This window comes from Asterias amurensis, chromosome 16 (assembly GCF_032118995.1).
Source record: "Asterias amurensis chromosome 16, ASM3211899v1".
In the NCBI taxonomy this organism is placed as follows: Eukaryota; Metazoa; Echinodermata; class Asteroidea; order Forcipulatida; family Asteriidae; genus Asterias; species Asterias amurensis.
Genome location: NC_092663.1, coordinates 1,298,846 through 1,359,793, shown reverse-complemented (window position 1 = coordinate 1,359,793; position 60,948 = coordinate 1,298,846). Strand labels below are relative to the sequence as shown.

The 60,948-nt window shown below is 38.8% G+C and overlaps 5 protein-coding genes and 1 non-coding gene across 6 annotated transcripts; 4 read left to right on the top strand and 2 right to left on the bottom strand.

Moving 5' to 3' along the window:
- Positions 1–7,330: 7,330 nt before the first annotated feature.
- On the top strand, positions 7,331–21,567 carry LOC139949144 (uncharacterized). Its single transcript, XM_071947546.1, has 14 exons — positions 7,331–7,619; positions 8,041–8,227; positions 8,808–8,929; positions 9,416–9,502; positions 10,154–10,319; positions 10,692–10,804; positions 11,221–11,380; positions 15,355–15,491; positions 16,083–16,281; positions 16,729–16,853; positions 17,505–17,591; positions 18,300–18,495; positions 18,901–19,013; positions 19,759–21,567. The coding sequence occupies exons 1-14, from the start codon at positions 7,538–7,540 to the stop codon at positions 20,004–20,006; spliced, it is 2,022 nt and encodes a 673-aa protein (XP_071803647.1). The 5' UTR covers positions 7,331–7,537; the 3' UTR covers positions 20,007–21,567.
- A 96-nt stretch (positions 21,568–21,663) lies between these two features.
- LOC139948842 (microfibril-associated glycoprotein 4-like) lies at positions 21,664–24,466 on the bottom strand. The gene is made up of 4 exons (XM_071947185.1): positions 23,897–24,466; positions 23,206–23,354; positions 22,303–22,567; positions 21,664–21,928 (listed from the first exon to the last, which is right to left on the bottom strand). Exons 1-4 carry the CDS (start codon positions 24,345–24,347, stop codon positions 21,672–21,674), a joined length of 1,122 nt encoding a protein of 373 aa, XP_071803286.1. The 5' UTR covers positions 24,348–24,466; the 3' UTR covers positions 21,664–21,671.
- A 5,901-nt stretch (positions 24,467–30,367) lies between these two features.
- On the bottom strand, positions 30,368–34,000 carry LOC139948915 (fibrinogen C domain-containing protein 1-like). Its single transcript, XM_071947280.1, has 4 exons — positions 33,717–34,000; positions 32,779–32,927; positions 32,092–32,359; positions 30,368–31,539 (listed from the first exon to the last, which is right to left on the bottom strand). Exons 1-4 carry the CDS (start codon positions 33,853–33,855, stop codon positions 31,286–31,288), a joined length of 810 nt encoding a protein of 269 aa, XP_071803381.1. The 5' UTR covers positions 33,856–34,000; the 3' UTR covers positions 30,368–31,285.
- A 3,313-nt stretch (positions 34,001–37,313) lies between these two features.
- On the top strand, positions 37,314–42,442 carry LOC139948820 (microfibril-associated glycoprotein 4-like). Its single transcript, XM_071947157.1, has 4 exons — positions 37,314–37,553; positions 39,507–39,649; positions 40,102–40,366; positions 40,803–42,442. Exons 1-4 carry the CDS (start codon positions 37,415–37,417, stop codon positions 41,237–41,239), a joined length of 984 nt encoding a protein of 327 aa, XP_071803258.1. The 5' UTR covers positions 37,314–37,414; the 3' UTR covers positions 41,240–42,442.
- On the top strand, positions 38,937–39,018 carry Trnal-aag (transfer RNA leucine (anticodon AAG)). The gene has a single exon. It is a non-coding gene; the product is annotated as a tRNA-Leu (tRNA).
- A 10,787-nt stretch (positions 42,443–53,229) lies between the features above and the next one.
- Positions 53,230–54,648, top strand: LOC139949033 (galanin receptor 2a-like). Its single transcript, XM_071947434.1, has one exon. The coding sequence runs from the start codon at positions 53,292–53,294 to the stop codon at positions 54,330–54,332; it is 1,041 nt and encodes a 346-aa protein (XP_071803535.1). The 5' UTR covers positions 53,230–53,291; the 3' UTR covers positions 54,333–54,648.
- Positions 54,649–60,948: the final 6,300 nt, after the last annotated feature.

The following is a 60,948-nucleotide window of genomic DNA, read 5'->3' as shown; positions in this document are numbered from 1 at the left end:
ATTTTCGTCGTCCACGCTCGTCGCCTGAAACGAAGCCGGTCAACTCGGTCCCAAACCAACTCGGTCCCAGTCATACGCTGACATTTTTTTCACTAATTTCTCAAAAACTACAACACCACAGCAAGTAATATGTTAAGGGAAGCTTTCAACTATCATTATCTTCAAACTGTTTAAGTTTAGTGTAAACATGGAGGTAGAATGTGTGGACACGATGGTGTGTCGTCGTCGTCAAAAACCCCTATTCAATTGCGCACGTTCGTTAAACGAAAACCCTATGCCTTCGTGTACGTCCAGAACTCGGTTAGGAAACGAATAAAAAGAGAATTCGCTGTGGTCCAGAACGTAAGTAGAAAAACAACAAAAGGAGACTTGAGTAGACTTCTCTCAAGAAGTCACAACTCATGATAGGTACATACTGAATTGCATTTACCATAGAGAATGTTTAACAATAACATGGAAGCGACTGCATCCAGTTATATTCAAATGCGTATACTCATCTCAAGAAGTCACAACTCATGATAGGTACATACTGTATGGCATTTACCAAAGAGAATATTTAACAATAACATTGAAGCGACTGCATCCAGTTATATTCAAATGAAGATTACGTGGTTAATTAATTAAGATTTTCAATTTTTTTTACATTTAAAGTAAAGCTTATGTTCTAAGCTACAATATGGTATAATAAACTCACTCTTTCGTATTATGGTTTGGGAGATTAGGCTTAAAGAAAAAACGTGTACAAATGCAATGGGGTTTTGGCGAGAAACAAAGAATAATAATAATAATAATAATAAAAACTAGACATTAAGTGTTTGTGAACAAACACGAAGCTGTTCCGTGTTGTTTTGCTTGGATTATGTGCTTCATTGCCCAAGGAATATATAACTGAAAAAGGTTTCAAAAAAGTTGTGTAGCTCTTGTTATAAAGTCTTACTTCCCGGTTGACCCGTAAGTAAAGGTCAACATGGGCCCACAGCTACCAAAGATTAATCTGCAATGCCAAGGAGTCTATAAAATCGGTTGTGTATATCTTGATATATAGTCCCACTTCAGGTTGACCCAGAAGTAGAGGTCAACTTGGGGTCACAGTTTTCCAAAGCTAATATTTATTGCCTTAGAGTCTATAACTGAAGTTTGAACATTAGCTTTGTACTTTTTTTAGATATGGGCTCACTTCCGGTTGACCCGGAAGTAAAGGTCAACATTAGGTCAAAGTTGTTTCAAACTAATCTTGAATGCCCAAGGAGTCTATAACTGAACAAAAATTGATAATCTGTTGTATAGTTCTTGAGATATGGTCCCACTTCCGGTTGACCAGGAAGTATGGGTCAACTTGAGGTCACGGTTTTTTAAAGTTAGTATTTTATGCCTAAGGAGTTTATAACTGAAAATATTTTGAAAATCTGCTGTATAGTTCTTGAGATATGGTGACACTTCCGGTTGACGCGGAAGTAGAGGTCAACTTGAGGTCACAGTTTTTTCAAATTAATCTCCAACCCCCAAGGAGTCTTTAAGAACAAACAGTTGAAAAGTCGGCCGTGAAGTTCTTGAGATATGATGCTGCAAAGATTTCCTAATTAATATGCAAATGAGGGTCACTGGTGGTTAATTAATTAATAATCTTAATATGTTTTATGATAGGAATTAAGCTAAACATCCTAACGCTTCCATTTGATATTATTTTACGTGTTTAAAAACACATTAATTTGTAAGATACTCCTTTATTTTCCTACTCCTGCCGATAGGGGGCGCTCTTATGAGACATTTTAATTGCACGATTTCTGCACCGTAATGTCTGTATCTGACTCTGTACTTGTATGTGTACGTCGCTGAGACCAAAACTGGCATAAAAATAATGTCAAGCTATAATTTCCCCTATAGAACACGGCCCAGTTTTATGGCTCTGTCTGCTTCAACCAAACTCTGCCCATTTATTATACAACCACCATTCTCCGCTTACTTTGCAGGCGCTGAAATATCTGTGCAACTAGTTCAAAGCAAAGATTACATAATTATGATAAGTTTCACCGCGTACAAGCAAAAATATCCCTGCTAAGCTGTGAAATATGCTTTATGTAAGCGATAATATCCGCGCTTCTGATGTGTCAATTCTTTGCTTACGCAGTGAAGCAGAGTCAAATTGGACCAGTTTCACAAGATTTCCCCTCATGTACTAACAATCTTTTTTGACTTTACATGTTTGAAGTGTAGGCCTTACCAAACCTACTCATAGGGCAAAATTACATGGTTCTTATGACCACCAAAGTCTGCGCTTACGATCACCGTTTTCCGCTTACTGTGATGTGCAAGCTTGGAAAATAATGTGCGAGCTTGGAAGCACACAAACAAAAGAAATCCCTGCTATAAGCAGTCTATTTCGCTTGACGTAAGCGCAGAAACCAATGCTTCAGCAGATTACTGAATCTTTTTTCATTAAGCAAGTTCCCATCATGACTCAACTTGTCGAAATAAAATACAGATTCTCAAGATTTGTGCCGCTATGTGCCGCAAAGGCAATATTAATTATGTTGCGAATGGGTGACCAGTGAATTTTACTACTCGACTAGTCGCACCTCAAACCTGACTACGACACTTGTCGAGATAAAATACGGATTCTCAAGATTTGTACCGCTATGTGCCGCAAGGGCAATATTAATTATGTTGCGAATGGGTGTGACTAGTGAAATTTACTACTCGACTAGTCGCACCTCAAACCTAACTACGACACTTGTCGAGATAAAGTACGGATTCTCAAGATTTGTGCCGCTATGCCGCAAGGGCAATATAAATTATGTTGCGAATAGTAGTAAGCAACACAACTGGTTCACCAATATAGTCGGGACAAATTTTTAATTATGTTGCAAATGGATGTGACTAGTGAAATTTACTACTCGACTAGTCGCACTTCAAAACTAACTATGACACTTGTCGAGATAAAGTACGGATTCTCAAGATTTGTGCCGCTATGCCGCAAGGGCAATATTAATTATGTTGCGAATAGTAGTAACCAACACAACTGGTTCACCAAACAGGTAGTCGGGACAAATTTTGTAGTCGATTTGTGGACACGATTATAACGGAGTAGAGGAAAACAGTAGTCGCGACTCAAATAATAATTTGTAGTCGCGAGTTTAACACTAAAGCACACTAGTCGCCCCTGCGTACTTTTGTCTCAAGTAAAGCACGGTTTTTCCTGCGAACGCAAATCAAATTTTTAAGTCACTGTTTTCGCAGTGAAAGTTTCGCAGGAGTTGAGCACAATTAGTCAACTGTAGCAAATTTTTTGATGCGAATTGTGACGTGAAGAACACATTCCATGCTAAGCTGTAAAATACGCTTAGCGTAAGCACAGTTCACTGATTACGTAAGCGCTGCGATTCTTTCCTTTAAAAGCCATTGGCCCAGGACCAAACTACATAATAGCTTTTTACACAAAAAGCAGCTTAACCCATGCCTCATGTTCAAGTTGTGAATCCAGGTGTTCTGCTCAATTTCTGCAATTTTGTAAAGCAAAATGTTTTGCCTGTTTATTATAAGCAGCTCTATAAAACTGAGCCACTCAACCACCAGAGAACAGCATAATAAAATCTCTGCTTTTGTATTCCTGTCAAAGAGTTTTTGTTTGTCGATCATGGTCTAATTTCCGAAAGTAACGCGAAACACTGGAATTAGTTTAGGCAATTGGTCCTCGGCGCAAACAAGGTGACTTTACCCGTAAATCATTCCAAATCCCGGGCGGTCTATTTTCGTCGTCTACGCTCGTCGCCTGAAACGAGCCCGGTGTCATGACAAAAACTGTCCGCTGGCAATAAGTGTCCGCTCATTAGCTTATTGTGTTCTGATTGGTCAAGCGTCCACGACGTCACATTGCTTACGGAAGCTTGCTAAATAGTGTCCGCGGTTAGCGTGCATCATCATAGCGTGCCTTTTTAACCTTTTAGTTTTAGTTTTATTTATTATTTTTTTGTAACGCTCTCCTGCTTGTGTTTGAATATAATAGTCGTATTATTTATGATCATTTGGCACTTTCACAATTCGTACTTTTAACCTGCATTTTTTAATTATTTATTAAGTAAAATAGTAAATACTAACCATGACATACTTTTGACGGTCTTGTCTTTACTTGAACGCTTTCTTCGTTGTATTTATTGTAAATAATTCGTAAGAACATTTTAGCACTTTCACAATTCGTACTTTTTAAACCTGCACTGTTTTCATGATAAGATACTAATCTTGACATACTTTTGAGTGTTCTGTTCGTCTATTTTTTTGGCTTGTATGTACTTTTAATATAAATCAGCACTGTGCAGCACGGCGCCCGGACACTTTTTGTTGGGCGGACACTATTTGTCACGTAATACATGCCAAATAGTGTCCAGGGTCTACTGCGCATGCTCAGCGGACACTTATTGCAAAGATTATTTTTCTTGAGACGGCTGAGAAGCTTCCATGTCAGTCAGCCACTTCTGTTGAAGTTCTACCGAGCGGTGATTGAGAGTGATCGTTTGGTGGGGCAATGCAATAGCCGATGACCGGAAGCGTATCAGCCGGATCGTTCGCACCGCTAGTAAAATCATCGGTTGCCAACTTCCATCACTTGATGAACTGTATCTCTCTCGAGATAAAAAACGAGCCCTCTCTATAGTAGATGACCAGTTTCACCCAGCACATTCCCTCTTTCAGCCCATGCCGTCTAAGAATCGTTTCCGTTCAATTAAATCTGGATCCAACCGTACTTTGCAGAGTTTTTATCCAACAGCTGTTCGTGTTCTAAATGACAGGTTTATCATGAATGTCTATTTCTGATTTTAATTATATCGTACTATTTTTATCTTTCGTATTTCGCCTGTATATTGTAATACTTTTCAGAGTTGTTTATATTGTATTTCCATGTATTTTTGTAAATGGTTAATTTTTAGTATAATTTGTATATAACATAATATTTTTAGACACGCAAAACCTTGTCTTTACTTGAACGCTTTCTTCGTTGTATTTTATTATACATGTCTTGTATTTACTTGAACGCTTTCTTCGTTGTATTTTATTGTAAACAATTCGTAAGAACATTTTAGCACTTTCACAATTCGTACTTTTTAAACCTGCACTGTTTTCATGATAAGATACTAATCTTGACATACTTTTGAGTGTTCTGTTCGTCTATTGTTTGGGGGCTTGTATTTACTTTTAATATAAATCAGCACTGTGCAGCACGGCGCCCGGACACTTTTTGTTGGGCGGACACTATTTGTCACGTAATACATGCCAAATAGTGTCCAGGGTCTACTGCGCATGCTCAGCGGACACTTATTGCAAAGATTATTTTTCTTGAGACGGCTGAGAAGCTTCCATGTCAGTCAGCCACTTCTGTTGAAGTTCTACCGAGCGGTGATTGAGAGTGATCGTTTGGTGGGGCAATGCAACAGCCGATGACCGGAAGCGTATCAGCCGGATCGTTCGCACAGCTGGTAAAATCATAGGTTGCCAACTTCCATCTCTTGATGAACTGTATCTCTCTCGAGTTAAAAAACGAGCCCTCTCTATAGTAGATGACCAGTTTCACCCAGCACATTCCCTCTTTCAGCCCATGCCGTCTAAGAATCGTTTCCGTTCAATTAAATCTGGATCCAACCGTACTTTGCAGAGTTTTTACCCCACAGCTGTTCGTGTTCTAAATGACAGGTTTTAATCATGAATGTCTATTTCTGATTTTAATTATATCGTACTATTTTTATCTTTCGTATTTCGCCTGTATATTGTAATACTTTTCAGAGTTGTTTATATTATATTTCCATGTATTTTTGTAAATGGTTAATTTTTAGTGTAATTTGTATATAACATAATATTTTTAGACACGCAAAACCTAGCTTGTCTTTACTTGAACGCTTTCTTCGTTGTATTTTATTGTAAATAATTCGTAAGAACATTTTAGCACTTTCACAATTCGTACTTTTTAAACCTGCACTGTTTTCATGATAAGATACTAATCTTGACATACTTTTGAGTGTTCTGTTCGTCTATTGTTTGGGGGCTTGTATTTACTTTTAATATAAATCAGCACTGTGCAGCACGGCGCCCGGACACTTTTTGTTGGGCGGACACTATTTGTCACGTAATACATGCCAAATAGTGTCCAGGGTCTACTGCGCATGCTCAGCGGACACTTATTGCCAGCGGACAGTTTTTGTCATGACACCGGTCAACTCGGTCCCAAACCAACTCGGTCCCAGTCATACGTTGACAGTTTTTTTACTAATTTCTCAAAAACTACAGCACCACAGCAAGTAATATTTTAAGGGAAGCTTTCAACTATCATTATCTGCAAACTGTTTAAGTTTAGTGTAAATCTGTGGACACGATGGTGTGTCGTCGTCGTCAAAAACCCCTATTCAATTACGCACGTTCGTTTGAACGAAATCCCTAAACCTTCGTACTTTGTCGCGTGCAAAGTATATGGGCCCAGAACTCGGTTAGATTGTTATGGGTCCTGAACGATGGTAGGAAAACAGAATGAGTAGACTTCCTCTCAAGAAGTCACAACTCATGATAGTTACATACTGTATGGCATTTACCATAGAGAATGTTTAACAATAACATGGAAGTGACTGCATCCAGTTATATTCAAACGCGTAGACTCATCTCAAGAAGTCACAACTCATGATAGGTACATACTGCATGGCATTTACCAAAGATAATATTTAACAATAACATGGAAGCGACTGCATCCAGTTATATTCAAAGGAAGATTACGTGGTTAATTAATTAAGATTCTTAAAATTTTTTACATTTAGAGTAAAGCTTATGTTCTAAGCTACAATTTTGTATAATAAACTCACTCTTTCGTATTATGGTTTGGGAGATTAGGCTTAAAGAAAAAAACGTGTACAAATGCTATGGGTTTTAGGCAGAAACAAAGAATAAGAAAAAAAATAAAAATCACGACAGAAACAAAACCTGTTCCGACGGTAGGTCGGAACAGCTAATAATAAAAATCTCGACGAAAACAATACCTGTTCCGACGGTAGGTCGGAACAGCTAATAAAAATAATAAAAATCTCGACGAAAACAATACCTGTTCCGACGGTAGGTCGGAACAGCTAAAAATAATAAAAATCTCGACGAAAACAATACCTGTTCCGACGGTAGGTCGGAACAGCTAATAATAATAATAATAATAATAATAATAAAAATAATAAAAATCTCGACGAAAACAATACCTGTTCCGACGGTAGGTCGCAACAGCTAATTATGCATACAATGTTTTATTTTTGTGACGACCAAAGTCCATGTGTCGTCTGGTCGGGATTTTGCATGTTGTGCAATGCATTACCAGAAATAGTCAATTGCGTATTACATGGGAATTTACATTTCAATCGTCGTACAAACCATCCATGTTTATTTCACTCCACGACGTGCATTGCGATCGGTTGATTAGTTGCCTTTACTACGTACTACTGGTGAATATAGCTACTACTTGATCACTGATCAATTTAATCAGTTTATTCTGTCAAATCATCATCAGTACGACTCAATTTATATGATGGGGCTTCTTCAACGTTATACCAAGATCATGAAGATGGTTGTGGTGTTTGCTCTTCATCTTTTTGCAGATACCTTAGGTAAGTGTAGGGCACCAGTAATAATTATCTCTCTACAATAACAATAACCTATGCCTATAAATCCACCATGATTTGTTCGAACACATCCAGCATCTACTTTGTCAGAGAATGTTACACACTGTGTAATTCAAAACTTAACACTAAACTTCGATTTGTTATAATGTAGACCCAGTTACCGGGTGTTTTTTTTTTCCGAAGAAAAAAAAGGAGAACGTACAGTAGGCTATACTTGGTCTAAACTAAAAGCCTACATTAAGAATTAAGAATGTTCATTAAGTCTATGTTAAGAAATCATTTATTTGAAGCTGCTTATTTGTAATCTGCTTATTTGTAGTTTTTATCTTTCTCTCAATGTACATTTTATTGTTCTCTTTAAAAAAAATGACTTATGAATATATTATTGTAATAATGATTGTTGTAGCTGACAACGTTGATGACCTTTGCCCCTCGGCGGATATGACGTCGGGAAAGCTGGTAACCTCTCACTTATCCGTCCATGGTGTCGAAAACGTGCTTCCGCTGTGTGGCATGCAGTACATTGTACCAGTTATGGCAACTTTGTACCAAGGAATGCTTGCTGCTAGTCAACAACAAGGAAGCAATTTCATGTAAGCGAAAAGTAAAATAATAATAATAAAAAGTAGATAGATCGCATTCCGAACCGTTGACGCAATTGCCCTCTTTTGTTCAGGTTCCCGGTTTGAATGTGTATACCTCTACTCAATGCTACATCATTAATACACAATTGCATCTACAACATAAACATGCGAACTTAATTAATACAATCATACACTTCGTTTTTTTTCTGTCGTTGTATGGTTTTATAATGTAATCGCTATTCTCCAGTATGGTCCAGTAATCCATCATTTCATACCGAACATCCTTTGTCCTCGTCACTTCACTCCTATTGGTCCATAGCCACCAATTGTTTCTGAAACAGAAACTTTGATTGCTATAATTTTCCCGCTTTTTCCTGGATCCTTCACTTAATCCCTTTCCCCTCTTTTTTTCTAGAAATAGATATGTACTTCAGTTTATGCCTCTGAAGAAGGTCCAGTTTTGATCGAAAGTTAATAGGCCATCTACCCTACTCATTGTATATATTTTTTTAAATATTTTATAGATAATAATGATAAATCACCAATAATGACATATATTTGTTTTGAAATCTTAATCGATTTATTGCAGGTTTACAACTTCAGTGCATCCAACTGATGGACACAAGATAGAATCAATCAATAATGTTTATTCAGTCGATCCATTTGAGTGGGTTCTATTTGACTACACGACCAAGATGCCTTCAAAAGAGGGTAAGTTGGACTTATTTTTATGCATAGCGATTGGTTCACATGGTATTGATATCTTTATCCATTGGTTGACAATGTCACATGGTGTTTATACTCTTTCTTCATTGGTTGATCTAATATCACATGGTAGTGATACTTTTTTTCCACTGGTTGATTAAAATGTCACATGGTATTCATACCCTCTGTCCACTTGGTTGATTTGATGTCACATGCTATTGATACTCTTTTTCCATTGGTTGATTTAATGTCACATGGTATTCATACTCTCTGTCCACTTGGTTGATTTGATGTCACATGCTATTGATACTCTTTTTCCATTGGTTGATTTAATGTCACATGGTATTCATCCTTTTTGTATATTGGTTGATCGAATATCACATGGTATTGATAATTTTTGTAAATTGATTGATCTAATGTCACGTGTATTAATACTTTTGTCCATTGGTTGATCTAATGTCACACGATACGAATCTGTTTTTTTTTTTTCAGGAGTTGATTTTATCGAAGTCACCAGTGAAAGCGCTTACCTCTGGCAGTACGTAAATACATCTGCTGGTTATGATTTAAACTACACTGGTAAGGACTATGTCAAGTTTAGTTGTGTAGACAATATTGCAACTAATGAAGTCGTTGTTGCAACGAAAACTTATGAATTTTCCGCAATGTAATTAGTTTTAGTCTTTACCACTACCTTTCTTAGTTTGACAATTTCAACGTAGCGCTGTGACCACTCCTGCTTGCTCTTTTGTTCCTCAATGATGTACACTTTATACTTTGCCTAATAGACAGGACCAAGTAATGTTTGAAGCTTTGCACGGTGTCGATACAAAGGAAGAAACTAAAGTATAGATGACAATAGTATGTTTGCGAGTAAAACCATAAGGGGGGTTTCAGCAACCAGGGCCCAATTTCATAGCGCTGCTTAGCGGCCGATTTTGTGCTTACTGTCCGATATCCATTTCATAGCTGCTAACCGTTAGCACACGATGCTTACCGTACGAAAATAAATGATGTCACAATGTAAATCCACGGTAAACACGCAATATGGCCGCCAAATTTTCCTTCTAACCTGTGAAATACGCTTGCACCTTAGCAATTTTTATGCTATATAGTAAGCACGCAAATGTGCTTACCTTTAAGCAGCGCTATGCATGAAATTGGGCCCAGAATATTATTATTGAAACTAACAAAACGATGTTTACCCTTCTATTGTTACTTCATGTAAAGGTCCGTGCGGTGGCCCATCTACGATTGCTTTCCTGACCGTCTCCAGCGAAAACACAAACGATGCCTTCGAACAAGTTTGTAGCCGGCCTATTTTGATCCAAGCCACTGGTCCTACGGCGTTTACTCTCCTCCAAGACGCACATGACCAGTTACCAATTTATGTAAAGTAAGTGTACCAACTCAAATTAATGATCTTAATCCCTGGTGCAAATTTAACACTGTTGAAATCGTTGCGGTATCCGCTGCTAAATGGTAGGATTCGAACTGCCTCTAAAACTACCGGATAATCTCGGTGGTCTATAGTTGGTAAGGCTTGCTATAAATTGGCAAAGGTCGTGGGTTCGAAACCCACCGAGTAATATGCCTGTGACTTTCCACATTTACAAACATTGGTGTAAGGGTGTAAGGGTTAAACCACAACATTATTCTTTATCCCCGGTGCAATTGGTTTTTTTTTAAATCACAGTAATGCTTTGACGATAATGTACTACACATTGTTTTATTTCGGATACTAATGTGTGGATTTATTTTCTTCAAGGGCGGTTCTTGATATGCAAATGAACACAGTGACGGAGATTAACGGAGTGCCCAATGTCAAAGGAAAAGCTTGGACCGGGTACTACGCGGGCTCCAATATGATGATACCTAACGGTAAGTTTGTTTTCATTAATTATGAGGTTTAAAAAAAATCAACACATTACAGATCGAGCAACTGCACTAATACACGCCCTCTCGTGTCAGCTATTTGCGGATCCAGTGAACTGCTGATCGGAACCCGAGCCTAAATATCTGGCGTCATACATAATCACCTTTGACCCCCGACCCTGACAAGTTGCGTCATGCTCTATTTTTAACCGTGGATGATACCTGACCTAAGATTTTTAACAAGAGACGTCAAGGAATCTTTGGTCAGGGAACTAGACTAGACCAGCATGCACCTCATTCAATAGTAAGTGCGTGCGCAATGGATGTTTTAATGCGAATAGGTCTTTGAAACGCATTTTGTAAACATTGTCATAACATGTCACATGAAATAATATACAGTTTGTTTTGTTTTTGCTTCATAGATCTGGCGATGACGAATGTCAGCAATGGGGATCATGTCGTCTTCCGTTATGAAGAAGTGGATGGTGAAAATGATCCTGTAAATGTTGGGGCGCCCTCTGCTGGTCAACGCAGCATCCTGCTTTATGCAGTGATGTTGTTGACAACGGTGATGCCTTTGATGTAAAAAGTAAATCCCAGGTAGGAAGATTTGGGTATATACATGAAATATCTCATTTCGAATGTTCAATTGAATGGAATTGTATAAATTAATTGACAAAATTGTAACAAAAAGGAATTTTATGTAGCTACACAATTTTGGTTGTTATTTCTATAATAATTGAGTAGTGGTATTTTGAAAATGTATTCTTTTAAAAGACATCCTCTACGAAGCTTAGACTGATCATAAATCAAGTCATTAAAGGTTATTTTTATTCCTTAGATATTTAATATCAAATGTTTTTACAAAATTACAATTCTTATCATTGCATTTAGGGTTAGATTCGTCCTACAGCTTCCTTTAATTTTGTGCTTTGCAAAAACCTCTTGCATATGACGTCACAAGACTGAAACGGCACCCTCACTGAGTAGATCAATAAAGGATAGTCATTGTCTGATAGTTGTATATAACTTTTTTTAAACTGTTAGAGGAACCGTTTTAAACCTTTCTTGCCAATTTTTCATTCTTATGTTTCTTTATTGCTGGTTAAGTTTATTACTTGCTTGATGGGAGGGGGTGTGGCTATTTTGCATTTTTACTCATTTTGCGTCCCTGCTTTTAATTATCTTTCTGTTTTTGTCTTAATATTCTTAATGTCTTTATAGATTAATTGTAAATAATTATAGACTTTTAATATAATGGCCAAAGATACAGGAATATGTCCCTGGCTTTTGTTTTGAACTGTATATGTTTGTACTATGTGTTTTATGCCGAATAAATAATAATAATAATAATAATAATAATAATAATAATAATAATAATAATAATAATAATAATAATAATAATAATAATAATAATAATAATAATAATAATAATAATAATAATAATAATAATAATAATAATAATAATAATAATAATAATAATAATAATAATAATAATAATAATAATAATAACAAGCAAAGGAGAGCTTTTGGTAGTATAAAACATTTTGAGAGACAGCCCCCTCTGAAGTATCGTAGTTTTTGAGAAAGGAATAATTTCACACATCAAAATATTTGAATTGATTTTGAGACCTCAGCTGGGGTCCCGAATTCAAGCATCTGAAAGCACATAACTTCGTGCGACAAGCAGGGTGTTTTTCTTCCATTATTCTCTTGCAACTTCAACGACCATTGAACTAAAAATTTCACATGTTTGTTAATAAGCATGTTTAGATACACGACTGGTCTTTGACAATTACCAAAGGTGACCACTGCTTGAACACATCACACGATATAGGCAAACCCAAATTCTGAACATTTTCATATAAATGTACTAAAAGGAAAGTGAAATCGCTAAGCTTCAAATAAGCTTTTAAACTAAAAAATTTTTTCACGGTTTTCTTTTAAGATTCCAAAGTTTAAGGTTTCAAGTTATCAAAGTTTTTAAAATTGAGGTCAACATTTATACATCAACATTTTATTATATATGACTTACAGTTAATTAACATTTGAAAAACATCGTTTTGCATTGGTAATTAAGTTACAAAATACCAATACCGGTATTTAAATTCATGTAAATATCTTAAATTAACAGTTTGTAGACAGAGCAGATTAAAACACTAAGCTTGCTGTGATGATCCTAAGAAATGAATACTTTTCTCTTTTCCTTATCGGAATATTACACACTGTAACCCCTACCCGTTCCAAGTCAAAGGTCAAATAAGGTTTTTAGTAGCCTCTTTAAATATCCAAGTGCCCCCTGGATTTTGAATGGCCTCTTTAAATATCCATGTGGCCCCCTGGATTTTGAATTGCCTCTTTAAATATCCATGTGTCCGCCCTGAATGTTGAATGGCCTCTTTAGGTGTTCACGTGTCCCCTGGATTTTGAATGGCCTCTTATAGTATACATGTGTCCCCTGGATTTTGAATAGCTTCTTTAAATATCCTTGTGCCCCCCCTGTATTTTGAATGGCCTCTTTAAAAAACCATTTGTCCCCCTGGATTTTGAATTGCATCTTTGAATATCCATGTGTCCCTAGCTAGCTGGATAGCCTTCCTTATCCTTGTGCCCCATCCGGACCCTCTGTATTTTGAATGGCCTCTATAACTATTAATGTATCCCCTGGATTTTGAATGCCCTCCTTAAATATCCTTGTGCCCCATCCGGATCCCTCCTCTTTTTGGCTAAGTTTGTGCTCCCGATATTGACTTTGTTCTCCCAACGGTATTTTATGGAGAAAAACAGTATAGTTTTAACATTTTGAAAACATCTTCAAGAAAAGTTGCTATTTATAACCAAAAACAGTACAAAACTAAAAATTGTTTATTTAATTGTGAACCTGTTTATTTTTGGTTATTTGTCAAGTATCTTACAATTTTCATTATGGTCTGAGAATTGCTCTCGAAACAGAATTTTAAAGCAATAAGTTTTTGTTTTACCATTTTTTTTCCATCAAATCGTGAAAAACATGCTGTAGATTTTACGAATCAATCTAATTTTGCTATGCTTACGTTTTAAAAATAGATAAATTCCACTTATTTGTTACAACATATCGCACATTTTGACGCGTTTGAGTTTCAAGGGATAAACAAATCTACCCCTCCTACTTTTTGGTTGGTTTTGAGCAGCAAAGGATAAACAAATTTATCCCTTCCACTTTTCAGCTTGATTTGAGCACCAAAGGATAAACAAATCTAACCCTCCTTTTTATTTGCTAAGTTTGTGCACCCGATACTGAGTTTGTTCTCCCAAAAATATTTTATGGAGAAAAACAGCATAATTTCAACACTTTGAAAACATCTTCAAGAAAATTTGCTATATATTACCGAAAAAGGCAAAAAATAAAAAAAACATAGTTAATTGTGAACCTGTTAAGGACTACATGTACACATCAAGTTGACATTTTATGTATTATGACTTATAGTTAATTGACACTCGAACAAAGTCGTTTTGCATGTAGTTAAGTTACCAAATGAAACTTTATTGAAATATTAACAATAATTATTACATGGCCGAGTGGTTAGAGAATCAGTTAAGTTCTGGTGATTACAAAGTCATCGGAGTATGGGTCCAAATTCCAATTATGACACTTCTGTCTTTGAGTTTGATGTTTCAATTACTTCTCTTTACCTAGTGGTATATATAATGCGAGGGCAGACTTCATTAGAACTTGAAAAAAAAATGGTTACTAACTAATGATAAGTGCATAGCGGTTTTTGTAAAAAGTATGCTAAAAAAAACAGTACTTATTTGAATTATGGTTAAATAAAAAAAGAGGGAAAACATATTGGATTTTGAATGGCCTCTTTAAATATCCATGTGACCCCCTGGATTTTGAATAGTCGCTTTAAATACCTATGTGTCCCCGGGGATTATGAATGACCTCTTTAAGTGTACATGTGCCACACTGGACCTTTAACGGCCTCTTTAACTATCCCGCTAGATCCAGCGTTTCCCATTGGATACACTGAACGTGCAGTGAAATATAAGATGCAGAAATAGTCACTGCTCTCAAGTCCGCAATAGAATTTGACTGCGTATCTGTGTGAAATGACAGAGGTCAGAGGTCAAATGACACGCCGGTTTTGCAAATCGAGCCTTGAAGAATGTTTTCAGACTTTCAGGCTACCCTTACCTCTAATCGAACGACCACTCTCGCCCTAGCCCCCGGGGCTGACCCGGGTGAGCCTCTGGAATGACGTCAAAGCTATTCGAACGCATGCACCAAAGGCAGACCGGGGTCGACCCAACGAAGCGAAACGAACGGACCGACCGACAACCGATGACGGGTAAGTAGCCATCTATACCTTTAAAGCCGTAACCCGCGCCATCTTTGTGTACTGAAAACAGTCGTTGTATATTACAATGATGTGGGATTTTCCCCTTGAATCACCTTTACAGCAGGTATATAAAAACGCCCTACAAAACTATTCCATGTTCATTTCCCCCCGGACGTGCATTGTGAGCGGTTGTATAGTTAACTTTACTTCTAAGAATATAACTACCACTTGATCACTGATCAATTTAATCAGTTTATTCTGTCAAATCATCATCAGTCTTCCTAAAGCTACGACTCAATTGATGATGGGGCTTCTTCAACTTTATACCAAGATGGTTGTGGTGTTTGCTCTTCTTTTTGCAGATACCTTAGGTAAGTGTGGGGCACCATGGCTAGATGTTATAATTATCTTTCGTCAGAAAACAATAAACCACTATACTTATCCACCACCACTCCTCTGTTTAAATACACACTGGGCACCTTTGGTAATTGTCAAAACCAGTCTTCTCACTTTGTGTGTCTAAACATATGCATAAAATATCAAACCAGTGAAAATTTGAGCGCAATTGGTCGTCGAAGTTGTGTGCTTTTAGATGTTTGATTTCGGGACTCGAACAGAGGTTTCGAAATCAAATCAATTTTCGTTTAGTAATAAATAACTTCTTCAGCTATACGTCACTTCAGAGGGAACCGTTCCTCATAATGTCTGATACTCTTAACATCTCTCAATTGCTTTTAATCAAGTATTTATTTTTATGTCAACAACTATTTTGAGTAATAGTGTCCAGGGCCTTTAAAGTTAAAAAATATACTAAAATGATACTTGAGTAAAATATGTGTTTTTGATCTGTGAGCTTTCGACTGATATGTGTGCCTACATGAGAAAATGAAACGCTTTCTTTCGAGAAGGGTTATGACAAAGAAACGACAATGTAACAAGTATACAATTGTTTCTGTTTGTAGCTGACAACGTTGATAACCTTTGTCCCTCGGCGGATATGACTTCAGGCATGGGGGACGTTCAGCTGGTAAATTCTTACCTATCCGTTGATGGTGTCGAAAACGTTCTTCAGCTGTGTGGCATGCAGTACATGGTGCCAGTTAAGGCAACTTTGTATCAAGGAATGCTTGCTGCTAGTCAACAACAAGGAAGCAATTTCATGTAAGCGAACAAACATAAAAAAATAAAAATAAGAACGGAATGAAAGAGAAATAACAAAGAATGAAACACCCATTCTATGTAGACAAACAGACCCACACACGCACTCAAGCTTGTTTACGCCTGCAACCGTGGACCTCCCATAATTGTCTTTTGTACACGTTTCCAACCGTGAACCTTTGCCGAACGTGGAGTTATTTCCCCCCTTTGTTATAGGTGACTGGTTTGAATGTGTATCTTCAATATTTTCAGCAGTCATCTAAAGTGTGATATATTATTCTACATCACCTTATTTACGTAAACGGTGAGCAGGTGTGTACCCCTAACACGCGGACATACATTTCCCCTTTAAATTTATGCTTTTTAGACGCAATTTTCCCGGCTTGTACCTCTTTGTATTAATTATACATTATATTATTTTTTTTTTAAATCGCAATTGATGTCCTTCAGGTTTACAATCAGTCCAGTGGATCCAACTTACGGACACTTTATTGAGTCAATCAATAATGTTCCTTCAAACGATCCGTTTTACTGGATGCTGTTTGAAAACGCAACCAAGATGTCTTCACTAGTGGGTAAGTTGGACTTATCTTTATACATAGCGATTGGTTCATGTAGTATTGATACTCGTTGTCTATTGGTTGACTATGTCACCTGATATTAAAACGCTTTCTCCGTTGGTTGATCGAATGTCACGCGGTATTGATACTCTTTGTCCATTGGTTGATCTTATGTCACATGGTGTTGGTACTCTTTCTCCCATGGTTGATCTAATGTCACGTGATATTGATACTATTGCGCCATTAATTGATCTATTGTCACATGGTATTGATACTCTTTGTCCATTGGTTGAACTAATGTCACATGTTCTTTGTCCGTTGGTTGACCTTATACCACGTGATATTAGTACTCTTTGTCCATTGTTTGATATAATGTCACGTGGTATAAATACTCTTCCTCCATTGGTTGATGTAATGTCACACGGCATTGATACTTTGTCCATTGTACTCTTATGTCACGTGATATTGATAGTCTTTGTCCATTGGTTGATCTTATATCAATAGTGTTAATACTTTTCGTCCATTGGTTGATTTAATGTCACACGGTACTCATACTCTTTGTCCATTGGTTGATCGAATATCACATGGTATTGATAATCTTTGTCAATTGGTTTATCTAATGTCACATGATACGAATCCGATTCTGTTTTTTGTTTTTTCTTTCAGGAGTTGACTTTATTGACATCACTAGCGAAAGCGCTTACCTCTGGCAGTACGTAAATACATCTGCTGGTCATGATTCAAACTACACTGGTAAGGACTATGTCAAGTTTAATTTCGTTGGCACAACACCGCAACTATCGAAATAGTTGTTGCAATGAAAGCCATGCATGGTTAATGTACATTAGTTAGTCTTAAAGTGCCACCACTACCTTTTTTTAAGTTTGGAAATTTTCTAAACGTAGCGCTGTGACGTCTCCTTGATTGATCTATTGTTCCTCATTGATGTACACTTCCAACTCTGCCTTATATGCTCAGCATGAAATATCTTCCTTGTTTAAAACATGCTTACAAACCAAATTTCCAGTTGGTGCATATTGCTTGTCACTGGTATTCAGCTGTTGTTTGCTTATCCTAAAAACGTGGAAATTTGGTTGGTAATCCTGTTTTTATCAAAGGGAGAAACTTCATGCTTACAGGCTTTATGAAATTGGGCCCAGGAATTAAGTATTGTTTGAAGCTTTGCATGGTGTGGATACAATATTATGAGGAAACTGTATACATTATAATAGTAAACTTTCGACTACAACCAATAAGAGGAGAAGGTACAGCCGTTTGATGAAGACGAGCAGAGTCTACTGTGAAACGTCGAGACCACACCGTCTCTTCTCAAAGCCAACACTCACACAAAAGAGATTTACATGGTTGTTCACGAAAGTTTACTATTAGTTTCTTCCTAGAGAGACCGATATTTGAAACTAACACATCGATGTTGACCTTGCTGTTGTTACTTCATGCAAGGTCCGTGCGGTGGTCCAACTGTGATTGCTCCAACCATGCCACTATTGTATAATGTCGCGTTCCTGACCTTCTCAAGCGAAAACACCAACAATAGCTTCGAACAAGTCTGTAACCGACCTGTTTTGATCCAAGCCACTGGTACTACGGCATTCGATCTTCTCCAAGACGCAAATGACCAGTTACCAATCTATGTCAAGTAAGTGTACCAACCAAAATTAACAAGCTTTATCCCAGGTGCAATTTTTTTAAATCGTTGTGGTTCCCGTTGCTAAAACATAGAATTCGAACTGCCTTTAACTACCGGGAAATCTCGGTGGTCTATAGTTGGTAAAGACAACTTCTCTAGATTGGCAAAGGTCGTGGGTTCGAATCCCACCAAGTAATATGCCTGCGATTTTTTTTCCAAAGGCATATTGTACACAGTGCGAACACACATTGGTGCTAGGGTAAAACACAAATTAATATTCTTTATTCCCATGGCAAATTAAACATCTTAAGTGTACACGTTTTTTTAAATTACAGTAATGCTTTGACGATAATGCACAACATACTATTGTTTTATTTCGAATGGTAATTTGTGCGTGCATTTATTTTCTTCAAGGGCGGTTCTTGATATGCAAATGAACACAGTGACGGAGATTAACGGAGTGTCCAATGTCAACGGAAAAGCTTGGACTGGGTACTACGCGGGCTCCAATATGATGATACCTAACGGTAAGTTTGTTTTCATTTATTATGAGGTTTTAAAGAAATCAAAACATTACAGATCGAGCAACTGCACTAATACACGCCCTCTTGTGTCAGTTAATTGCGAATCCAGTGAATTGCTGATCGGAACCTGAGCCTGAATATCTGGCGTCACACTTACGTTCCGACATAATCACCTTTGATCTCACATTACTTTACATGGCGTTCATGGTTCTGGAGATTTGCGGTTAAATCCGACGTACATGGGTATACATAGCCAAATGTTCTTATATCCTTGTGGATTTAGTAGGGCAGTGGACCAATCTACTAGACCTAAGGGGTGCATGCTGGTCTAGCTAGCGATAAGGGCCCAATTTCAGAGAGCTGCTAAGCACAAAACATTTCTTATCATGACATTTCTTCCTTGATAAAAACAAGATTACCAACCAAATTTTCTATGTGGTTTTCAGCGGGATAAGCAAACAACAGCTGCATACCAGTAACAAGCAATATGCAACACATTTGGTGGGTAATCCTGTTGTTGTCTAGGAAGAAATTTCATGCTAAGCAAATGTTGGTGCTTAGCAGCTCTATGAAATTTGATTTGATATGAGGTTTGATCGCTAGCTAGACCAGCATGCACCTCATTCAATAGTAAGCGCGTGCGCAATGGATGTTTTAATGCGAATAGGTCTTTGAAACGCATTTTGTAAATAATGTCATAACATGTCACATGAAATAATATACAGTTTGTTTTGTTTTTGCTTCATAGATCTGGCGATGACGAATGTCAGCAATGGGGATCATGTCGTCTTCCGTTATGAAGAAGTGGATGGTGAAAATGAAGAAGTGGATGGTGAAAATGAAGAAGTGGATGGTGAAAATGAAGAAGTGGATGGTGAAAATGAAGAAGTGGATGGTGAAAATGATCCTGTAAATGTTGGGGCGCCCTCTGCTGGTCAACACATCATTCTGCTCTATGCAGTGATGTTGTTGACAACGGTGATGCCTTTGATATAAAAAGTAAGTCCCAGGTAGGACGGTTTGGGTATATAAATGACATAATTATCTCCATTTGAATGTTCAATTAAATGGGATTTTATTCATTGAAAAAAGGAATTGATAAAGGAATTTTATGTACACAATTTTGGTTGTTATTTCTAACATAATTGAGTAGCGGTATTTTGAAAATTAATATCCTTTTAAAAGACATCCTCGATGAAACTGTAGACATGATCATAAATCAAGTCAATAAAGGTTATTTTTTATTCCTTAGATATTTAATATCAAATGTTTTTACAAAATTACAATTCTTATCTTTGCATTTAGGGTTAGATTCGTCCTACAGCTTCCTTTAATTTTGTGCTTTGCAAAAACCTCTTGGCAAGACTGAAACGGCACCCTCACTGAGTAGATCAATAAAGGATAGTCATTGGTTGACAGTTGTATGCGAGACGTGTTTCAACTTTGACCTCAGTGATGGCGGCAGTGCAAGGGGGTTTACATGTAAAACACTATGATCTTCTAAATTTACTTCTACCACATGTGTCTTAAAGGCACTGGACACTATTGGTCATTCTCCAATAGCATAAATATTTACTTGGTAACAAGCAATGGAGAGTTGTTGGTAGTATAAAACATTGTGAGAAACAGCCCCCTCTGAAGTAACGTAGTTTTTGAGAAAGGAATAATTTCACACATCAAATATTTGAATTGATTTTGAGACCTCAGCTGAGGTCCCGAATTCAAGCATCTGAAAGCACATAACTTCGTGCGACAAGCAGGGTGTTTTTCTTCCTTTATTCTCTTGCAACTTCATTGACCATTGAACGTAAAATTTCACGTTTGTTAATAAGCATGTTTAGATTCACGACTGGTCTTTGACAATTACCAAAGGTGACCACTGCTTTAACACAACACACGGTATATGCAAACCCAAATTCTGAACATTTTTATATAAATGTTGTACTAAAAGGAAAGTGAAATCGCTAAGCTTCAAATAAGCTTATAAAGCAAAAGATTGTTCACGGTTTTCGTTTACGATTCCAAAGTTTAAAATTTCAAACAATCAAAGTTTTTATACATCATATTTTATTATATATGACTTACAATTAATTATTATTTGAAAAACATCGTTTTGCATTGGTAATTAAGTTACCAAATAAAATACCAGTACCGGTATTTAAATTCATGGAAATATCTTAAATGAACAGTTTGTAGACAGAGCAGATTAAAACACTAAGCTGTTATGATCCTAAGAAATGAATACTTTTCTCTTTTCCTTATCGGAATATTACACACTGTAACCCTTTCCCGTCCCAAGTCAAAGGTCAAATAAGGTTTTGAGTAGCCTCTTTAAATATCCACGTGCCCCCTGGATTTTGAATGGCCTCTTTAAATATCCATGTGGCCCCCTGGATTTTGAATGGACTTTTTAGGTATACATGTGTCCCCCTGGATTTTGAATGGCCTCTTCAGGTGTTCACGTGTCCCCTGGATTTTGAATGGCCTCCTATAGTATACATGTGTTCCCTGGATTTTGAAGCTTCTTTAAAATCATTGTGCCCCCCCCCGTATTTTAAATGGCCTCTTTAAAGATTCATGTGACCCCTGGATTTTGAATGCCGTCTTGAAGTTTCCTTAAATGCGCCGCCAATTCACACCCGATACCCAAATCTAGGCCTATCAGACTCGCGGTCTGATCATCATCACCGATGACTTGAGTGAGTATCCATACCCATGGAACGGGAACCAGACCACTCCCTTAGCATTCTGCCCTGCCGGTACGATACCACCTAAATATCTGCCGTTGAGATTGGAGTTATGACATGAGGAATACCACCAAGCTCCGGTGTACTCCTGAGCACAGTTACCGTGCCAAAGGTCATTGTCGCGGTCAAAGGTCGAGAATTGCTGGCCATTGTGGGCAGAAAGGGCGTCACCTACACACACAAAAAAGAAGCAAAAGTTATTACAAAACTTAGTTTTAGAATCCAAGTTAGGATTTCTTGAGTTGTAAGTGTGCGTATTTCGGTCGCGATCAATGGGAGACTTTGGAACGGCAGGTGGCAGCAGACTAAGCAGGTATCCATTGTTTACATTGTTCTGAGCATGCGCACAATTCTAAGAACAATGGATTTACCTGATAAGTCTGCTGCCACCCAGAGTTCCTAAAAGTCTCAACTGTTTCGGTTGCATTGTCCATTGGTTTGTCACTAGGCGATGACTGAAACAGTTATTGGTTTACACAGCCACTAAACGGGCATTTTTTATGACGTCATGATTAAGCACCACCAAGTGACTGATAAAAAATTACCTGCTGGACCTCCTGTAAAACCAGCCACTCGCAACGTGTAGTTGGTGGCCTCACTCCCTACATAGAAATGCCTGTAGTGAGCCTCGACGAATGTGAACTGCCAATCCTCCAAAACAACGAGTAGTTCGTAACGAGCTTGTGCCGATAGGGCATGAATCACCTCGTTCCCAAGCCACATCTCTCCCGAGTTGTAACCAAACCCATTCCTGTAGGAGAGCCAGTCACGAAAGAATTCTTTGCGCCCATTGACACGACGGTGAATCACCTGAGGCGTAAATATAAAAATAAATAAAAAAACAAGAATATTACTCTGTGTCCATTGGTTGATCTACTGTCACATGGAGGTGTTACTCTTTGTTCATTGGTTGATCTTAAGTCACATGGTGTTGCGGAAATCTTTGTTCATTGGTTAATCTAATGGTGATATATTCTTTGTCCATTGGTCGATCACATGGAATTGATACTTTTTGTCCATTGGTTGATCTAAATGTCACATGATATTGATACTTTTTGTCCATTGGTTGACCGAATTTACAACAACATGTATTGATATTATTTTGAAAACCATTTCTAGCCAAATTTCATCGGGCCCGTAAGACTAGTGCCAGCAGAGAAAGACATGGGACCCGTCTATATAAACTTAAGTATTGTTTCAACTATTGGTAGATTTTGCGAACGCAAGGGGGTATAGAACAGGTATTGGTGTCATCATGGTTGTATACACATGTACATCGGCGTAAACTGCGAATCTGACGCCATGGGATTGGATCCGAGGTCAAAGGTGAATATGGCATGTCTCGAATTTTGTTGAATCACGGAGAAAAGAATGTTGACTCTGTGTATGGTTGAATGGAATGTTTGCAATGTTTAAGCTTATTGATTATTAGTTATCGATTATCTTACCGTCCATCCACCGCCTTGCTGTGATTGATCACAGAACACTCTGATTGGCTTACAACGTTCGGAGAATGCTGGGAAAACTGTGTATATACCGTCACGCCCACCGCCAAGTTCCCGGATGTCTTGACAATTTGTCGGCATATGCACAGGAGCTGTTTCATACAGAAGAACAGACAACTTCGTTATATAAAGAAACGCCGGTATAATGAAATGATGATAAAAAAACAACCGTATAAAGAAACAACCGTATAAAGAAACAACCGTTTGTTAAGTAAGAACGGTATAAAGACACAACCGTTTGGTATAGAGTAAGAACGTTATAAAGAAACCACGGTTGTAAAGAAACAACGTATAAGAAATAAAGGTATTTTATTTCTGCAAACTTAGGCTGTATTCCAGTTTAATAGTAATATAAGAAGAAGACATACATTGATTTCGAACCCTTATTAGAGTTTAGACTCAATCCCTGTCCGTTTTCACTGTGCCTAAGAAACGGTGATATTCACGCGAATAAAGCGTTTCAAAGATTTATACGAAGACGCAAACTCGCCGCATCGTAGCAATGAAGTCTTTTGAGGTGGCTAGGGCTAGAAATTGACATGGGGTGATGCAACTTCAAGCTTCACTACATCGCCTAGCAAATAATTGTTCCAGAATAAAATTAAAATAAAACAAATGGTGAGCATATACTTACATCCACCAGCAGCCGCGTTGTATACCCCTCCACAGCAAGTCTTATCAGCGTTGGTTGCGATGGTTGGTCCGCCGACCGTCGGGCCAGCTGGACTGAACGGGCCCACTGGAGTACCCTCAGCCGGTCCACCCGCAGCCGGTCCACCAACGCTAGGACCACCGCCCCCGGTAGTGGGGCCTGAACCCGGGCCCGAACCCGGGCCCGTACCCGGGCCCGTACCCGGGCCCGAACCCGGGCCCGAACCCGGACCAACACCCGGACCAACACCCGGACCAACACCCGGACCAACACCCGGACCAACACCCGGGTCAACACCGGGACCCGAACCCGGACCCGAACCGGGACCCGAACCCGGACCCGAACCCGGACCCGAACCCGGACCCGCACCGGGGCTCTGTGAAATCGTATGAAAGGCGCATAGAAGCACCACTAACAACCCAACAGTCCACATACTTCTTGTTCCTTTTTAGGATACTAAACTGCAGATGAAATAAAAAATCAAACCAACTTTCTGTAGAGTTTTAGGATCACACGAGGTGCCACGGCGAACAGGAGTAGCAGTGCAATCGAGCTGAGATGCCTCAGCGACTCCCGGCACCGATCCACCCTCAAAAAATTGGTGACTCACACGCCATAAAGACTCGCTCATTACGAGCAGAGGGGAGTCCGAAAACTCAAAACTTTCCTCTGAAAACTATACAGAAAATCATCTTTTGATATGCATTGGTCAATATAAAAGAGTTTCTTCTTTTGCTGGAAACAGCCAAACATGCTTCAACTCATAATTTGTTGATTTTTGGGGCTAAAATTGATATTTTAACAAATTTGGTTTTGGCTGAATTGTTCCCTTTAGTGTGACTTTCTTCCTTAAGACCTTACAAGGAGAATCAACCGGTAATTGGTTTTAAGTTGAACGGAAACAAAGTCGTGACGCATAACATCATGTGATAGCTATTTATAAGATTCCGGAATACGTTCATATAACTAGTATAGATCTTTATATTCCAGATACCGGTCTAACTATTGCTATATAGGGGACTTATTGGTTTTTACAAGAATCCACTGTAAGTAGTTGCAAAAGTTTTGAACTGTAACTAAAACAAAATAAGATAACTAATAGCCTTCGAGAAAGACTATTAGTCAAAACCTAAAATGACACCACCTGTAACTACACGCGTACCATGATTATCCTTTCCAATTGATCTAGTCTTGTAATTTCCTAAAATAATATGTTCTGTTTTTGTTATCAACTCTCAATATGTATTTATGGCTGCATAGCAAACAAACTGTTAAAAACAGTTTAGTTACAAACAATCATTGTTTTGAGCTATTTTTGCTGTATGCATTACACCTTTTACTTTACTTTCATTTTAACAATCAAAATATAAATTAAAACCAAATAATTTATATTATAAAGGGTCCAGGGCCTTTTTCCTGGTGCCCTCCTTGAATCACCCTTGTTCCTTTTTCTTGTATGTTTTATGATTATTTATTGTGATATTTGGAAATAAAAAACAAACAAACAAACAATCAATAAACCTATGACCATAATGAGTGGGTTTGCATTAAAACAAAATAAATCAAAGTCATTGAGGGCACGCACTTAGACAAGGGGATTGAAATACTAAAAAAAACAAGACGCTAGAATGATTATACACTATAATATGATTACAAAACCGGAAGTAAAAACTTGCATGTGCAATTTTGTAACCGGGGAGGTGGGGGCGGGGGCAGGTGGTTGGAGATGGGGGTACGCAAGGGTGCATCCACACGCTCGGTACCCATGCAACCTCTTTCCCAACAAGACAATTGAATGGTTCGTCACATAAAACAGCCAGCTAAATTATGTCTTTGCCCCCCCTCCCCAAAATGAAATTGTCTACGACAATGTGTTGGTGGTTGCGCATTATAATGTGCGTCACAAAAGAAGCGATCAATGGATCAAGGAATATGGAACTTTTGCCAACTTTCTGAATTAGACTTTATTAAATGCGTGTCTGACCTTTCGTACATGAGTCTCAAAGTCTTTCGTAATTTAATTTAAATAATCCCGGATGGCATTTATTAGAACCTTCCTATTACTGGTCTGGGTTGACCGCAGTGCACCCTGACGTCTCTTGTATTAAGCGGGTCATTGTTGACCTATGCCAGACTAGTCACAAAGGCATATGGGTCACGCAGTGATGAGCGAACAAGACAAGAGGTACGTTAGATTTTGGTCAATGTTGAACTACTAAGAGATCAATAAATTGCAGTTATAGATGTCACAGAGATATTGAAGAATTGGTAACATTATAATGTCATTATGTAGTCTGAGAAAACACCAGCTCTTTCCAGAGCCATCACTACTCACAAAAGAGATTTCTTACATGATGTCACCGCAAATCTGACCTAGTCATCACGTCTCTTATAAGATCTTGTAGTCAATCTTGACCTATTAGACTAATTGCAGTCATGGATAAGGTCACAGATATAGGCCCTTTTCGAAACCACGGCTTCTGCTTTGGAATCGGCTTCAGGCTCTGTCCTATTGTCTGAACCACTGAGCACGTACGTAGGGCAGGCACGCGCAGTATTGTCGGAACAACCGCAGGGCCATGGCTAGCCTGAATCGAATCTGGAGTCGAATAGAAGCAGTGGTTTCGAAAAGGGTCACAGACGAATGGTCATTTCTATGAGCAGAAACCGGCTCTTCTCAGAGCCATGACTACCCACAGAAGAGCTAGAACCCCTTACATATTGTCACTACAAACACTTCTTGCTTAGTCATCATGTCTCTTATAAGATCTTAGTCAATCTTGACCTAAAAGTGATTGCAGTCATGAATAAGGTCATATATTTAGACGAATGCCCATTCCTGAGATGAGCTGAAACCGGTTCTCCCCAGAGCCACCACTACCCACTAAAATCTCCGGACATATCTCGTTGGGACCCTGCCCCCTTTCAATGTTGGTTCTGATTGCACGGTCTTCTTCTGCGTTCCAGTCAACATTGAGCGCGGGGACGGGGGACTGGGGGCGGGGGATGTTTTTTGTCAGGGGGAAGTTATGGAGTGGTTTTATGTAACGTTGGGAATGGGTGACCCAAGCATATTACTGTCACTGCAAACATTACTTGCTTATAGTCATCATATCTCTTTAATAATATCTTAGTCAATCTTGACCTAAGACTAATTGCAGTATAAATAAGGTCACAGATTAGATAGCCTTGATCAAGGCGCTACAGCCAGCCGCGACCTGCAAAATCCCAGTCTCCGTCACTGAGTTCCGCCAGCGCACCCCATACATAACACAGTGCATATAATACGTGTACAGCGTATGTACACACACATACCTATTGTATGTATGTACATTACATGTACCATCTGTATGGTACACGTACGTACATCATGAGTACTTTCTAAGTAGCGCCTTGATGGTTTTGTAACTGCCAAAATTTAGGGCGGAGCTCATTATGGTAATGTTTACTAACAACCCGTTCTCATTGGTTGTTGGTTGACCTATAAACTCTTGCTGCGATGTCAATCACAACGTTCTGCAAGCACACGCACGTGCTCCGACGACGTAAACAACAAGCCGTGGCTGCTGTGCAAAAAAATGCAATGGCGGCGGGCGAGAGGAAGAAATCCCTACCCTAAAACAAAGTTGTGTAAATCAATGGTGTATAATTTGCAACAGTAGCCTACATCGTGGCACAACTGCAGAAGCTTTCAACAAGATAAAACAACCAAGTTTAATGCACCAATCATGGATTTAGAAATAAGAAGGAAGAAAATGGGACCATATAGTGTGTGAAGTGTGTTTGAGAAAAGTTCAAAAAGTATCAAGGTGTCATGGGTTTCCGGCAATGGCTACTTGGTTAGAATTATGTTGGACATACCCCATCCCCTTGAAGCACTAACATTTAATAAGATTCTGTTTTCCCCATTTCAGACCAGATGAGATAAGAAACCCAGCTGTTTATTTTGACTACACATATTATGCGTTACGTTTCTCGCAGTAAATCAAAGTTGGGGATCGAAAATAAATTATGTGTTGGTCAAAAACATACCAGACGGTAGAAGATGGCGTATGGCTGAACAACAACTACAAGTAAAGATCAATTTCATAAACTAACTCTAGCCATACTACTACACTACAACGTTACACTTATAGTAAAGCAGCTTCCCATTCAGGGACAAATCTACCAGCTACATTGTACTGATGCTAGTCCTCGTGTTATAATGAAACGCAAGACAACGGGGCCAAGGAACCCCTCCTCACTTTGATATGGTGGCCCTGAAGGGACATCGCATATCGCAAACGTGTGCGCATACGTATGCAATGTCGTGAAACAATTCGCAAATATGTGCGCACACGAATGCAATGTCGTGAAACAATTCGCGAATATGTGCGCACACGTATGCAATGTCGTGAAACAATTCGCGAATATGTGCGCACACGTATGCAATGTCGTGAAACAATTCGCGAATATGTGCGCACACGTATGCAATGTCGTGAAACAATTCGCGAATATGTGCGCACACGTCTGCGAATATTATTTGCGATGTCGTGAATTTTATTGCATACCATGTTGCATACCTTTGAATAAAATGTCTAATGATCTGGGGGGTTTCTTTCCAACAGTGAGATAAGCGGTAGTCATTGCAGCAGTAGTCTTTGTTGTGAGGCAAGCGAGGCGTGTGGTCGTCCTTGACCTGGTGCCAAGTTCCTGGGTATACACATGCTTTACAGAGGGAGCCTGCTGTAGCGCCACAGTACTCCCTAGATCGGTAACAAATTATCCACAACTATGACATCATCCTAATGGTATGCAACATGGTATGCAATAAAATTCACGACATTGCAAAACAAATCGCACTCGTGTGCGCACATATTCACGATTTGGTTCACGAAATTGCATACGTGTGCGCACATATTCACGATTTGGTTCACAAAATTGCATACGTGTGCGCACATATTCGCGATTTGTTTCACGACATTGCATACGTGTGCGCACATATTCGCGATTTGTTTCACGACATTGCATACGTGTGCGCACATATTCGCGAATTGTTTCACGACATTGCATACGTGTGCGCACATATTCGCGAATTGTTTCACGATATTGTATACGTGTGCGCATATATTCGCGATTTGTTTCACGACATTGCATACGTGTGCGCACACGTTTGCGTTATGCGATGTCCCTTCGGGGCCACCATACTTTGAAGTTTTTTGACACCGTACCGACCGAGCGAGGCTTGTCCGGCTCACATCGGTAGCCCGTGTACCGTCCGGCAGCGCATTCAGACCCATTATACATTATAGTGACACCACGCTCATGTCCATACAGCTAGCGTACAGCGTTACACACACAAACATACACACATGGATGTGGCATGATTGCTAGCAGTAATACGTCATTCTCAATCGCGCTTGTGATTGGCCAATGTTTAGAATGACATGCCCAGATCATGCACGCCCTTTTATCGGAATTCCGATAAAGCTGTTACAAACCCATCAAGGCTGGTTTGAGCCACGTGTGCGAGGTTGAAAGTAGAAAGACACGACCGTACTCACGACTTCGCTATACTGTTCTCACTGTACAATGTACTGTACATACAATGTACTGTATACATGTACATTGTTCGTGTATGCACAGCGTGCAGACTGCCGAATCGCGCCGGGCCGGGGCACACTACGCCAACAGCCTTGAGTCAAGGCTACAGATTAGACGAATAGTTCACAATATAAGGCCATCAAGTATCTTTAGTCTGCAGTCACACTTGACCTAGCGTACAGTCATACACGAAGGTCACCTAGAGGTCACAAAGAGAGTGGCAAGGTCACACAAAAAGTAAAAGTAAAGGTTTGTGGCACCCGTTGTAAATGCATGCTAAAAGAAAATCTGCGATGGAAACTTAAATAATGTCATCCTTAATGGTTCTGGTGCCTTATCTCCTCAAATAGGATGTGTCATGAAAGTGCTTGTGGCTAGATACCAGACTAATTCCATTTCACTGCCCCCCCCCCCCGCACATGAGCTCATGCCAATTGAATGATTCATTTTAATAATAGACCCAAGGTGACAATGTGGGCACAATAATACATAATTTAGGTTGAAAAAAAGAAAAATTTACTGCGTTGGTTCGAATCAGTCTACGTTGCAACGTAGCGGCGATCTACCAATGAGTTAACTAGCCGGTCGTTGGTTAAAGTCCTGCTCTGTCAATTTGTCTTTGTTCAACCCCAAATTATTCATAAATTTATTAAGTCAGTCTCCTTCGTGGTTCCTACTCAATACTAATTATGGCGATCAAATTTTAATCTTATGAAATTGATGTATTACTGTTTGATTGGCTGATGTTGGCAGTGAATAAATGAAATTGTAGCCCTATAGCTAGTTTCAAAGCAAGAGAAAATCTAGTGAATATCAGTCAGAAGTCATTTTTATAATTTGAATCAAATTAAATCATTTTTATTTCGCGTCTTTTAGAATCGATGTTTCTCAACATAAGCTTAACATTGCACAATTTAGTCTACTTTATTTCTTAAGAAATATTCATTAATATCACTTTTCATCACTGTTCACCAATACTTCCATGTAAACGCACTTTCTTAAACAGTATTTGTTTATACTGGCTTCATTTTATTATTTATTATAAAATTTATTTACAATTTAATTGCAAAGAACATCAATACCTGACACAAATTAAACAAGAAATTTTTGAATGGAAAAATACCATTAAAAATTACCAATTATTAACACGGTAAAAGATGTAAACGTTTAGGAATTATGGATTCGTTTTAAGTTTTTTTTTATTTAACATTAAAATATGTTCTAACTTATATAAACAAGGAACAGACATTTTTCAGATCCTGCAATTTGAAATTCGACATCTTGTTCAAAGAATTTTTTTTTAAACATGGATTATGTTTTGATTAATGCCAAATGAAAGTTTCTTCGTTCTTTCTAACCCCCGCTCTATATTCATCTGATAAACTAGTTGCCGCCAAACATTGCTAAGCACAGAGTATTATTGCTTAGCAGAAACAGGTTACCAGCCAAAATTGCATCAAGTTTGCATACTAGTGGCTGGTCCCTCACTCAATTTGTCAAGCAAAACTTTCTGTTTTATGAAATAATTGTACTCAGAATCGCACCAACTGAAAAGCAGTTTACCAGTTTAAAAAAACCGGGCAAGTGAACCAGTTTAAACAAAATGGCGGCCCCGTTGGAAACCACGTGACTAAATCCTTGGACATATCATCATGACCGCAGTTTTCCACCGACTGAAAAACAGGAAACCAGTTAAAACAAAATGGCGGCCTCTTTTGAAACCATAATTGGACTACAACCAGGGTACCAGTTAAAACAAAATGGCGGCCCCCATTAGAAAACATGTGACTAAATCCTTGGGCGTATCATCATGACCGTAGTTTTGAGGGAGTAAGTGTACCCAGTCCAAGGGTTCCAGACGATTCCCTGACCGTAAGCACTAGGCGAGTTACCGCGTAGGTACCGGCCGTTGAGGTTGGACTGGAGGCAGCTGTTGTACCACCAAGCCCCCGTGTAATCGGACGCGCAGTTACCCAAGAAACGATCGTTGTCACGGTCGACGGTCGAGAACATCATCCCGTTGTGCTGGGAGAGACCATCACCTGAGGAAAAAAGACGAATTTGAATGATTAAGGGTCTACTCTAAAACGATAGGAAAAGATTACTGCACGGGGTGATTCTCCTTACACTAAATAATTATGCTGATCGGCGATGTGCAGTAACACTTCTAAAATTCGTTGTTTTTCAGATGGGTCTTTAAAGGCAAGGGGAGTTGCAGAGTGATGGTAGTTGAGACGTGGAGAAAGACAAGGGCGGAGTGCAATTCAAGAAATTAAGGTTGGTGCAGTACACAGTCTAGCATTTGTACAACCTATTCTAAAATAATAAAATTATACCAAAACGCTATAGATAAGTTCGTTGACCTAAAATAGACCAAGCATGGATCATTGCGGCACCACAGACATTTTCAACGGGTTTACAGGGGGCATTTTTTCTCTGTAGTGTTTAATTGCCATTCTAAAAAAAAAATCATAATTTTTCCCCCAAGGGTTCCCTTTTTGAATCGAATCAAATATCCCCATTGAAACGCACTGTGTCAGTGACAATGTTGGTGTACAGAAAACCACAATATTGCTTCAGGGTTTTGTTCTTACCAACATCACTGCTGGGGTCGTAGTTCTTAACGTGGAGGGTGTAATTTCCAGCCTCTTCCCCAAGCCAGAAGCTCCAATAGTGCACTTTGACTATAGTGAACCTCCAGTCCTCCATGAAGACCATCAACTCGTAGGGCCCCTGGATTGAAATGTGATGAATGATGTCGAGACCAAGCCAGAACTCCCCAGTCAGGAACCCGAAACCGTTTCGGTATTCGTCCCATCCACGCTCAAAGTCCACCCAACCATTCATACGTCGCTGGATCACCTTTAGGGAGAAACAAAATTTTCTTGAAGACCATCAAAGCATAATGATCGAAACGTCGACTTGTATTATAACATAAACTGAACAGGATGAATAAATTATATTGGTTTTGGTTCAACCCTTTACGCTGATGTGTGTAAGCACTGTATACTCAGTACTTTCCCGAGTTCTTAAAAAAAATCACAGGCATACTACTCGTTGGGATTCGAACCCACGACCTTTGCAATTCTGGAGCAGTGTCAAGAAACTGAATACATAAAAAAAATACTATTTAGTTTGGTTTTATAACCTTTTAACTGATGTGTGTTAGCACTGTATACTCAGTACTTTTGTGTACCCAAGTTCTGTGACAACAAATCGCATTGTATATTACTCGGGTGGGATTCGAACCTACGATCTAATAAACTAAATCATTTACTTACCGTCCAGCCACCTCCTTCAGTTGCTTGGTCACAGTATACCCTGACTCCTTCACAGCTATCAACATAGGCAGGATAAACGGTGTACAGACCATCCTTTCCTCCGCCCAATTCTCTGATGTCATTGCAGTCCTTTGGTAAAAACTCAGGTGCTGCAAAAAAAATCATCAAAGTTTTAAGTTACTTCGCAAAGATTTCGGCTTTGTTGAACTCTCAAATCCTACCATTGTTGTTTCGTGATTTAGGATCAGGGCCCAATTTCATAGAGCTGCTAAGCACAAAAATTTGCTTAGCTTGAAGTTTCTTCCTTGATTAAAGCAGGTTTACCAACCGAATTTCCATGTTGCATATTGCTTTTTACTGGTATTCAGCTGTTGTTTGCTCATCCTGAAAATCACGTGGAAATGGTTGGTAATCCTGTTTTTATCGAGGAAGAAATTTCATGCTTAGCAAACATTTTGTGCTTAGCAGCTCTATGAAGTTTGGCCCAGGTCACACAAGGCAACTTTACAAGAAACCGGTTTCAGACAATCTCAAAGAAGAAAAGGCATCCACATCACAACGATCACCCATTTCTCTTAGCGATCGTAAGACATTGTGCGAAAAGTTACTCATATATGCTACCCATGTGGTCATGCAGCATGCATTGCAGTTTGGTTGCCTTCAAGATGCCCCTAAGTTGCCTCGGATCGTGTTACCAAACCCTATAATAATATATAACATCAAAATTGAAAACTCTGATCATGCAGTTTAAAACACAAAATTTGAATCGGTTCAGGTTTACGTTCGTGAAAACAAGTTTGCCCACTTGAAAAAGGTAGACAAGGATTTTGAGAGTTTCGTTTAGTAACCACACCTGTAAGAGGGGTTGGGTGGGTGTGGGCGTGAGGAGGGGGGGGGGGCTGTTTCAATCCCTTTCAAAGCTACTTTTAAGTTCTTACCATTTCCAGTTAGTCCTCCGAATAAGATACCATTACAGCACTCGTCTGGGCAGCATTTGTCGGCTTTATCTGAGAACTTAGCTCTTATTGATACCGCGATACAAAGGAGTAACGCGACTACTCTTACCACTCCCTCCATCTTGAATTGAAGAGTTACTCAAAGATCTTCCTAAAAAGGTCTAACCAACCTTAGAAGTTGTCTTAAATTCAAAGTGTTCCCAAACACATCAAGAAGTTAGTAGCAGAGTTCGGAGGGCTTGGTATGGTTCAGGCTCTTGGCGTAATGGTAAAGGAAGGTGTTGCCCCCCTCACGAGCGCGTAAGCCAGCCGGCCGGCTGTGCTAAAATGACTCATAGACAACGTACGTAACGTGGGACAGTCCATTTCAAAGTAGGGTTGTTTAATATGAGGTCACACCCACACCAACCGCCCTCATCGTCTTAGACTTTAACTACATAATGACATCTTAGCTTTTGGTGTTACATCGTATCTGTTTTAAGTGATAAACAATTTAAAAATTATGGAAACAGTTTTGGGGATCTTGGGTGCGATTTGAGTTGACTGACTCTAGAGTCGAGTTTGCAAAGTGAAAATCCCTTTAAGACAACGCGCGTCATAGCCTCGACTATGCACTACCTGACACGAAGCACAAATAAGCGGATAAGGTCAATGAGGGTAGAGTTTGGGTAACGGAAACATGGATTAAAAACATTCATCCACTCCCTTGACTAAAAGGTTTTTTATTTTCGTAGTAATTACTCAATTTTGCTCCTGTTGAAGGTCGGGGAAAGGTCTGACCCTTTACAGTAGTCCCCTCTGCCAAAAAATAAAGGTCGATACACAATTTAAAAGGGGATGTAATCCTTAAGTTTGGGTAACTGTTTGTTTGTTTGTTTGTTTCCATGGTCTTCCCGACAAGGGAACTTGCCAAGCTCCCCTGTTTGCCGTGGACATAAACACCAAGCTGGCAATGCAACCTCTCTCACACGAACATTGGTTCAACGTCTATGGTTATGAATCGCACAAGTCAAGAATTTGTGACTCATTAACTGAAAACTTTAATACCTTATCTAGTCATTGTGAAATCAGCGGTTAGTTGGTAGGATTCGAACCAACAACCTCGTGATTGCTGGACCACGGTGACCCCAGTACGTGTGATAGTTGTGTTCTTCAATCCCTGAACCTATTCATAACTTCCAAAGGAAAAAAAAGCTGTTTTGTTGGTCTTATTATTTTTAACGCATGACATCTGTACCCAATATCAAAGAGCGGAATGCAGCTAGCACTATAAAGTTAGGCCTGCAAGAACAAGGTCACCAGCCAAAATATACCATGTGATTAAAAATTGTGACTGGTATCCTGACCGTTTCTGTCAAGTGATAATAATCTGCTGAAGTGAAATCGGACCCTGGTATTAAGTGGTACTTGAACTGCTCAAGTGTCTCTGTAATACATCAAACTAGAAGCTGAAAATAGTTGCAATGTCTCCGCTATATATAGGTCTGACTATTCAGTCTGATGACGTCATACACCTGTTAGAGTTCTGTGTACATACATGTACATGTACATACATGTACGTATTGGAACCATCAAATCTCACCCAATGGATATGGGTGTGTAATGACGTGGTTAGCTTACCCTTATAGCATTAAGTCTAGTCGCAGTCCCAATGACTGAGATTCTAAAACACGTGTACTTAGTTGAAAATGTGAGACAGAAACATTGAGGGCATGCTATAAATAACCATTACGTCTCACGTTGTACATGTTTCAACATGGATTTTTCATTAACGCCTGTTTACAAGAGACGCATTGCTAATTCGGACTTCTCCCCTCTGTTGTAGTATGCAGGATGAGCAGATAAGCCCGTTAAATGTATAGCTCTGATTGGGTGAGTTGGACAACTTGCAATTAGAAGCAATTTCGGTTCGTTAAACCCCTTGTGTGCGCCCCCAGGGTGCCGAACTAGACTGCAATTATTTGGTTCAAAAACCGCATGGGTACAAACAGGGTGCCAGACTAGACTGTACATAATATTTGTGGACGGAAACATGGTGTCCGGCCACCATGCGACCAAAGAAAACTGACTCCTCCATGTCGCAAAACCCTTCGCTCGGCCCTAGCCACCAGGTTCTATCCAGGACCGCTGGGATGGGCTAATCAGCTTGGTCAGATTGTTGACCAGGAAGTACGTCATGCGTGCAGTGTGTGTGATGGTGAGTGTGATGCATGATGGGACTAAGCTTTAACCAATGAGCGTGCTTTATACGTTTGCTCATCCCAGCGCCGTTGATTAAGAAGAGGTGCTGTAACGAGCGAAGCAAAATCCTTCAAAATGAGCTCTGTTAAAGAGGAAAACGAAGAGCGCCATCTTTCGGCCAAACTTTCTTCGGCTCGTGTAAGGTGAGATACTCCTTATACCACAAATAGCTCATTGACTTTGGGGTGAACAACGTCTAGCCTGAAAATCTAGTCTGGCAGCATTGCAAGAATTTACAGCTGTAGAGGAGCGAGTGACAGTAATAAGTGTGTCGGTGTAGTAATGTTTATCCAGTATTAATGTCATTTAAGTCCTTTTTTGTTTGCGCACATCCACAAAGTTAAGTAATTCTTTAATAGAGTTTATAGTGAACCTAAAGGCAGTGGGGGTGGACACTATTTGTAATTACTCAAACACATTAATAGCATAAAACCTTACTTGGTAACGAGTAACGGAGAGCTGTTGGTGGTATAAAACATTGTGTGAAACAACTTCCTCTGAAGTGACTTAGTTTTTGAGAAAGAAGTAATTTCTCACTAAAATGTTTGAATTTGATTTTGAGACCTCAGAATTAGATTTCGAGGTCCTCGAAATCAAGCACCTGAAAGCACACAACTTGTGCAACAGGGGCGTCTTTTTCTATCATTATTCTCTCGCAACTTCGACGACCAATATTGAGCTCAAATTTTCACAGGTTTTTTATTTTATGCATATGTTGAGAAATTGAAAAACACTAAGTGAGAAGACTGGTCTTTGACAATTACCAACAGTGTCTAGTGTCTTTAAACTTGACTTCTCATATTGATTTAAGTAACTTGCCCAAACCCGTACAGGCCACGTCATACGAGGCAATTTACAGGCAACCATCTCCAGCCAATCACCCCCCCCCAAAAAAAAAAAAAGAAAAAAAAAAAAATCCGTTCACATGTCACTTTTTTCTTTATTTTCCTGGGGATAGGTTACAGCTTTAACAATGTCCCTTGTGTTGCTGCAGTGTTCCTGGTGCGTACATAGTCGTTGCCTCCAGAAGTTAACTGAAAGAAATTAGCCTGGGTGACATGGCCTTGTGATTTTACAGACGCTAGTACTTAGAGTTGTTGGTAAAGTTTGTAAGCATGATACGGTAGTGTATGGAACCTACAAGGTAATTGATTAAGGTATGAACCCAGACGTGTTTTTCTATTTGATTTTCTAACTTTTTTTGTATGAAGTCTAAACTGTTTTTTTTTGTCACACCTGTTCACGTGAGTCGCTGCCCCATCGAGAACAATAACAACTCTCGTAAATATCAATTCCTGGATTTCTGAAATGTGAAACCGGTTCACAATGAAACATAAAAGTCAGACGAGGCCTTGAGGGGGACCGCGAGCTGGTTTGGGGTCAGAAATCACGCAAGTCTCCCCGTGTACTGGTGTGCTTCTCTCACACTCTCACGCAAGATGGAGCCTTTTTTGAAACCGATTTCCCTCTGCAAGTTTTCACTACTTCTTGCTTTGTTGTTGGTCAGGTACACTTGGGTTTCCAATGCACAATGCCATCCTCCTTGTGAAGGAACAGAATCGTATATCTTGGCAGAAGGTGAGTGGAAACTGGTACATGTTTTTTTTTTAAAGATGGTCTTTCATTTTTAGTTAGAGTGGGTAAATGTTAACATTAAAGGCAGTGGACACTATTGGTATATCTACTCTTGTAGAGTCATGGCTGTGATAAATTCTATATGAAAGTGTTTTTGAAACAGTCCAGAAACGCTAGTTTGACAGACACTATAAAATGGCAAATATATATCCTGTTTTACACAGCTAGGGTAGGTAATTCCTCAATGGGTTATGCAAAACTGGATCATGTTATTACCACAAATTATGACAAGGCGCTCCACACCTTAAAGGCACTGGACACTATTGGTAATTACTCCAAATAATTGTTAGCATAAAAACTTATTGGTAACGAGCAATGGAGAGATGTTGATAGTATAAAACATTGTGAGAAAAGGCTCCTTCTGAAGTAATGTTGTTTTCGAGAAAGAAGTAAAAATATATGAATTTGATTTCGAGACCTCAGAATTAGATTTTGAGGTCCCAAAATCAAGCATCTGAAAGCACACAACTTCGTGCGACAAGGGTGTTTTTTCTTCCATTATTATCTCGCAACTTCTACGACCAATTGAGTTCAAATTTTCACAGGTTTGTAATTTTATGCTTATGTTGAGGTACACCAAGTGAGAAGACTGGTCTTTGACAATTACCAAAGAAGTCCAGTGTCTTTAAGTCAGTAATGATATTAATTGTCATGTCAGGCGTGCGTGGTCGTCCACCTAGCCCTATGATATTGGTATTAGCTGATGCAGCAGTTTGTAGTTTCATGTCTCGGTGACTATGGTCGCACGAGATAAACTCAAAACAAACATTGTGAACTTTGTATAGCAGTTTCCCAATCATCACGGCCCAATTCCATAGAGCTGCTAAGCACAAAAATTTGCTTAGCATGAAATTTCTTCTTTGATAAAAACAGGATTACCAACCAAAAGTCCACGTGATTTTCAGGAAAAGCAAACAACAGCTGGACCATAACCAAAGCAATAGTAAATGAACAATTGGGTGGTAACCCTTGAAATTCCATGCTAAGCAAATTTTTGTAGCTATATGAAATTTGGCCCACATCGTGACATTATCTTATAACACTGCCAGTGCAAATGTAATTCTTAGCTGTTAATTATTAATGAATGAACATAATGTATGTGATTGCTTGTAAACACAAAAGGGGGGGTCCTTTCTCTGCGGTAAACACAGCTATGTAAGGATTATTGGAGCCGATACTGCGACTTCACATTCGCTCTGACTATTTTGTAATTAATTATTTACCCGTGATCTTATCTGTGTACGCTGTGTGGACTTTAGATTGTTGATAGTGCAATGTCAATAGTTACTAGAATAAGTCCATTGAGCTTTGCCTGGTGATCGTCAAGGTAGCGTGGCCGAGCGGTCTAAGGCGCTGGTTTAAGGCACCAGTCATTTCGATGGCGTGGGTTCGAATCCCACCGCTGCCAAGTATTTTTTGTTATAGTCTTTTCTCAAGTTTGTTTTTTAATTTTTCTATAATGTGCATACTTATTTATTTATTCCACACCCAACAGTAAAATTGATGCCATAACAGGATATATAAGGAATGAGAAGAAATGTTCAGTTTTAGATGTTGGAGGAAACCCCCGAAAGGGGAATACCCACGTAATCAGTTGGGGATAGAAAGTAATATTAATCAAAGCCAGTTTTTGTATTGCGCTTTTCACACCCAAGGGCTTCTCAGAACGCTTCCAACATTATTACCCCTGGTCACTGGGCCTTAAATCATTCCTTAAACCACATCAGCTCCTTGGGGAGTAAACAGCCTGTGCGACAAGTGCAAGGCTCCGGTCCGAGGTGGGATTCGAACCGCGACCAACAGAGATTCAAGGACCGGAAGAAAACACACATTTAACCTGATGCCAATTTGTTAAGATATGGTTTCAAATCATGTTGATTTTATTTTATTCATCAGAACCTCTACCTAGTGACTGTAAGGATCTCCAGAATAAAGGGGTGACAAAAAGCGGAGTGTACACAATATTCCCGCAGGATGTCTACCTCTGCATATCACTCCGCGTGTACTGCGACATGGAAACAGACGGTGGTGGCTGGACGGTACAAAAAAATCCTTGTTTTAAGAAAAAAAGAAGAACAAAGTTCAACCTTTAGGCTTAAGGCACTGGACGTTGTTTAGTAGTGACTCGAAATATTCAGTGACAAAAACTTACTTAGTATTAAGTTGATATTATAGAACATTGTGAGAATTGACTTCCTGACTCTGAAGTAACGTAGTTTTTGAAAAAGAGATAACTTCTCACTAAAATATTAGAATTTGTGATAATTTCAGGCGTGACGCCTTTCCCATGTTTGTAAATGGTCTTTGACAATTACCATAGGTGTCCAGTGCAGGACCCTAAAGCTATCATGCATCATCAAAACATACATTATATGTGTTTAAAATTTTATTAAAGTTACCACGAAATGAAGTAAACACCCTTTCTTGAATTCAATTGAAAGAGCTTAAAAACAAATCTTAATGTATTTTGTGTCTGGTGAAACTATTGCAGGTTTTCCAGCGTCGATACGACGGCCGTGAAGATTTCAACACCCGTTGGATGGATTACCGGCTCGGCTTCGGTCGACTTGGCACAGAGTTCTGGCTAGGCAACGAACATCTTCACCACATCACCATGCAAGCCGACTACCTCCTACGGGTAGATCTTGAGGATTTTAACGGCAAGAAAGCTTGGGCAACGTACGTTGATTTTCGAGTAGGGACGGAGACGCAGAATTACAGGCTGCACATTGGCAACTTCACTGGTGGAAAAGCTGGTATGTTACTCTTACATTTATATCCTCCCCTCGTCCTTTCAACTTTGGTAGTTTTAAAACCCACCCTCTACTTGATGTTTATTGTAGGGGTATTGCAAATGTTCATTTTGGGAGTACTTGTTAAAGGCAGACTATGCCTTTGGTTTTTGGAAACGTTCGGTTGCAGGAAGAATAAACTGCCATTGGAATACACAATCTGAGAAACGTTTCATGCAGAAACGTTTATCAGATAATTGGCATTGAATCCCCTCTCTAAAACTACATTCCTTAGAAGAGAGTTGTTTCTTAAAACGTTACACAACAGCGTTATCAACAGCTGTAGTGCTTCTTTGACAAAGCAAGTTTTGTGGTTATTTTGGAGCAATTACCAAAGGTAGACCCTCCCTTTAAGTCAAAGCCAGCAGCCTAACGCCCTCTCTTGGTTTGCTCATACCAGGTGACTCATTGAGTGCCCATTCAGACAGCCCCTTCTCAACACGTGACAGTGATCTCTCCGGAGGGGCGTGTTCTTCTTTCAGGGGAGGGGCATGGTGGTACCCGCGTTCATGTGGTAACAGCAACCTCAACGCTCGCTACCTGGCTGGTGTTCACACGGACTTTGGCGAAGGGGTCATGTGGGAGACATGGAGGGGTGTGACGTATTCGCTCCGTCGCACAGAGTTGAAGTTCCGACCGATGGTTGAAGCTGATAGGAAACGCGCACGGGGTCGAAATGAGCACGAGGAAAGCGAGGAGGAGGAGGATGAAAAGAAAAAGGGGGCGGAGCAAGATGAGCTGTTCGACTCAGAAGAGGGGGGAGAATCTGGGGACGGTAACCTGGACGGAGATCGAACCATCCAACCAAGAAAAAGTAAAAAGAACAAGAAACAGTAAAGCAACTTAACAATCTCAAAAATTTCTCATTTCTAGCGAAAATAAAAAGCACGCATTTTCCGAATGGTTCTATTTTAAAAGCATAATACTTTCGGCCTACGCCCTCCACGAGAAGCAGATTGTTTGAGTATGCAATTGTAATGCTTTAATCAAACAGTAAACAAGTCACAGACACATTTCAAATATTCGAGCCTTTTCTACCTTCTGGTTTTTTTTTTTTTTTCATTTACGTTTCCTCTTAGCTTTGCTCCCTCCTCAGATCAGTCTTGTGACGTCACCATGGCGTATTAAACTCACTGGTTATCATGTTCAATACTTTTCGATCAATTTTATTGTTTACAACTGGAGAAAGTTTTAACTGTCTGATTTTTTGAAAGAATAGTGAAAATTCATCAAGGGATATTGATAACGTTCCATGTGGCCATGTGAACAATAAACTGTGTTTGCTGGGCCCGACTGGTCAAGTGTTGGGACCGTTGGGACAGGATGATCTTCAACACTCATAAGCGGTTGTTTGATTGATGCTAGTTTTGTAATTTACACCGAGTCATGATTGATTATGATGAAGATGAAGCTCCTTTTAATTAAAGTAGATCGAAAAAGTATAATAAAATAAAATATTGTGCTGGATTGTGGGCATCAATTATGATTGTACGACAAAATTTCCCCTTCACATTTTTCATCTTATTCTTAATGGAGAATAAATATTGACCAAGGATTTGTTTGTAAGGGTCGTCCCTCAAAGCATAGTCAGTCAACAGCGCTTCCGTGACCAGCTTTTGTGACCAGCTTCTAAAAACCGTTCCAATTTCTCCGTCAGTTGCCAGGCCGCAGTGTAAAAACGTCTCGGTTTAACGATCACGGTGACGTCATGCGTGACTTTTACTGTGCACGACTTACGTTACGTCTGAATTTTAGCTTTCTACGGTGTCTGTGAGGTGCCACTGACAATTCGTATTGAAACTACAAAAATACATTAAAAAAAGAAGTATTTGTTTTCTTACTGTTTTCATTTTTTTTTCCTGTCTTTTTTTTAATATTGAGCTTACTGCTACTTCTGCATGCTCTAGTTCTAATAAAGCCAATTAAAGAAAATTTATAACCGAGATGAAATCAAATTGTGTTTGTGTATTTCTGGTTATGTGTTTAGTTCGTTCATGGAGGTAGAATGGTTCGTTGCTGTTGTATCAGAATGCAATGCTTCATAGATGCTGTATAAGTCATTTTTTTATTATTTTTTTTTTTTTTGGGGGGGGGGTTGCGCAATTTAGTTTCTTTTACCCGAGAGTGTGGCTATAAAACTATATATTTGTTTCTAATATTTCACTAAACTGACGCGTATTTTATCATCAAGCAATACATTAGTTGCACTTTTTTCCAACATAATTTGCAAAAGTCATTTTTTAAATGTTTACATTGCAATGTACAATATTGTTCTAGATATAAAAAAAAAGTAAGTGTATTAATAACATAAATTGCTATGGATTTATTTAGCTTCAAGAATTGTGTATCTTTCAAAAGAAGATTTTGATATCAATAAAACAATAGAGTCTTCGTTTGACATGTTTTCTTTTGCTCAACACTCGAGGGACTTGCACGGTCCATGCGCACGTGGTTGAAACTCCAGAGGGGGCTGTTTATCTTTTGGTCCCATGTGTAGTAAACAGAGAACCGACCGAACCGCTGTCCAGCTCCCTGGTGAAATGCCGCTAAATCATCACCATCAATCATTCTTTCTGACTCTCAGCAAACATCAAAAAGACAACGGTAAGATTCAGGGGCAAAACTTATTAAAACTTGAAAAGATGCCGGCAGAGTAAATCCATTTCAGTCTAAGTGTTTCATTTATAAAACTTGTTAATAAACATTCAGTCGCCATTTTGATTCTAGCCGCAATGTTTACTTGTGTCAAAAACAAATTTCTACCTATAGTCCCCCTATAGTCTGGTGAATGGTAGATTGTGTAACACTGCATAGTGTATTGTAATGAGGTGGGGTACCTGGCTGGTTGTCGCTGTGTTCCATGTGTTATCAGATTGAAAAATTAATGTTTTGGGCATGAGAGTCAGAAAACCTAATCAGTATCAAGGAAGCTGATGTCAAGAATTAATTACTTCATCTTGAAGTTTGGCTGAGAGATAGCTTCTGTAAACAAACAGGAATAATGAAAACAAAACTTCAATTTCTTTGTATCCCTGTAGTCCAACTTCCCAGGGCCCAATTTCATAGAGCTGCTAAGCACGAAAATGTGCTTAGCATGAAATTTCGCCACTGATAAAAACAGAATTGTGTCAACCAAATGCCCATTTGTTGCGTATTGCTTGTTTCTATTATTCAGCTGTTGTTTGCTTATCCTGAAAATTACAAGGGAATTGGGTTGGTAATCCTGTTTGTATCAAGGCAAACATTTCATGCTAAGCAAATTTTGGTGCTTAGTAGCTCCATCAGCCCGATGGAGCTCAGGCTGGCTTGCTGAGCTCATGGCCCTGGTATAAGTATTTATTTGTGAAAGCTACAGTGGTTCTCACAAAAAACTTGTGGCCCAATGTAAAGACTGCATGCAACAAGTCTTTTACAGCAAATATTAACGAGTAACGAGTAACGAGTCTACAGTGAAAAAGCTACAGTCTAGACCCAGTAACTGGGGCGCTGTACTCATTTTCCCCCCCAACTTTTTGTCATTATCGGTCATTATGATGCTGTCTTGAACATTGAATGGCTTCAGCTGGGGCACAAGTAAACTATGACCGATAATGAAAAAGGATTACATCGCCCCAGTTACTGGGTCTAGCTATAACCATACCTCCATGCTAAAACATAGGCATGAGATGAGTCTGTGCAATGGTAAGTGTTTTTTCAATAAATAGCCAGTATTGATGAACTGTAATTGGTTAAGTTTCTTATCAAAAGTCTTCCATTTAACTCCTTTAGTGTCTCTGATCAATAGATCTATATGGACAGCGAACTGGGTTGATGAATTAGCCTTAAAAGCACACAAGACACACAGCTATGTAGCTATATAGACCTTTATACTGCTGCATACATCTTTGTCATGTCCCTCGTATCAAATAACAATAATGACTGCTAGTAATCATTTTGACAGTAGGAACCAGACTATTTTGTTCTTCCAGCCTCGGTTTAGTAACATTGATATCAATGGGAGAAATTCAAAATGGCGGCCCCACGATAAGGTCTATAGCAGTCACTGTGTGGACATTAACAAGGAAAATCATATTCTTTAACACTGTTAATAACACAGTTTGGGTGTGTAAGTCAACAATGTGTTTCAAGTCTCCACATTATGTGTGCTTCTTTTGGTTCACAGGTCCACAGTTCGTGTGGCGTTAAAACATACAGGCCCTTTTTATACGTATCTTTATACGCATTAAGGTAATCATGGGGCAACTTTCATTAATTCACAAAACATTAATCCATTCACCCACCCAAATCCATTACAGTTACCATGACAACGGAGCAGTATACATCACATGAATGTGACCGGTGTCTATTTCAACTGGGGCAATTATGTGTTCCTGCATAGGAGAATGTTGCTCCATTACACGAAGCAAGACAACGTGCAGAGTGAGTAAACAGTTTTGAGTTGCTAAGATTTGATATCATTGCGTACACTTAAACTGTCAATCAGTCAATATAAGTCAGCTGTACATGAGTAGACACGCTTGTCAGCCATTAAAGAGGCTGGGTACTAGTTGTCAGACACAAAACACAATTTCCACAGATGTACAACAAATATTAACTTGAAAAACTGACTTGGTAACGGGCATTGGAGAGCTGTTGATAGTATAAAACATTGTGGAAAACGACTCCCTCTGAAGTAATGTAGTTTTTGAGAAAGAGGTAATTTTTCACTAAAATAATAAAAGAGTTCTAGCTAGAAGTCTTTTATTACTATCTGAAAGCACACAAAATGCAGCAAGGGTGTTTTTTCTTTCATCTTTCGATGACCAATTGAGCCCAAATTTTCACAGGCTTGTTATTTTATGGTTATGATGGGATACACCAAGTGAGAACACTGGTCTTTGACAATTACCAAACGTGTACCTTCCCTTTAAACTTTATCATTTTGAAGATAATGATAGTAGAAAACTTCACTTACAATAGCCTATTACTTGCTGAGGTGTTGTAGTTTTTGAGAAATGAGTAAAACAATCATCACGAAAATCATTTTTAGTCTTAGCTTTAGCATGTAATAACGTATTAACCAGTTCTGGTATTTTACTATAACTGGAGGCAGTTACTCAAAGTAATTATTGGCATAAAACCTTTCTTGGTGACGAGTAATGGGGAGAGGTTGATGGTATAAAACATTGTGAGAAACGGCTCCCTCTGAAGTGGAGTAGTTTTCGAGAAAGAAGTAAATTTTCCACGATTTTGATTTTGAGACCTCAGATTTAGAATTTGAGGTCTCAAAAGGAAGCATCTGAAAGCACACAACTTCGGGTGACAAGGGTATTTTGTTTTTCTTCATTACTATATTGCAACTTCGACGACCGATTGAGTTTAAATTTGCATAAAGTTTGTTATTTTATGTATGAGATATACGAAGAGAGAAGATTGGTCTTAGACAGTTGCCAACACTGTCCACTGCCTTTAAGATTGATCTTAACTTCTAATCAATCTTAATTGCTAAGCAAAATGTGATGATTTAAACATTATTGTGGCAAAAATAACACCTTCAAATTGTTATATTTAAGATAAACCTTGATAAATCTAGCTCAGGTTAATGAGAGAAGCAACACAATAATATTTAAAGGGGCATTTGAGACACCTTGGAATTGTTATACAAAAATTCTAAGATAACACATCCCACGACGAGTGACTTTCAATCGATTAATAATCGAAACAGAATCTGACAGAGACTCATCAATGTATCGATATAATAATAAAATAATAATAATAATAAGACTTGTAATGCGCACATATCCACCCTGCTGGGTGTTCAAGGCGCAGTAAAACCAAAAACAAAACAAAAACAAAACACAACACAAAGAAAAACAGACACAACAAAATTAGTCATTGAAAACCTGTGACATAAGATAAGTTTTGAGAAGAGACTTGAATTTTGATATCATCAGCTTCTCAGGTTGCCAGAGTCCCACTCCTTGAAGATGCCCTCTGGAACTCTCAAAACAATTACTCTGTCCTTTATTTGATCCACATCTGTCTTCAACGAGCAACAAAATCATCTAAAAAAACGATTACCAACCCACGCCATCTCACTTGAGTTTGTCAGTTAGTTGACACTAAATTGACAAGATGTTTAGGAGAACCAAGTTGTGTTTATATACACACCATCCTACATCTATTTATTTTAATTAAAACTTCTTGAATATTAACAGAGCACATGGTTCTTATATTTTTCAATCTCCTCTAAAAAGAAAATCAAGATCGTGTGTTGATCTTTTGTAGTTGTCAAAATGGCGTCAAAGAAAGGACACAATTTGTGAAATTTGAATCAAGTTGTGTTTATATACACACCATCCGACATCTATTTGTTTTAAGAAGAACTACTTTAATACTAACAGAGCCATTTTTGATACAAATTTTAATTTACATAAGGAGCATCAAGATCGTGTGTTGATCTTTTGTAGTTGTCAAAATGGCGTCAAAGAAAGGACACAATTTGTGAAATTTGAATCAAGTTGTGTTTATATACACACCATCCGACATCTATTTGTTTTAAGAAGAACTACTTTAATACTAACAGAGCCATTTTTGATACAAATTTTAATCTACAAAAGGAGCATCAAGATCGTGTGTTGATCTTTTGTAGTTGTCAAAATGGCGTCAAAGAAAGGACAAAATTTGTGAAATTTGAATCAAGTTGTGTTTATATACACACACCATCTTACATCTATTTGTTTTAATTAAAACTACTTTAATATTAACAGAGCCATTTTTGATACAAATTTTAATCTACAAAAGGAGCATCAAGATCGTGTGTTGATCTTTTGTAGTTGTCAAAATGGCGTCAAAGAAAGGACAAAATTTGTGAAATTTGAATCAAGTTGTGTTTATATACACACCATCCGACATCTGTTTGTTTTAATTAAAACTACTTTAATATTAACAGAGCCAGTTTTGATAGTTTTTACTCTCAAAAAGAAGGATCAAGATCGTGTGTTGAACTCTTGTAGTTGTCAAAATGGCGGCAAAGAAAGGACAAAATGTTGAGGTGTTGTGAGTGCGTCGCACTGTCAGCTTTCCAAGCTATCTTCTAATTGCTAAGGATTCGTGCTGCATATATATATCAATTACCTAAATAGATGGTTAATAAGTTATCACTGAATATTTATTGCCTTCAAATGATTTATAAATAGCACAATTCAAGTCACGTTTTGTTGTAACACGAACGCCTGCACAAAAACCCACTGGTTAAAATGAAACCATCGAAAACCCAAACGCTTCATTGAAATACCAGCATTTAAACCAGATTTTAAAATGGCATAATTTTTTTGGGTAGTAAAACATAATAGAAAGTCCTATATATTTGTTATCACACAGTGCCCAATTTTCCTGGAGCTGCCGAAACACAAAAAGTAGCTAAGCACAACAGAATTATGCTTATCAGAATTAGGTTACTCACCAAAATACCGTATCATATTAAACAATTTGTGACTGGTATCCTGCTTAGTTCTGCTCAGCAGAAAATTGTTATTTGTTAAGCATTATTTTCTGCTTAACCAATTTCATAGAGCTGCTTAGCTCAAACAATGTAGCTAAGCACATCAAATTTATGCTTATCAGAATAAGGTTTCCAGCCAAAATACAATGTCAAATGTACAAATTGTGACTCATATCCTGCTCCTTTCTGCTAAGCAGAAAATTGTTAAGCATTATTTGTTGCTTAAGCAGCTATATAAAATTGGGCCCGGGGCAAAGGAAAACACGTTTTAGGTCTCAACAAGCAATGCCAGGGTTTCCTCGAACTTTCTGCCACAGAGCATGGAGCTAGTTTATTGCTCCATGCACCGAGAAATGTTTCATTTGTCATTTAAGGAGGCGCTAGACACTTTAGTGCAAGAAAAAAAAATCAAAAACTAATATTTACCGAGAGCGATTGAAGTGCTTGTTGCACTCTGTACCACTTTAATCAGATTAGAGGATGAAAAGTAGAAAGAAAGACCGCCTCGAGCTGGAAAGGTTGAGGATCTTTCCCGAAGCCAGTAATTGTCTTAAATGTTTGCTCAAGGAGATCACAGCATCCTGTGTTATCTTAAATGTGTGCATCTCTCACTCAGATGTAATCAAAATTGTTGTCATTAATTATTTAGAGCTGAACATAGTATTTGATCTGCTGTTCTTAACAATGTAATTTTTTTTCCTTCAATGGTGTTGACGGAATAGAGGAAACTTATTCTCACATGATCCCATTTAATAGAGTTTCTTTCACATAATACCATGCGGCTGACTGTTTAATGTTGAACTATTCAACTTAGATCTTCGCTTATCTACTTATTAAAATCACAGACATTTGTATACTCTCCTCCTGGCCCAAGGTGTGAACACAGTGTGGACACCTTATTACAGTGTGAATGTCTGTCAATCCACAGTGTGAACACACTGTGATATGCTCAGATATTTAGCTCCTGGCCCACAGTGTGAACACAGTGTGGACACACCTTATGTCAGTGTGATTGTCTGTCAATCCACTGTATGAACACACTGTAATATGTTCAGATACTTAGCTCCTGGCCCACAGTGGTACACAGTGTTAACACAGTGTGGGCACACCTTACGAAAGTGTGATTGTCTGGCAATCCACAGTGTGAACACACTGGTATTCCCCTCCTGGCCCACAGTGTGAACACAGTGTGGGCACACCTTATGTCAGTGTGATCTGTAAATCCACAGTGTGAACAAAGGATGTCAAGTCAGTTTGGCACTTTTTCTTGGTCAATGTGAAACAGATTCCGGGTCACATTGACACAGAAAGGTGTTAGGTCACGGAGCCAAAATGCGTATCAATTCTAAACCGGAATGTTTTAAGTGTACTCTTACCACGACTGAGACCACAACATGACCCATAGAGATGATCAAACTGGATCAAACTGCTCGTTAAATCAAACATTATTCTCAACCATTGCGTCAGAGAAAACTGAAAACGCCAGATGTCAATGTTGTTGCAGAATTTTTCAAAAGTGGGTCTAAAAATAGAGCCATACTCTTTTATACACGACCGGCCAACAGTATGAATAAAATGCTTCCCCAGTCCACTGTAAACCACTTTATCTTGATTGCTTGACCAACTGCCGTCGATTTTGATCTCATCATTTTGTCATGCTATGACCAAGAGGATACGATGAGTTGAGTTGAGTTGAGCTCAAGGTTCAAGAGTGGATGATAATGAGCGTGTCTGTGGGTGAAGGGTGATGGGGGAGTAGAGAGCGACGGGCCCCACGAGCTAGCAGGCGTCATCTTGGTGATGATAACCGCACTCAATGGCGTCAAGTCTTCGTTTTCCAGTCACTCTTTGCATTCATTTAACTGGTTAAAGGCACTAGACACCTTTGGTAATCGTCAAAGACCTGTGCCCAATTTCATAGAGCTGCTTAAACACAAAATTTTGCTTAAGCAAAAACAAATCATTGCTTAGTAAAATCAGATTACCGGCCAAGAATTCACTCAATTGTTATTCTAAGTAAACAACAGCTAAATACCAGTCACAAGCAATGTATATGGCATGACATTTTGGCCAGTAACGTGTGTAAAATAAGCGAGCTATTTTTATGCTTAAGCGTTTTCTTTTTGCTTAAGCAGCTCTATGAAATTGGCCCCAGTATTCTCACTTGGTGTATTTTAACATAAGCACAAAATAACCTGTGAAAATTTGGGCTCAATTGGTCATCGAATTTGCAAGACAATTAAAGCAAAGAAGGTATTATTGTGAGTGCTTTCAGATGCATAATTACAGGCTTCATTCACTTTTATTATTATTTTTTATCTAAAAATGTTGCTGTTGTCTAACAATTATTTTGAGTAATATCCGTTAGTGTCCAGTGCCTTTTTGCACAACATCGGTAAACAGTATTGTCCAAGGCCCACACTTTGTGTATCACAACTTATATATAAAATAGATAACCTATGAAAATTTAGACTCAATCGGTCATCGGAGTATGGAATAATGTTTCAAGGGAAGTCTTTCACCTACCTTCTGTAAACCCTGTAAGTTATTTGTAAATCTTTGAACTTTAAAGTTTTGTTCTGTTTAGAAAGTATCCAATCGCTTTAAAGAGCTGTGAGGATGGTAGGATTTGATTAGAAAAGTAGGATTTCTTAAGAAAGACTAGCTCCAGTTTGGTTTTGGTTAATTAGTAACTTTTCTAGTGTTCAAAACTCGAGTACCTGATGCCAGGATATTTGCATAGACTCGCTCCCATTATGTACTTGAAATTGTGTGATATTGATATCAAAATGTAATAGCAAATAGCTTGGTATCACCAAAGAGCAATTTCTCCAAGGTATCACTAATATTAAATGATTAAAACATACCTGGTATAGCTTTCTCTTTAAAGGCAGTGGACACTATTGGTAATTGTCAAAGACTAGCCTTCACAGTTGGTGTATCTCAACATTATGCATAAAATAACAAACTTGTGAAAATTTGAGCTCAATCGGTCATCGAACTTGCAAGATAATAATAAAAGAAAAAACACCCTTGTCACACGAAGTTGTGTGCGTTTAGATGGTTGATTTCGAGACCTCAAGTTCTAAACTTGAGGTCTTTAAATCAAATTCGTGGAAAACTACTTCTTTCTCGAAAACTATGGCACTTCAGAGGGAGCCGTTTCTCACAATGTTTTGTACCATCAACCTCTCCCCATTACTTGTCACCAAGAAAGGTTTTATGCTAATAATTATTTTGAGTAATTACCAATAGTGTCCACTGCCTTTAATGACATCATCATGGTCTTTAGAACCAACCAATAAGAAACCACCCATGACCTCACCACGTGATGTCTCAACTAACCAACAGCATTAATGGTGACATCACGAGCAGAATTAGCCAATCAGCACATACCATAATTGCAACGTCACGGATTGATCAACCACTCACCGTCGCAGAACTCACACTTACAAGATGTGGGAGCATTATTAACCACTATCATGCTATACCCCCTTCTCTGCATGCACGTCTCTAAGACGCCACCCTTTTTAGCATTTACTGCTTCATTTCGTTTCTGAGACAGCCTCGAAACCCGGTGCTAACAAAACGTCACCCAGCAAGAAGCAGCGAACACGACGTTCAAGCGATCAAGTCTTTGCAGTAGAGTTTTGAACCAACGTAGTCTATAGACGGTAAACTACACAGCTCTTTATCACCCATCAACCACCACAACTTGTCTCTGGATAAACTTGAGTTGATTCTTGCGTTAAAGCAAATCTTACCAACTCCAAATCGTGCCGAAAAACAACCTCTGATTGCTGAATATTCTTGACTTCATCTTCGACTAACATCCTTTTAAGTTGTTGGTTTCCTCTGCACAAATTGCCGGAATATACGATTTCGGATTTGCTTCTCGTGTCAATTTTTCAAAGTCAACTTTACTCCATTTTCAACTGGACCGCATGGACGTTTGATGACGGTCGTTGACGAAGTGTCACGGAGAACATATTTACTCAAGTGGTTTGAATATTTACCTACTGTCGGGTGTATACTCGTTTTAATGGAAAAGCGCGAGAAATGCAGTCAGCGCTCATAATGGAGTTTTTTTAATACTTACATCATCAACACAACTTCATCTGAGTGGCTGAATTACATCACGTGTTGTGCTACTTAGTCGCTGATTGGTTCACTTCAAACACGTGTTTTGGTTTTCACAAACATCTCCAATTCCTTGATCTATGCTCCAACGAAGCCATGTAGTGTGCAAACCACAACGTCAATTCCCACTGAAGTAACTTGTGCCTTAGATCTCATCGAAGAATACAAATCTGAGAGTGTTTATTAAGAGTAAACATCGAGTCTGATTGTCAGAACGTCACGGTACTCCGCCCGGACCTGAGTGGTTTTTACGGGGAGGATTTTCCACTCCGTGCGCTGGGCTGACTTCATGACGCCGTACTTGTTAAAACAACCCTTCTCGTGCTTGTTAAAACAACCCTTCGTTTATACAGCAGAGGTATTGTCTACACAAGATCGCAAACTGCTTTCTCGTAAGAGGTATTCTCCTCTCGACAAGAAATTTCTTTACTTCAACTGGAGGATGGAAAACTAACTAGGGCCTACACTCACATCGATGTGAAATCTCAACACAATTTGGACATCATTTTGAAATCAATACTCGAATGACTGTTTTGCTTAAATTGAAACATGATATAAGAGATTGGGTGATTGGTCAACTCAAAGTGAACAAAATAACTGGGTTTTCGAGCCTGTTACCACTCGATTGCAAGATCTAAACGACACAAGTGATTAGTGGACAACTGGAAACCATCTACTGGTAGGATTCGAACTCCAGACCTTTGTGTACGGATCGCAAGAGATTGAATAATTGGAAAACTGAAAGCGTGAACAGCCAATAACTACACAAGCTGTATATTGGGATTCGAACCTGTAAACCATATGTTGGAAGATTTCTAAACGAGACAACGTTGTGACCAGTGAGATAACTGAAAATCATCTACTGGTAGGATTCGAACTCCAGACCTTTGTGTTTCGGGGATGCAAGAGATTGAGTAATTTGTCAACTCAAAGCTTTAACATCCAATAATTAAACATAAACTGTATCTCTGTGGATTCGAACCTGTAACCCATAGATTGCAAGATCTAAACGACACAAGTGATTAGTTGGTCAACTGGAAACCATGATTCGAACTCCAGACCTTTGTGTACGGATCGCAAAAGATTAATTAATTGGAAAACTGAAAACGATAATAGCCAATAATTGCCCATGAACAACAAGTATCTGAGGATTCGAACCTGTAACCCCTAGATTGCAAGATCTTAACTAGTTGGATAACTGAAAACCATCTACTGGTAGGATTCGAACCAACCTTTCTGGAGGTAACTTGATCTAAACGGCTGGAGATGGAGACTAACACCTCAGAAACGATAACAGAATGGGCTGCTAACTACCATTGGGATGCTATTATTGTTCTGCAGTTTTTAGCAGCCATTACAGGCGTCTTAGGTAACTTATTGGTGATAGTCGTTTACGTTTACCGCCAACGTATGAGGAACACCACCAATGCTTTCATTGTGAATCTTGCAGTTGCCGATTTGATTACATCGTTGTTTATAATACCCCTCCCAAGGTATTATAACATTCCACAGTCTTGGCATGGACGAATGTACTGTAAACTGATTTTCAGTTCCGTATTCATGTGGACTTCTATCGTGGCGTCACTTTTAACACTGACTTTGGTGTCTTTGGAGCGGTACTGTGCCGTGGTGCATCCAGTGAGATACCGGGTGATTTTTTCCAAGAGGAGACCTAAAATCATCATTGGTTGTACGTGGTTAAGTGCTTTTATTATAAACACATTCCAACTGTATGTTGTTGATCTTAAAGATGGAATGTGCCAGAATGTATGGCCAAGTGTTGGTTTTCGGTATTTTATTGCTACATCAGTTTTCATTTTGGAGTTTTTCGCGCCAATGATAGTGATGCTTACTGCTAACATTATTACGGTACGGACTCTTAAGACCCAAGCGAGGGCTCTTCTTGCACGGGACCAATCGCGCTTTAGCCCGGCGTACTCACTCCTCGAAGCACGCAAGAAAGTCATTGAACTCCTGTTCATAGTTGTGATCACTTTCATCATTTGCTGGGCACCTGATCAATTCGCTTTCTTTATCTATCATTTCGGTGTAGTTCCTGAGACCTACCTTGACGGGATTTTGTATAGGTTGTTTGTTCTCCTCGCCTTTGCCAATTCGTGTTTGAACCCCATCATCTACGCGTTCAAAAATAAACATTTCAGGCATGGTTTTATGAATATGTTCCGAGGAAGAGGTAATCGAGTCGGGAGTAACGCTGAGTCGGTCGCAGCAGATGAAGAATTCAATACACCGAACGCAATGTTACGGACAGCCCGAACGAAAGCTGTTTCTACCGTGCAACGATGATTCCGTTACCCGTAAATTGGCTCTGATCTACCCATGAAAGGGAGACGAGACGTCATGACAGGTGATGGGTTCACAACTAAACTTGGACTGGTTGATGGTCGTATACAATGACAATTCCGTCATCAGTTGGTGGGAATCAGATGTTGAGCAGAGAGAAACAGAGTCTGTCTTAAAATTAACTTCGTTCGCATTATGTAGGATTTTCATTTAGCATTGATTTCAAACTATCTTTCAAATGCTCTTAGCCAATCCTAGATCCGAGATATTAGTCCTTACCAATACACGATAGTTTAAACTTCTTAGCAGTTATTATTGGCAGTAGGTAACAATATTTTAATATCCCGTGTACCAACTACATACGTAATCTTTCCCGTGTCAATATTAATAATAGAGGTAGACTGTTTATTTTGTTGATAAAACGCAGAACTGAATTTTTATAAGAAATTAGTTAATATAATCGAACTTTAATAAGATATAAACCTTAAACTTCTTTATGCCTGGCTGTTATTGGACATCAAAGTCAATGTTTGACACACACTCGCCTTAACAAAATATACCTTTAGGCCTGATCGGTTGTATAGATGACAGGTTTACATGAACTTGTTTCGAAGAAATTAATTAGAGAGACACAGATGTACAAACTGTTTATCCGACACAACGACTCAAGGTTAGAACAGCAAGCCGTATGGAGCCTTGGCTCGATTTCACAAAGAGCTGTTAAGATGAGTTGCCAGACTTTGTAGTGATTTGCATTGTAACAACACACTTTGCTTAGCAATTAAGATTGATACGATAAGCCCAATCCGGCGTTTCGAAAAGGCCAGACGTTGTAGTGATTTGCATTGTAACAACACACTTTGCTTAGCAATTAAGATTGATACGATAAGCCCAATCCAGCGTTTCGAAAAGGCCAGACGTTGTAGTGATTTGCATTGTAACAACACACTTTGCTTAGCAATTACGGTTGATACGATAAGCCCAATCCAGCGTTTCGAAAAGGCCATTGACGGAGCCCCCGAGCCGCTGGATTCAGACACGGGCTAAATTTGCTGTAAGTCATTAAGACCGTGCTATAATGTGTAGCCCTTTTACACCATACATCAATTTAGCAAGGGTCCCTTCAGCATGGAGTTGAAATTGCTCATCGTGTAAAAGGATTACAATGTTAAAACTGTCCCAAACGCATTGCACATTTTGAAAAGATTTCACTAGGGTCATTGGACAATCCAAACGCTATACTTGTCCTTTCACACAAAGTGCAATCTGTTAAAAAAAATCACAACCATGTTCAAATTAAGCAAGGGACCCCAGCTAAATTGCTTGGAATGTGTAAATAGGGTAGTGTACATACTCCATTATATCCATCACATCTCCGTGTGTAGAAATCCATTAAAGACATGTACGCGTATATCACTGTTCCCCATTTCCCTACGCATGGATCAAATGTGACATAGACCAAAACGATAGGAGTCTAATTTGATTAAGCAGCAATGGACCCTTTCTATCAATCTTGCCCTATGCAGGGTTGACAAATGAGAGAACCGATAAAATCTAGAAAATATTTAACACTTTGGGTTGTTAATTCTTACGGCTGTTGTTAAAGGAACATTACAGAGTTGGTTAGAATAAAAAAATCGTCTAAAATCACAGATTTACATAAAACTTATACATGGTTTAATGATGATAGCAGATGGCCGGTCGATCTCAAACGTCTACAGGTTGGTCCGTTTATGTATATGGTGAATTACATAAAATACTTACACTGCCAGCAACTGTTTTGTTTAACACAAACCAATTCTATAACGTTCCTTTAAGACCGATGTGTACGTCACAAAGGTCAAGGGTCAGTTAAAAGGTTGGTCCCTTTTCATTATTGGCTGTTAATGTGAAACTCGTTCGCCTGATAATCTTTAATTAGTATCAAAACGTTCAGTCCAAATTTGGTTAACTATTTCTGCTGAACAAGTTTCTAACCAACCTACTCGACAAAATCGCCCTAGATACATTAGACGACGACTGTTTCCTAGCTATAAGTTATTCTATCTGACCTATTAATAAATAGAGTCATTCGATCAACTCTCATTTTCACTTGAACGTTTTAAAACCCACATAACTCACTCACCAACGTAGGAATCTATGTTCAGATTTCTAAATTCAATCTAAAGCTTAAATCTCAACAACTAGGGGCAATCATTTATCTATTAATCATTCAAATTTGACATTTTAGAGTTTGGCTACTAGCTCAGAAACCTCGCTGTGCATCAATTTATTAAGTCGAGGCGTTTGACTCCCAAACACTTGATACTAAGACGAAAGTCACCCAGAAAAAGTTTAAACTAGAATTCCATGAGGGGTGATTGATGTTTACGTTTACCATGCCAACTTGTTAGCTTCGATATTAAGTGAGATGTTCTATAGCTGAGAACGCCCTCTCTTGCTCCAAGTTTTGTCAAGTAAGACCCGTCAATAATTATTATAGTCTCGTAAGACGGTGTTAATCTTGAAGTATACTTTATTGCATTGAATTGTCGTCCTTTAATGGCAGTGGACACTATTGGTAATTACTCAAAATAATTATGAGCAAAAAACCTTACTTGGTAATGAGTAATGGGGAGAGGTTGATAGTATGAAACATTGTGAGAAACAGCTCCCTCTGAAGTGACGCAGTTTTCGAGAAAGAAGTAATTCTCATCGAATTTGATTTTCGAGACCCCGGATTTAGAATTTGAGGTCTCGAAATCAAGCATCAGAAAGCGCACAACTCCGTGTGACAATGGCGTGTTTTCTTTGGTTACCGATTGAGCTCAAATTTGCACAGGTTTGTTATGTTATGCATATGTTGGGATACACCAAGTGAGAAGACTGGTCTTTGAAAATTACCAATAGTGTCCAGTGTCTGTAAAGTCTTACTGAGGGTATACCTTTATATCCTTATGTTCACACAGGCAGCTATTGATTAGTCTGTGTTTTATAGGGTCGTCATCTTTGTTTATGACAAATTACCCAACGATATAAAAAATGTCAATATTTTACCCCCCCCCCCCCCCCACCTTGCACCATAATACAAGTATTACCTTTTGACTTAATGAACCCAAATCCATTTATTTAAGAGACACGTTGCCTTGGATCGGTCGAGTTGGTCCATGAAAAGCGTTTTGAAACTTTGCGTAATATACACGGTCGGCCATTATATGGAGTCAAACACTTGACTTAACAAACTGGCATGCAGGTGTTTAGTTCACGACGTACAAGGAAAACCATACAATTTCGAGTCTACTTTCAAATCTTTCTAGCCATATGCACTTATGGTTCCAAACGATGCTGATAGACAAACTCGTCCGATCCAAGGCAAAGTGTTTGATTATTTGAACAAAAGCTTGATCATTCAAAACAATATAAATTATATTATAACAATTGTATGAAATGTATTGGATACAGCGTGTAGGCCTTCATGACTGTAAGAGCTAATTAAAGGCAGTGGACACTATTGGTAATTGTCAAAAATTAGTGTTCTCACTTGGTGTATCTCAACATATGCATAAAATAACAAACCTGTGAAAATTTGAGCTCAATCGGTCATCGAAGTTGCGAGATAACAATGAAAGAAAAACCACCCTTGTCACACGAAGTTCTGTGCGTTTAGATGGTTGATTTCGAGACCCCCCTCAAGTTCTAAATCTGAGGTCTCGAAATTAAATTCGTGGAAACTTACTTCTTTCTCAAAAACTACGTCACTTCAGAGGGAGCGGTTTCTCACAATGTTTTATACTACCAACCTCTCCCCATGCTAATAATTATTTTGAGTAGTTACCAATAGTGTCCACTGCCATTAACCATGACAAATGTTAGGATTCAGATGTTACATTTTTATATGACACTGTTAATTAATTGTAATGAAGTAGTTTATGTGACACATGCCTGTATGGGTAACCTTGAGGCAGTGCCTAGACTAGTCTGCTATGTAGAAGTCATTATTGATTGTGAAATTATACACCAACAGGATGATTGATTAACTTATTACAAATAATTCAATTAATGTTACAAATGAAACGTCATTAAGATGCCGCTACTATTTCTCCCAGATTCCAAACACTTGCTTTTAACTTAATGCACTGTTGATTTTCAATAAAGTAAATCAGTTGCTACAATTAATCCTTTGGCTTGGAAAACCGATTTTGTAATGTTCAACCACGACACATTTCGGTGTTGCTATGCTGTTCCTATAGCTGGTCTGTCGTTTATAGCTACAATATTCAGCACAAACAAAAATGGTATAATATTTCTATTTCTATAGACCTTGTGAACTTTGTTTACAATAAGTTTGACCTTGTACATTCTTTGGGTATTCTGGCAGGCAAGATACTGCACAGGTCCATGGGAAAGTTGACATTTCGTGTCATAATTTCCACATAAATCCATGAATTATGAAAGTATAAGCTGACAAAATATGAGATGTGCCACCTTTCTTTATATCAAAAGTTGATAAGAATTAGGGGTTGCCAGAATTAAACAGTGCAATCTCCATAAAATATAAGACTTGATGTTTTCTTCCATTGAGCTGTGTACAAATCGTGCCTGTAGGAAGTCCAGGCTTGGTGGCTCTTTTGTAAACATGTGATGTCACAGGTCACATCGTCTATAAATAAACAATCAGTTTGCTAGTATTAAGAACAATAATAACAATAAATAAATTATAAAGAGGAAGATGTTGGTTTAAATTGGTATTTTATGAATACAAAGTGGTTTTTAACCAGTCTTGTTGTAAGACACTTTACGGACCCGGCACTTGACCCTTTTTGGTTAGAAAACTATTGAGGCACATCGTTGGAATTTAGTGGAGAGTAACAAGGTTTAGGCCTATGTTTGTTTCGCCCCAAAGAATCAACGGCTATGAATTAAACCCAGGCATTCTTTACAATTTCTTTGCAGATAAAGTCAACTTACAATTGGCGTGTTTGCAAACATTTATGTTACAACATGTTAAACCTGAAAGAGGAAATTAAAAAGAGCGTATACGTTCTAACATTATTACGTTTCGGATAGTATGTTTGGACGAGACGATCTAAAGTCGTATACATTAATTAACCAGAATCAGAACACCAAAAAATGAGAGGCATGACGTAATCCGGCCCTCCGATTGACAAAAGAAGGTTGTACGGCTTAAAGCCATTGGACACTTTCGGTAAACAGTATTGTCCAAGGCCCACACTTCGTGTATCACAACTTATATATAAAATAACAAACCTGTGAAAATTAAGGCTCGATAAGTCATCGGAGTCGGGAAAACCCACCCTTGTTTCCGCACGTTTCGTCGTGTCATGACATGGATTGTGCTTAAAATAAATCCGTAAATCTCGATATCTAGAATTGATATTGTTTTAATGTTTTCTCAAATAGTAAAGCATTTGTGGAACAATATTTCAAGAGAAGTCTTTCACCACATTCTGTAAACCCTGTAAGTGGTTTGTAAATCTGTGAACTTTTTTTTTCTGTTTCGAAAGTGTATAATGGCTTTAATGGTTTTACAGATTCAATAATGATGTCATTGGATGAAGCTTTCAATATCTGTGTTTAGATTGGTCCAAGGTGCTGTTTGTCAGCTGCACATTCGTTCGTCTGTATACAGCATCGTCCATACATGTATATGTAGCCTAACTTAATGTATAACGATGTTTTATATGTATACATGTACGTAGGATTTGACTGCGAATCTACATGTGAGATGAATGCGAGGTCAAGGTGCATTTGGAAGGATCTTGACGTTACCCCAAAGGCAGATTTCTTTCGTAATTCACGAGCCTGGAAGTGTGACGTCAGATGTTCAGGATAGGCAACACCACGTGCCACGCTCAGAAAGGCACGGTAAGTCATAGACAACCCAATCTACAAACCATTGCCATGTTTTCTCAGGGTGTGTTCGATTAACCTCTCTGTGTCGACCCAAGGTGCGTAATCGGGTGAGCACCTGACAAAAGCTAATCGAACGACCACTCACCCGCTCTCGTGGTGACGTTATGCACCGTGGGCCAGCCCAAAGTGGCCCGTTCCACACGTAGAGCTCACCGGGTCGGCCCCGTGCCCTGCTTGTGGAACGGGTCACTTGGGATGACGTCAAAGCTATTTGAACGTACCGGGGGCAGATTGGGCTCGACCCGGGGAAGCTAATCGAACGCACACGGCCCAAAGCTAACCTTGAGTTTTACATGCCCTATGGAGCTTTGCTCCAGATGCGTGAACGTAAAACAAAATGGCTGTGCCTTCTTTGAAGCCATAGAGCGAACTTTAGACGAACTTCTTCCCACTCACCCATCTCTCCACCCAGTTAATTACTTAAAATATTTGACTTTTGATGCTGTTGGCAAACAGTCACAACGAACACACACATCAAATAACGCGATAAATCCCGTTTATTTACAAACCTCTCGTGGGTTTGTAAATCGGGCACATACAGTCATTTTTAATGAAAGTGTATTTTGAGCTGGAACGATGTCCCGCCAGCTGTGACTGTGATACTATTAATTTATTGTGGCTTTCTAAAGTAGAGCGATGCTCTTCAAGCGAAGTTTGAAATGACTTGTTTTTATTTGACTTATGATCGAGGCAATAGGTTGAATGT

Bases quoted from the DNA above. Each gene is read 5' to 3' on its own strand.
- LOC139948820 (XM_071947157.1), top strand. From the start codon at position 37,415: ATGGAGCCTTTTTTGAAACCGATTTCCCTCTGCAAGTTTTCACTACTT. The intron at 37,554-39,506 runs GTGAGTGGAAAC...TTTATTCATCAG, and splicing joins ATCGTATATCTTGGCAGAAG to AACCTCTACCTAGTGACTGT. The intron at 39,650-40,101 runs GTACAAAAAAAT...AAACTATTGCAG, and splicing joins CAGACGGTGGTGGCTGGACG to GTTTTCCAGCGTCGATACGA.
- LOC139948842 (XM_071947185.1), bottom strand. From the start codon at position 24,347: ATGTGGACTGTTGGGTTGTTAGTGGTGCTTCTATGCGCCTTTCATACG. The intron at 22,568-23,205 runs GTAAGATAATCG...TTTACGCCTCAG, and splicing joins AGCAAGGCGGTGGATGGACG to GTGATTCACCGTCGTGTCAA. The intron at 21,929-22,302 runs GTAATTTTTTAT...TTGTGTGTGTAG, and splicing joins TTTTACAGGAGGTCCAGCAG to GTGACGCCCTTTCTGCCCAC.
- LOC139949033 (XM_071947434.1), top strand. From the start codon at position 53,292: ATGGAGACTAACACCTCAGAAACGATAACAGAATGGGCTGCTAACTAC.
- LOC139948915 (XM_071947280.1), bottom strand. From the start codon at position 33,855: ATGGAGGGAGTGGTAAGAGTAGTCGCGTTACTCCTTTGTATCGCGGTA. The intron at 32,928-33,716 runs GTAAGAACTTAA...TTTTTTTTGCAG, and splicing joins CGGAGGACTAACTGGAAATG to CACCTGAGTTTTTACCAAAG. The intron at 31,540-32,091 runs GTAAGAACAAAA...TTTTTTCCTCAG, and splicing joins CGACCCCAGCAGTGATGTTG to GTGATGGTCTCTCCCAGCAC.
- LOC139949144 (XM_071947546.1), top strand. From the start codon at position 7,538: ATGATGGGGCTTCTTCAACGTTATACCAAGATCATGAAGATGGTTGTG. The intron at 8,228-8,807 runs GTAAGCGAAAAG...GATTTATTGCAG, and splicing joins CAACAAGGAAGCAATTTCAT to GTTTACAACTTCAGTGCATC. The intron at 8,930-9,415 runs GTAAGTTGGACT...TTTTTTTTTCAG, and splicing joins CAAGATGCCTTCAAAAGAGG to GAGTTGATTTTATCGAAGTC.